Consider the following 72,089-nt stretch of genomic DNA (forward strand, 5'->3'; position numbering starts at 1 on the left):
ATTCATGTAGAGAACAAAGACAACATTTTGTGAGTGGGACAGCCTGGCTTTTCCCAGCTCAGTGACAGCTTTCCCTTCCTGGAGCATGGAGTGGTTAAGCTTGGCCTTTCACCATGTTAACACATTTTCCTCAAGGCCCTGTACCTTCAAGGTAGGAATAAATAAAGCTTCATTTTAAAAAACTATTATATAAATTACATCTGTTCAAAGGGTCCTGCTGGGAATGTTTTTAAGTTCTGTAAGTGAGTGAAAGCTGTGGTGTTAATACAGGGGTCTGGTGAGCTGGGTTCACCCGTGAGCACTGAATGAATATTCACAGCAGCTTTAGTAAAAGTGTGGTGCTTAAAAATTTTACAGAATAAGAGGCACCAATGATAAACTTCAGCAACTGGAATTTCTGTTTGTTGGTTCCCATTTCATGGGCCCTGCTGAAGCTGTATAGGCCTTTGTTGTGTGTGGAAAAGAAACAATTATTTGGAGCTACCCTGCTAGTAACAGCACAGAAGGGAGGCAGAGCTGCTGCCACAGAGCTGATGAAAGGAAAAGATTGTTGTTGTGGCTGATATAATTCTAGTTACATGTTACAGAGAAGAAAGAAAGTAAGTTCAGTGAGTGTGGAAATACAGGGTGATGACAGCTTTACACTGGGTGTTCCAGCTTGGCTGGGTCAGTCTTCAAACAGAAGATCTTATGTGAAGAGCAGGGATTTGGGGTATTTATTGGGATATTTATATATCATATTTATTGTTGAGGGTGTTCCTTCTCCCTCCTTCTAAAACAAAAGCATTTCCCCCCACTCCCCTGGTTAGGATGTGCCTCAGTGTAGAGATGTGTCATGCACAGCACAGTCCAGCACTCAGGCAGATGTACCTGTGCCTTCCTGATGGATGACACAGTAACAATTCCAGGATGTCTCCTGCAAAACACAAACAGAAATGGATGCAGAAATCAGTGGCACATTTTTTTACGAGAACAAGGCCATTCACCCATCTGAGCTCTGGCAGGATTAAGACCTTGTTTAGAAACAAGACGTTCAGTAAAAACAGTATTTTCAATTTTTATTTCTTAAGTCCTATAGAGGTTGTAAATATTTTGGAAGTTAGAAAGAATACAGAAATGCTCAAGTACTGCATATTCAGAGGTCTCAGATTTAGTACAATGTTTTATGAGGCTTCCTCATAACTCATTTCAGCTGCCCCAGTGGTAAGCATAGTGGTGTTTCAGGGCCTGACTGCAGAGGTCACAACCTTGTGCACACAATATATTGAACAATTCCATCATTCCTGCCTTCAAAGTGAATTTAGACTGACATAGCAGAATAGAAAAAAATGCTTAATAAACTAAGGGTTTTATTGCACACACACAGTCTCATAGGTATGCATTCAGCAAAGAGTGGGCATGACTCTATAATAGGTGCACTAAAAAAAGCCATCTGTTTGTATAATATCCCCTTTCACCACACTGAGTAAAAAAGACCTTTTCAGTTATTTTACCCTCTATCCTCACCACCTTTACATTTGTTTGACTATAGTATTACCTTAGTAGAGAAACCTTGTTATGGAAAATGATAAATATGAAATTTAGGAGAATGAATCTTTTATGGGCAGGAGCAGAGGCAGTGCACTGAGCCAAGCAAGGGAGTCAGGAGACTGTGCCCTGGCAAGGGTGGCCTGTGCATGTCCTCTGGTGAGGAGAGGAACTTTCCACTGTGCTGCCCCTCCTGCCTCCTCCAGAGCAACCAAAGCAGGAGCTTCCAGGGGCCAGCTCATCAGCCCAGATGCTGAATCAGCCCAAGAATATTTAACTACAGCAGAAAAATGGACCACACAGGAGGATTTTCTCCTTGAAGAGAACTCCACACTGTTCTGATTAGAGATGGAAATTTCTGAGGTATTCTGGACTTCTTTAAGAGGTCTCAGCAGTTTAGTGGAATTAAAAATGGAAGTCATGGTCACCTTAGGCATAAACATCAGTTAACCCTTGGATGTGATAAGATTTCTAAAATCTTATCAGACCTTCACCACTTTGAAAAGATTCATAGCAAAACTATTTGATAAAACACTCCCAGTCTTTAGCACCCTCCCATTCACAGTACCTGTTGTGAGAAAGAGCTTTAGCATCCCTAATTTTGAGATGAGCAGCTGAACTCCAGGACCCTTAGACCAGTTCCTCCAGGATATCAGAGTGCCTCAAAACATTTGAGAGCCCAGCCCTGACTGACCCTCTAGAGGCCAGAATGAAGGATGGGAAGCAAAACCTTAAATCCAAGGCCCTCATGCCTTAAATGTTAATCATAAACACAGCACCATCCTTGTGCTATAAGGAAGTTACTCACCATAAATAATTCCACATTAGCAAGACTTGTAGCTAATTCTTTTTGCTTTTCAGTCTTACTGTTCTGTTGTTATGTTGTACAGCCACTGTGACCCTACTTTTCAGCCATATGTTGTCAGTCATATTTTTGCCTCTTGTTGCATTGCTGTCAGACTCTAAGCTGTTTATGAGTCCCTGAAATGTGAAATTTTGGTCTTATTTAGTTTTCAGCTAACACTGTTGCTTAGATGCAAGAATATCACATTTACTATACAGAGAGATTTATTTAAAACCCAATTGTGAGTTACACTGAGGAATCTTCAGCAAACCATGACAATAAATAATGAGAGGATGTTTGCCTGGAGGACCTCCCTAATGAGGTTTGGTCTTAGGCAGGCATTCTGTTTAGAAGTCAAATACTTTGTTCCTTGAGATTTTCATGTTTCTCCCTATCTAGCAGGGATATCTGTGAGGTTTCGTTAATAATTGACCTTGGGGTCACTCATGATGGCACATAATGCAAAAAGACACCAGGGACCTATCTCGGGAAAAAGTAATTCTACATACAATTCTAATGTCTAATATTTATTTCTTTATAAACAAAAAATCTTAGCAAGATAGCAGGTTTTTTTTGGAAGTAGGCATAGACTAATACACTTTAAAAGAGACTATAGATAGCTGTAAATTAGAAAATATTATTGTGGCCCACATTTGCTCAGAGGAGGGTTTCTGCTCTGAGGTGCACCTCATTGTGTTGTTAATCTTCTGTAAGTTCTCTTCTCAAATGGATGAAATGAACTAAATGAACTCTCACTTCTGTAACTGTGGCATTTGCATTAGTTCACCTCCAAAAGCCACTTTCTCTTTCCATGCCAGCCTCTGTCTGCTCCCTCAGTGACACAGAGCATCTGTGGTGACATGGGCTTGTGGCAGCCACGTGGGGGAATACCTCACCAGCTCAAACCTTCATCTCTCTGTAAGGGACACAGATACACAGCTTTCCACCCTGGTGTTTTGGACATTATTATAAGGAGTGACAGGCAGCAGCAGTGGAGGTACTTGCAAACACACAAGTGATGTGTATATGATGCATGTAAAGGAGGAAAATCTGTAGGAAATGTTGTAACAGCTTGTGATGTTTGAAGGAGGTGGGTGCAGTTCTACTGATGGTCAATGAAATCCCTGGCGTTCTCCATCATAAGCATTTAGATGAATTCACACCTGTTAAATGTGTTATAGTACTTCCTTGTAGGTTTACTTAAGGCCTGTTGAAAAGAGAGGGAAACACTTTTTTACTTGAACACTAAGAGACACAAATGTACATACCCAAAACCCAGGGTCCTGAGTAAGTTCATTGTGCATGGAAAGTCATTTACTGGATGTTTCTTGGATCCTTCAATGGACATCTAGGTAGTGGGATGGGTAAGTCACCAGACTTAAGGATTCCCCTGTGGACAAATCCCCACCAATCTTTAAAGGTTGTCAGAATGCATGTGTGGCACACCACAGTTATCAGGCAGTAATATGTATGGCAAATGGTTCTGATTGGATCTTTCAAGATGAAATTCTAAATAAATATCCAGGATGAAGTCTTCCTCCCTGGGTATATGACTATCTTTGCTCATTAATAGTCATTCTCATACTGGAAAGAACTCTCCTTAAAGTAGAATAAAAGGGAAAAATACCATTGTCAGACTCCTAAATTAATAAAGCAGCCCAAGCACTTAGAGCAATAAGCAGCACGTTCTCAGGTTGAGGAGATACACAGTGGGAAAATCTATCTGTTTGCCTCAGCTGCACATCTGGTAGCCCTTAGGCAGAAGACAGGTTTGAAAGGCATCTAACCAGGAACTGCACACAGTGCCTGGTTCCTCAGGTAGTGCAAAGTTCAGCAGCCAAGATAAAAAAATGCAGGGCTCTGTTCCTTCTTGCCTCTGGCAACATCTGCTCGTGTGACAAAGAGAAAGCTCAGTAGTTCTGCACTTCAAATACCGGTTTGATGTCTGACTTATAATCAAAGTGCTCACTAACTCCATGCTTTGCTCTTACTCAACTGTTTTAATCTTTCACAGTGTGAGGAACTTGATAATGTAATAAACAAAAGATTGACAGAGGATGTAGCAACCCTAACATATCCCTCCAATTCCTCTGCTGAGAGGAGTGATGGATACTTCAAGTGAAGAATTCCCCTGGTGGCTTCATTGTTTTCCAGGCATCTTTCTATATGAACTTTTCCAATGGTAAAATCATTACAAAGTAGAAATGCAATGTCTCCAGGGGCTAGCTTGGAAGCCCAGTCTAATATACAGTGCTATAATGCAGTAATGAATCCTATAGGCAAACCAGGACTTTTTGTGAATGGTTTGTAAGGTGAAGAAATGGGAGGAAATGTTGGATTGAGTTAGGTCAGAGTGCTACGTTTGGCCACCTTATAATTTGGGATGTTACAAACCAAGGTCTCTCCAAAAGGTAGAGCCTAAACTCTGAAATGAGAAACCCTTAAACTCTCAAAATGTGAGCTCTGTGTTACATTTTTCAAAATGAAAAGGCAGTGCTGAGAACACTGGTGTTCAGGTATCTCTGATATTCAAATCTTTAACTGAATTCAAATTTTACCTCTCAGTGGCAGCTGCAGTATTTTCTGCTTCCATTCCTTTTGAGATTGTTGCAGGGTGCATAATTCCCCAGCTACATGGTGAAAGAGGCTGGGGGTATTTTATGGCTGCATCAGAAGAAAGGCCCTTCCAGCCACACTGCAGCTACATCAGACCCTGTGATGAGCAACAAAATAATGCTTTAACATACCTCAATGAGAGGAAAGTAGTGGGAATTCAGGCTGATATCATCCTCTCCAAGATGGCTTATTGGGAATTTTTATATGCAAAACTAGAAAAAAATCTGGCCCATCAGAAAATAAAACTCAGTGTTTGCTACCAGGACAGGGCATAGGTGACAAAAATAAATCATGACCAAAAGGTATATTTCATTTCCAGCATGACAGGGAGGAAACAGTTGTCTAAGTTACAGATTTACAGTGAGAGTCCAGCCAACAGAAGTCTATATAAAGTTTAGAGACAAAAAATTAGAGACACTTGCCAGAAATATTATTTGCTTTCATCTTAGGAAAAGAAATAATTGCAATCAATTATGTTGTAATTATCATATTGGCTTCAAAGTATTTGGAAGATTACTTTGTGTTAATAAAGCAGCTTACCCTAATAGAAGATAAAAACACAGTTTGCCTAGTTTGGAAAACAAGAAGTGCTCAGGCCTTGTTCAGGTCAGAGGGAACCCATTAGTCACATGTGTAACTAACCATAGTGGCAGTTCAGAACAATGAAATTATCATACAGTGATTTTTTTGTCTTTGTGATCAAATTAATAGGAAAAAAAATCAGTTTTCAATTTACTTTAATTGACTCCTTGTAAGTTCTAAAATTTTTGTCTGTCTGCAATCAGAGCATTTCTACTGTCCTCAAAAAGAGATATTATAACAGGATTCAGTGCTCTGCAATAAACCCTAAAGCAAACCCACCACAATTGTATTTGGCAACTGTACAACAAACTACTTCCCAGCAAAGCTCTAAGAAAAGCTCACTATTTACTAAAATTATACTGAATGAGCATCAGGGCTCAAGTCCTTGAATGAAACTTGTATCGTGTGGAAGTGATTCTCTTTTCAGAAGATTTGATAAAACTGACATTGTGTTTCCCTTAAAAACAGTTAAATCTGGGGTCACGGAAAGAGAAAGAAAAATCTCTGAATGATTGATAGAAGTGGAGAAGGTAGAGAGCAGAAATTACTCTGAGTTTGTAACTACAACATAACCACTCCCTAAAAGCCTTTTGGGTGAGTGTCTGGGATGCTTGACCAGTGCCAAAGTGGGCAATGAGACAAGGAAGAATTAAAGGTTTAGTGAGCCATGCTGTCACCTACAGAGACACAGGGATCTGCCCCCCTTCCCTCAGCACCCTCTGATGCAGTAAAGAAAGGATGTTCTGTTCCCCTGGCCCCCAGCTGATTGAATGGGCCTCAGAGCTGGTTCTAGTCTTGTTCCATTTCCTATTATTTCCTTCCTTTTTATGCAATAAATGTTACACTGCTAGGAAAAGTATGTGTCTTCTTCTGGTACTGCAGCAGTGACTATTGGGAAACAGCACATTTTCTAGTTATACATAAACACACAATATATAGAAAATTATATATTATTACTTTAAAATTTATTATAATTTAATTAGTTATATATTTTAAATTCTATAAACAACATATTTATATGCATATTTTATAGATATAACTTTATATATATTTATATATACCTTTATATATATTCGTTTATTAATACTTTATCTATTGGATGTGTTCTATGTTTATAGTATATAAATTGCTTTATAGAGTAGGACAATATTATGTGTGTATCAAATTATATTATGCATTTTCTCATTTTATATGGTTAGTATATGTCCAAAATGATAACATGAAGGCTTATAGGCCCTTTCCACCTATTTAAGTGGGTGGGCAGAGTAGGTAATCAGAATACTTTTCTAAATTTTTTTATTGAGTCAGTAATAGCAGCTGCTCCCATGTCCCAGGCTCAGGCTGGTGTCCCAGGAATGAGTGTTGGGGATCTGGAGGGGAAAGGTTTGAGGCTACAAGTGTTGACATCTTATCACAGGGGCTCCATACTGTTGTCTCCTAACCCCATAAGTTTCATAACTTCTTCGTGCTTCTTGCGGGCAGCTCCTCAGAGCACTGACTCTTCCTTCTTCACAAAGCAGCCACTGACTCCAGCTCCCTTCTCACCCAGCCACCCCTTTCTTTTATAGCACTCTTCTTCTCACTGGTTACAGCTGTGGCCTGTTAAAGTCAGGCCAGTTCCTAATCTTTGCTAATTGACCCAGCTGCAACTCCTGAGGGGTAAGATTACTTTCTGCACTATCTTTATATTCTTATATTCCATCCCCCTACATACAAGGGATGCAGCAGCAGCCATCTCTGAGCATCAAACTTGTGCTGCTCGCAGGGTCCCCAGTGGGCGGGTGATGGGGGCTGCACAGAGGCTTTCAGCACAGCTCAGCCTTGCCTTGGGGGGTGCAGGTACCAGCCCAGCCCCGGGGTGCAGGTACCAGCCCAGCCCCGGGGGTGCACACCAGCCCGGCTCCGAGTGCCGGCTCTGTCCCAGGTCAGGGCTGTGCAGGACAGACCAGGGCCTGCAGCTCTGCTTGCCCAGCGCAGGGCACGGCTAATAAGGAGCAGGCTTTTGATATTGCAAAATTCTCCATCTGTTCCCGGGATTTCTAATTACAGGCATTAATCTGTGCCCCTCCAATGAGCCATAATTGGTAGGCGTTTGCCTCATTAATCATTCAGGTGCTGAGCCTCTCCATGCACAGCCGCAGCAGCTATGGCCGAGCAAATGTATCTATACGAGCTTTGCATGCGGCACCATTGCAATTCTTGGAATCGTGGTGGATTCCAAGGACATTCGCAGTTACTGTCGCTCAGGGGCGTTTCAATATCCTGAAATGCCACAAGATGGCACTGACTGATTCCGAGGCCCCTGGTCCCGGCCGCCCGGGCAGGGCTCTGCCATGGCCGCAGGTGCGCTCTGGGCTGCTCAGGGCGTGTTTTACAAACCAGCTGCACTCGGCTGCTCCTGCTTTGTTTTGATGTGGTTCGTTTTAAGCTGTGGCTATGAAATGTTACAACTCTGTGACAGTGACATAAAGCTTTTGGATTTAGGCAGATTTGATTTTCCAATGTTATATGCAATGGCTGTTGGCCTGTTAAAGGCCTGAGCCAAACTTTACAAACAGAATACGAAGCCCAGGCTGCCTAAGTCCACCAAGAGTGACATTTGTTATTCTTACTGAAAGGCAGAATGCCATAGCCGTGGGACACGCACAGAGCCCGGCTTTAGGGGTCACTGAGTAGCTCTGTAATTCACAGTGTGCCACCATGGCTACTTCTTTATGGGCCTCTTCCTGCTGCCATGTGCCAATGTGGCTGCTTCTTTACAGGTCTTTTCCTGTACTTGAGCATTGGAGACTCTTGTCTGGACTCTCCAGGTATCCCCAGTTGGCTCGTAAAGTCTCTTCTTGTTTTCCTATCATAGTAAAGTATCATTCCCTGCTTTTGCCCAAACGGTGCCTTTTAGGCTGGCTGTAGCCTCCTGAAGGGTGCTGCAGTGGCTCAGTTGATTGATGAGTTGCAATAACTACTTTTGAGTCCCTTTGTTGTGACACTGGTTTTGAGTTTCCTCCATGTATAATGAATAGCCTAACAAACATAGTGTATTATTTCATTTCTTTATTAAGTCATTTATTATACAGCAAGTTCTTTAACTGAATCAGAAAAGTTTCTGCATAGAACCAATTTACTGTCATCATGGTGTAACATATGGCTCTTACAAGGACTTATTTTCAGCAAATCCATACATTGCAGAACCTGCTCAACACTAAAACAATATTTTTTTCATTTAACAAACTTGTAGTCAAATATAATCCAAATATAATCTTTGTTTTGCCTGGGAACTGATTTTTTTTCTGATTACTGAAAAGAGAAAAAATATCTTTTAAATTACCTTCTCGTCCTTGAGAAGATACACATTGGCCACATGCTGAAATACTACCAAAATTCTACTTCTTTAAAAATAAGATGAATCCCACACTTTTTCTAGGTTTAAATCAAACTTTTAGTCAAAAGAAAATAAGAAATAAAGAATAAATAATAGAGTCAGTACAAACACAGAACAGATGCTTACATTTAAACATATGCCATTCGATAGTTAAAAAAATGATTCAGACACCATCATATCAAAGGCATATTAGTGACATATGGTGTCTGACATGCTTCCACAAATGAATACATACACTGGCTTTGATGACAACCATGAAAATTGTATCTTTCCACATGAACAGTTTATCGGGAACAGTCAGATTTGTGCCTGCACAGCAACATGTACTTTGGATTTCCTGTGGAGGACACACCATGTTGTAAGCACACAGTATGTCAAATCATTCTCCTCCTTGTTTCCACTGAGACCCAGGCTAAGACTTTAAAGCATGTGAGCCCCAGCAAGCAGCTCTGCTTGGCAATACAGGCCAGCTGGCAGCTGTGCTGCTGCATGGGACTGCATTACAGCTCCAGGAAGAACTTCTTCTGGGACAGCAACCCAGTCCCCAAAAGAAGGTTCAGGGCAGGGAACCCTCTAAACCAGCCAGACAACACAGGCAAATTTCAGCCAGCCACACCAGGTTGGTTATTTGCCCTCTGCACTGTAGATTTGCCAGGCTCCTCCAGTCCCTCAGCATCTCTGAGAATACAAAACCCAAGCACCGTCTCCCAACAGTTGTCACAACACAGTCCTCATTTGGTGCATTTGCTGAAACCATTGCAAAGCATTCACATTGCTCATGAAAAAACAGGAGCCCAGGAAGAGCAGAGCCCAAGCACTGCTGCTGCTGGGCTGTTCTCCCAGAGACAGGCAAGCAGAGTGAGTTGGACACAGGGCACTTTCTCACCGAGGGCTGATTTCCTTGGCAGATGGTTGGCGCTTCCAGCACATGGGAGGGGATTATTTCACCACAGGAGAAATACGTGTTAAAGTTTATTAATATTAGGGGGAATGGTCAGGCTAACATGGGGCTACCTGTCAAGGTACTTGAGTCCTGTCTAGACTTCAGCCTGTTTCAGTGGAAAAAGCATAATTTCAGGTGCTGGCCAAAATTTGAGGTGCCAACTCAGAGACTCTCAAAGGCTCCTGGGATCAGATATAGGGTCAAGGGAACTTTTTAGATTTTAGCTTTAGAACCCCATGGCTCAATTTTGCCTATGTTCCTTTCTACAGAGTTGTCAGGGGGTAGTTGTTCAGTTCAGAGCCTGTAAAAGCAAGAACAGAATAAGCAAAGGTCATACTGAAGTTTACACAAATAGCAGCCAAGGAAGGTCAGGTTGTTGAGAGAGACTTTACTGTGCCCACATACCTAAATAAACAGGGACAAAAAACCGCCCCAACAAAAGCCCCTCACTTAAAAAAATCTAAATTAGCTCTATAGTTCTCCACAAAACAGCTCCAGCTCTAACACTGATTTCAGTGGGCAGTAGCTTAAATAAATATTTTTCTCCATTAAACAGCTATTGCATTTCTTCATCAGAATATCCTTGAGACTGTCAGTTAATTCATCATTTTTAACAATTGCCATACAATCATGGAGGGTCTCCTAAGAATGCAGTAAATAAGGAGAAATGCCAAAGTGTTATTCCTTCTCTGGCTACATTTAGAGCCTAACAGGGTACATGTGCTGGTCCCACTGATGCCTGGACAAGGCTTTCAGCTCATGGCTGGCTCACATCCTGTCACTTTAGAGAACAGAGAGCAAGCTGTCCTCCCTCCCTGGGGACAAGAGTACATCTGTTCCTCAGGCCAAGGTGCTGAAGACAGGCAGCAGCTCACCAGTGTTCAGCATAAAAATGCCAAGCAACTTGGGCTAGCCTAAAGATGCAGGTTTGATTGCAGGAGCTCTGCCTTGACGTTTTCTGTATTTTGGCTCCCAAGCTTACTGCCCTTAAATAAAAATAGTGTTTATAGAATTTCCAGTTTATTTTATCAGCCTCTCCTGTGTATTCTCTCTGGTATAATATATTGCACTTTTCCCAACAGGGGGAGAAAAGTGCAATATATTGTCTTCTAGTCACTAGTTGGTCCTCCTTTAAGGACCTTGTAAGACATTTTTTGTGTATTGTTTCCCTGCATATGTGAGCAGCTTTACTACTTCATCCCCCTTAGGACCACTTAACAACATCAGCAAAGCAATTAAGTGTAGTTTTCAGGAAAATGCCAGAGGCATTACACTGTCTGGATGGGAGTCTCAACCCAATTATTTTCAGCTAGTTGTGAACTGTGGAAAGTGGACTTTACTTCATTATAACTTCAGTTCCCACTGATTAAAAGTCTAGTATGTTACAGACGGTAAGGAAAAATGAAACAATTAAACTTTCCATCAATAAAATTGCTGCATATTCTTCAACATAGGGGTTTACTTCTCTCCAGAGAAGTGATTAAAATGAACTGATTGAACTATAATTTGATTGACTGAAGAGCTGCAATCCATTGCACTAAAGCTGAAATTCCATCTTATTGCTCTATTTAACTCTGAATATAAAAATTACTCGTGGTCTTGCAAAGCCCTTCTGCAGTCATGCAGCTGAAATTTCTTGTTGCTCACAGGGTGCAGCAGGTTCTGTTCTTTCACTGATGTGTCTGCATGATTCACAATGGATTGATGTTGAGAAATACACAATGACATGTAAAAAATTATATCAATACAGCTTTAGAAAGAATAGAAAAGGCCTGTTATATTATCAGGTATCTTCTACCTATTATGTAATCATTTGGGGATTCTAAACACAACCACAGATAAAGCGAACCCAAGAGACTGGAGAGAATAATTTCCAGGTAATATACAGTTGTTGCAGCAGAAATTAGCATATTCTCCTGATGAAAAATGCAGCTGTGATGCTCCTTCCTGCTGCAGAGCTGTCTTCAGGAAGGTGTGAGGCTGCCAGATGCAGGGATTTGTAGGTGTGCACACATATGGATGACTCCTCCCTCCCAGGGGATACCAGAGTGCCCCACTGGGTCTGGTCTCAAGTAAGCTGTGCTGGTTGTGAATTAGGATGCCTGAGTTCCAGTGCAAACACTGTTTCTTGGGACTCAGCAAGTTTTAATGGTTGGCTTATACTGTGAGGGCTTTGTTTCCACAGATGTAGAATTCTGCTGCCAGAGCCAGGGGCTCCTATGGCAGAGTGAGGGCTAATGAACACCAGCTAAGGAACAATGAGCTGCCTCCTTCTGTCAGCAGGCTACCAGGGTGTTCTGGTCTATGAAGTACCCAGAATATCATTCCCCCTCTGAAGCTTTAGTTGAATTGCCATTTCCTGTTATGAGGTTGCCCCTCTGTTTTATGACACCTGCTTCTCTATTCCCACCATGTATTTGGAAATAAAACACAGTATTTAACCTATAGTTACATAGGGTAAGAATGTAATTTTGTACTAAGTCACAGCAAGAACACCTTATATTGGTAATTAAATGCCTCAAGCTGGGTAAGATGTGTGGATGAAGATGAGCAACAGCTGGCTTAAATACTTAATGCACTTCCTCTGATAGGCAGCTCAAACTCTGAATTCAAGACATGTTTTCCTACTAAGATCACCAAGAACCAGGGCATGTACCCCCTGATAATATTTACTACTGAGCTCAGTTTGCTGTGGAGCTTTGAACTTCTGGATGTGCTGATCTACGAGGCTGGCTCATAGCTAATCAGGCCATGGATGTGATTTGTGCCAGCTTCAACCCTTGCAGATTGCCAGTCCCAGTTTTGCAGCACACCTGACCACAGTCAAGACCTATTGGCAAGATTACACAATACCTGACCACAGTCAAGGTTCATTAATCCACTAAGTTCTTTGGTCTTAATGTTTACACCTAGGACATATCAATTCTTCTTATTTGTTAGCCAAAAGCTACCAGAACTGTGCTGGTACTGAGGCAGTATTGATCTGAAAAAATGCTGCATTCGTCCAATTTAGAAGGAACTCCTTTGACAAATTATATTTGGCACTTAATAATTGTCTTGTATTATTGGCCTTTTCCTTTGTTTCCTTGTTTCCTCTTTCCTTTTGATTACCAATTACTATAAATGCTCTACTCTGCCTCACCAGAGGTAACTTTGAATAAAGATGTGCAGCAACAGGAGCCTTTTAAAGGGAGACAAGGGCAAATACAGAACTACAAATTTGTAGGTATCTCTGGAGGCTGCAGAATGTTTGTTACATTCCCTGAGCTGAGCTTTATGTACACACAGCAGAGGCACATAGGGCTCCAAACAGCTTAAATGCCTGTTTAATGTCTCTTTAATCTTTCAGTTCTTACACACATAAATTCTCTCAATTATAAGACCTTTGCATCAAAGTTGAAGCAGAAGGTGCTGTGCTTGACATAATTTGAATCTTATTTTCTTGCAGGACAACAAAATGGCAAAAGAGAGGTGCCTAAAGTGTGAAACTGGCCTTGAGACTTCTCTAATTCCTGCATGAGAAAGTGGCAGGGATCTTGCAAAGCATTTATTCATCTCTAACAGCACTCCTACATCCAAGGCAGCAAGCAGAGCCTGGGAAGGGCTTTTTGTCACACTGACACAAGTCACAAGAAATCTGGGCAATGTGCAAACAACATCAAGAGCAGGGCAGGACCTTCTCCCAAGCCCAGCCTTCACTGCCACACAAAGGAGGAGGCACAGACATCTGGTGACCCAAGCAATTGCTTAATGTGGTTCCCCAGAGAAGTGTCAGCAAGTGTATGGACAGGAACTGCAAACAGTTCCACCAGACCATGCTGGCCTAGCACATCCTGGAAAAAGGGAAGAATGATTCAAGCTGGATGTGTTTTCTGTACCCCTGGGCCTCCTGGCAGATGCACGGGAATAACCACATCTACCAAAAAGAACATAATTCTGCTATGGATGCTGCAAATCACACATGTGACTCCTCTCTCCTTACCCTGAAATGGAGAGGCAACAATTTTCTGTGTTTCAACAAGTTGATTTCAAAATCTCCAATTACAAAAATATACAAAAATTTATTTGCCAGCAGATTTTTGTTGGAAAAATGCAGCACTTTAATTACATAGTGCTGTAATAACTCCCTATTTTTACAGAAATGTGATTACTGCAATTTCTTCATTAGGGAATAGTTTCACTATTTAAGAAAATCTTATTTAAGAGGCGTGGTGTTATCTGTTTATCCCACACTGTTAACACCCCAGCAAAACATAAGCAAACACTTGAATGCTTTCCTCCTAGCAACCAAGGTCTCTCACATCAGAAAAGCAGCATACTTGTCTTTTTCTCTGCCTTGTATTGAGCCAAATTTCTAGTTTACAGCCCCTTGGCCATTCAATAACTATCAGATTCTTGGAATATAATTTTAGGTGAAAGTCTAAACCAGTAACTATGGTCACAGGGCCAGATTTTCAGGTTTTTGTGTATCCCTTACTTTCACTGATGGAAATATTGTAAAATTTACCTTAGGAACTAAGGTTCTTTACATTTACTAACCTGCTGCATGACTTAACTCTTCAAATTACCAGCAGCTTTTACAAAGTGCTGAGTTTCTGCAGATCCCACTATGGTGAGTCTAAAATACAGACACTGAGTATTGCCTTGGGATCTCACTCTGTCTTTCAAGGCTGGGATAATGGTGCTGTTTCTACTGAAGAAATGGGGGGGTTCAGATCTCTTGAAATCTTTGTAGGATATTGGGGACCCAACCCCCCCCCCCAAAACCAGCAAATACACTATCAGAATCCTCTCCTTTTCTACCTCCTTCTTTCCTTACATAAGGGTAAGTTCTCCTTTCTTTTTTTTCTTATCTAAGGGAGACATGGTCTCCCTGCTAACTAGGAAAACAGAGGAGCACCTGGGAAATCTGTCTTCCAAGGAAAAGATGAAAGCTGTAGCTAAGTGAGAGGATGTGTCCTTCTCAGCACTGACAGTGTGGTCAAAGAGACAGCTCCCCCTGACTTCTCCCTGAAGAGTTCACAGACAACTGTCCAGAAGAGGCCCGAGCTCTGTGAGCAGCAGGAATCACTGCAGCACTCTGGGCTGCTGCTGCCGTGTCATTCCAGTGCCTCTGGGGTCACCTGAGTGCATTAAATTAACACTGTTCCCAGGCAAAGCAAAATGTCTGGCAACAGGATGGTGCAGCATAATAATGGGATAGGAGGGGTGGCTCCACACCTAAATATGAAATGATTGGAAGGAGAGGGCAGTGCTGATTCTGAGTGACATGACTTAGTGCCAAATGCACGTTCTCACACACATCTCCCAGCAGATTACGTGTCTCTTCACCAGCACTTAATCTTTTTATAGCTTATTTCAGTATTTTTGCATTTGTTTCACCTGTAATAATTTATTTATGAGTTTTAGATTATTAAAAATTTGAAGCTTCATTACAAACTATCCTGGGGGAATCTCACCTGCCTCATCCTATTACATTATTATTACCAAGTGTCTAATTTATATTTAATCAGACATCAATTGAACATCAATAAAATAATAATGAATTAATAAGCTATATCTTCCTAGAAATACTTGTAGCTTAAGTATGTAAGCAAAGGCAGTGCACTGTCTGTCGGTCAGCTATCAAATCTCCCTAAGACTATTTGACAGAACAATTTAGTATTTAGAATATGATAATAAGCCATAAAAATAGTTAATTGCTATGGTCTTCAGCTAATTCTTGTGATAATTATGACCCAGACCAACCTGTGAACCTGAGCTGAGAAGTGACCCAGACTTCCAGGTAAGACAGTCATTTCCAAGCACTGTAAATGCCTAAGGGACTCCGTGTTCCTACAACATGAAATTACAAAAGAATTTTGGTTTGGATAAATGCTTAATTTTTCACTTTAGCATGACCTCTTAAACTGAAATTATTTATTTTTCAACACAGAAAAATCAAAAGAAATTTTTTTCACAAATTAATATAACATCTACCTATGAACATTAAAATAGCATAGTTCAACATCACTGGTTGACTGTTCTGTTTTAACAAAATATCAACCCAATTAACAAGCTCTGGAAAATACTTCTTTACAGACTGAAGTAGCCTTATTTCAGTCTGGGGAATTTCAGTAAAGACCCTACTCCTATTTCCCCTATGGCTCCAGAGTGTTTGTCATCCCTAAACAGTGATGAACGTCACTAATTGGGGACTACTTCCATGTGCACTTCTTAGGCTTATATGTTTTCCCCTTCCTCTGCTAAGCCTCAAGAATTTTCATTCTGGATCTTTTTATTTCTTCTTCAATTTCCTACTATGTATTCTTCTTTATGGTTCAAATTTTATCAGAGATTGAAAAAGAGCCCTAGATGCAAAAGATAACCATGTTGTCAGTATTCTTCTCTGTCCCAGTCCACTAAGAATCACTTAACCCTATTCTTCAAAATGATCCCACTGAAGTCAGGGGAACTGTCTCAGCCCCTCACTTCATCACATTTACATGAGGGCTTTAAATACCCATCTGTGGAACTTGAGCCAAAATACAATGTTATCCTTCTATGACAGTGGTGTTTTTTAATATTCACTGACTCTCCTTTCCTTTTCATCCACAACACATTTGTCTCTTCTAGCTGCTTGGGTCCACTCTGGCTGTCTGTATTACCCAAGCAAGGGTTAGAAGGCCAAGTGTCCTCAGGCATGCAGCATGGGCTCGTGCAAAATTACAGTCCCATGGAAGCCTCAATGCCACTTGGGCTATTGAGAAGTCCACCAAGAAGTGCCATTCAAATCTAACATAAAGAGATTCCAGTTTAACATTTAAAATTTTAATAAGATCTCAAGTGGCCATCAGACATTCTGGTCTAATCTCATATGAGATTTTCACTCAGTTATTTCTGCATCAATCCCCACAACTCCTGTCTGAGTAAAACACATCCTATTGAAATGCTTCCAGTGTTAATCTGTAAATGGAAAATCCATTGTCTCAGTGGTTTACACCAGTATTTATTACCCCACACATTTATTACCCCACTTCTCATCTGAACTTGTCAGGCTGTCACTCCCACTCTGACTTGTCCTTCCCTCCATGCAGGGCTTTGGCAGCCCACGTTCTGCTGGTACACCACAACCTGAATGGGCTGCACTCCTCAAAGCTATGGGCAGTCCCACCACGCAGAAATGTGAAAGCCATTGCATGCTTATGTTCCATCCTCTTTACCATGAAGGATCCTCAAAGTTCAGAATCAAGGACATCTCTTCTTCCTGAGTAGACCTAAATACACTCCTTTTTGGGACACACTCACGGGGAAATGATGACTAGTTTAACACAGAGAGCACCTTCCCACACCTCTGAGGGATGCTTCTAATTTTTGGGCAACTCACTTACTGGACTTCACATTTTCTGCCATACAACCACAGCCAAATTTTGAAAAATATGCCACTCACCTCTCTTTTTAAAAATCTTCCACCATAGAAAGCAGTTTCACTGCTCTCATTCAATCAAACCACTCAGTGACTTGACAGATATTTCTCGTGAGTAAGAAAGAATAAAGGTCTTCCTTTACTGGATGTGCTTTGCAATGGATCCTGTAAAAATCAAGATAAATAATGTGCACTAATTCATCTTTAGTGAGCACAAAAATAGTCCCCTAGAATGACAGCTATCAGGTTGTAGCCAGTGAGTGCTGCATAACCCCTTCTGTAAACACAACAATGAGTAAAGATCAGTCTCTTACTCCTTTCTTACTCTCCAGTGGGACAGACCCTTAATTATGGCTATTACATTAATAATGACTTCAGAGAAACCCCCATGGCTGAGGCTGCATTCTCCTCCAGACATCAAAGACAGTATTAAAACCCTGCCTGGGAAAACTCCTCAGTAACTTCTGCTGATGTTCATCCCAGCCAATGCTCTGCTCTAGACAGAAAGCACAAATGTCCAGCTCACTTCCTCCTGCCCTGGGTGATAAGGCAGTCTGCAAAAATTGATACACTATTGAAAAGGGAAAGATTTATGCCTGAAAACACTGAGAGAAAACTTCACCTCTCATTAAGATCTGAAAAACTGCTAGAGACTTTGGGTGCCTTACCCAGGCCTATAGATCCTGCAGAGTTTGCCCATCTTTAGTAAGTCCCTGACTGACAGTGTTTGTGACACAACAATGCAAAAACAGTATCACAAATTGTGATTGTGTAACAGACAATTGAACTAGAAACCCCCACTAGGGCCCTGTATCACCCTCATCTCTCACTGCACCACAACAGCAACATTTTAATTCTGTATGAGTAGCATTTATGGGCACCCTTCAGGTACAAACATGCTTCTGCAGTCAGCTGGGGAGGATGTCTACACAAGACCCCAGTGAGGGGACAACAGGACAGAATTGAGATTCAGGTTTGCACCAAACAATGAATAATTCATAAACTCTTTACATGTAGGTAGCTTGTAATTCCTACATAATAATTACTAGAAAATTAATGTAACTGCCTCTCAAGAGAATTACTAGAAAACACCATCATCCTCTGCAGGTATGCTCATGCAAGCTAGAGATAAGTTGATATAACAGGTGATGACACATTTTGTGATAAAATATTTGGTTTAAACTTGTTTTGGAATATGCAGCTTATTGATAGTCCACATCTTACAACATTGCCTATGTGGAAAACAATGCCTGGCAAATTATCAATTCTTAATACAGCTATGTGCTTCTACGTATCACTGTTGATGCTGCTCTTGATTTAGATTCAGCTAATTTTTGTCTAGACTCAGCACTGTGGCTCATCCACGTTTCTCCATTTCCCTGAGGATTTGGAAATACAAAATTTGACTTGATGAGCCTATTAAAAAATTAAGAAATGCATATGCAGCACTACCCTTGTCTGTCCATGAAAGTAAAACTGATTCAGGATGATAAAGGCACATATGTGTAATAAAAGCCCTGCCCCCAAGATGGACACTGTGTTATCTACAAGCAAATTATACTGTCCTAACAGCATTGTCAAGGTGCACTGCCACGCTTAAGTAAGCCTGGATGTGCCATGCAAGAAAAGAATTTTCAGAGAAACCAACTCTGTAAAGGTAAGTTTCCTCAGAATTTCATAGCCATATGGTGATGCTGCAAAAATAAGCAGAATCAAACAGCTCTCTGCCAAAACTTAACACAGTTCCATACCTGTATAATCACCACACAGCACGCTTCATTGTCAAGAGCTGCTGTAAGCAACACAAATCTCAGTTATAACCTTAGCAGTAACATTTTTTGTGAATGTTTGCCCTTCCAAATAGCTTTTACCCAACACCATATCCAGTACTCTGTAAGCCATGATCCTCAGCTGTGGGAGCTTAGCAGGTTGCCATTCATTTAGTCAGCTCTGGGCATTGCTAAAGATCAGGTCTCATGTAATTCTGAGTTTAAAAAAAAATCTTCTGAAAAAAGAAATTTAAACTATTTATGATCCTTTTAGCAGTGCCAATCTTGTATATTTTTGATGGCACTTTTTTTACTTCAAAAACCCACAGTTTAAACTAAGGTCTAAAAAAAACCCCTCTGATTTGCCACAGAAATCAATCTTCTGCTGTCCAATTCCATTCTTAATGAAAGAGACAATTCAGAAACCTACAGGAACATGCTTTATTGATTCATTCACAAGTCACTAAAGCCTGTGCCTATGTTCCCTCCAATAAACCTAACCACATAGTGCTTCTCATGCACTGAATTGCAGGGAAAGACAATGACCCCAGATCTGTTCTGCTGCAAGTCCAGTGAGACTTAACACACCCAATAAATGGAGACACAGCACACCACTAAGTTAATGACAAATGTGTGTAGGAGAAAAGAGACTTATGTTTCCTTCCTTTCTATTTCCTTTATTATTCCTTCAGCTGAGCCTCTGTCTTTATAATTTATTTACCCAGGGCAGTTGTACCCAGATGCATACCTGTTTCTTCATGAAACTCCTTGTTTTTCTCAATTTTGTAGATGGATTAAACAAAGCAGGAGGAGGCCAACCTCCATGTGCGAGGGCACAGGGTGACCTGTAATCTGCACTGCAGCAGATGCCCGAATCCATTCAGGTTCAGCACCTAATTTGGCATAAACCTGGAGTGTAGCTGCACTGCACTAGGTATTTTATAAATACATCTTTCAATAATCTCCCTCACTTCTTATGAAAGCAATAAGGAGCCCTAAGAACAGCAGAGCCCATATTGGGTGAGCTTTCCTATTAAATTCCTCTAATGCATCTCAGCTGTGACCTGCAGTAATTTGGGTAATCTAATAAGGCTGGATGCCCTGTAAGACTCTGGGATGACACACTGCCTACCTGCCAGACAGAAGTACAAGAGAGCAGCGAGATACCAGGTATCACCCAGCAGTCAGAACAAGAGTGAACTTAAAAAATAGGTGTTAGAAAATACAGGAAAACACATTATCAAGAAAATATGCTTTGCACAGTCCTACTGGTACTTTCAAGTACCACCAATACAACTTGCATTTCCAATTCAAAGCATTGCATCTACTTGTCCTGCTTAAGGGAATATGCTACACTCAGATTTAGCATCAGGTTTAATGGTAACTACAGTTAATCCAATTATTCCAGTAGAAATACCTTGAAGTACAGCATTTTTTCAGGTTCACCCAGGTTTTGTCAGAAATCCAAACAGTCTTTTGCCTTCTACCTTATGACACAATAGATTATAGGGAGCCCACTTCTCTTCTATCATTCCAATATTCTTCCCCCTTTACATATGCTTTTGATAAGTGTGCACAGACCCAGTCAAGAAAACCATTCTTTACTGCAAAACTTATCTGTCACCTGCATTAAAACTTAGTGGGTTTAGTAATTCTAGTGAAGAATAGTTTCAGAATGCAACCTCTGCTGTTAACTGGATAAATAAGGTAACAAGTGTATAGTGGTGTAGAGAGGAATTAAAGTAGTTTGTTATGCTCTTTAATATTTCCCTTAATTCTAAAATCAATCAAAACTCCAGCATAAAAATGACTTTTCCTTTAGAATTGGCTGTCAGCAGGGTAGTGGGCACAAGTTATCGCTTTGTGCCATACTGTATGTTCAAAGCCATCAGCATTCAATGTGCTAAGAAGTGACACTGAATCCCACAATCAGAAATAAAAATTAAAGTTTCAAAAAGATTTTAGAATTTAGATGCATATAAATAGCTGCTTTGAAGATGGAAAGCATTTTACAGATTTACATTTTGGTCTGTTTTGTACGGATAAACAGATGAAAATATGTTTTTAAAAAGAGCAATATGATTTTCAGTTTAACACTTTCCATAATAAGATTGTAAGAAATACTTGGAGCCACAGAAAGAATTATTTATATTCACTGTACAGACAGCTTATGTTTTGCTTCTGCTATTACTTGAGCTTCTGAAAAGGATCTCATTTTATAACCTTAACAACTATTAATGTAAGCCATAAGCTTTTTGCAAATTCCAACTATCACCTTTCCCAACTATGAGGATTCAAAGAAATCAGGGCACTATCATTGTTTATTCAAGAGACTCAGAATGTTTATCAAAGGTTTTCTTTTCTTTTGAAAGACACAACTAATGTTGCCAAAGAATTCATAGAAACTTAGAATTCAAAATGTTACAAAAAGTACTCTCAAAGGAAAATTAATTGGAAGGATTCATACTCTAACACTGCTTGCTGTCACTTTGCTCTTAATGACTGAAGTGTTTTTATAGTTTTCTGTGTTCTTCCTTAGTGCTCTATAATTTGATTTCCAAATGCCCTGAGAGCTCTGTGACAAACCTGTAGGGTGTTTCCAGGATGTAAAGGTCAGAGCTGAGGACAATGGGCATGGAGTGTGCAGAAGACAAATCTCAGAACTTTTTGCTTCAAGTCTGTCACTGACACACAAGCTAGGGTCAGTAAAGCACAAAGAGAAGTCTCTTAAAGGAAAATCAACCTTGGTGGCAACTTCTTAAGGAAAAATCAACTTTGGTGGGAACCTCTTAAAGATGTTAGTGTAATTGCCAGCAGAATCAAAGTGACATTCCTTTAAAAAAAGGAAAAGACAGCTTTCCCAGAGGTCTGCTGCATGGAAATCAAACAGGCTTCCAAATTTCTTGAACAAAAATCATGTAGTGGGAAGCCCAAACTGTGACTTGCACACTTGTCTCATGTGTAACATTTGGAATTTAGGGAAATTCTCCTGTGCTATATTCATGGACTCTTTCCCACCCCATCCTCCAAAGAAGTCTTTCCTCAGCCAGCTGCTTCCCTGCCCTCACACTAGCCTCTAGTTTTCTGACAAGATATTGCTCTTTTGGGCTGGACACCATGATCTTCCCTGTGCTGGCTGGCCCCAGAACTATTAACTTAGTGCCAGGCAATCTCTATCTTAGGGTTAGCAACTTTATTATCTTTTTTATTGTTTAATTAACATAATCACTTCTTAAGTACATCTGTAATACTAGTTAGTGGAACAGGTGCTGTAACTGGTTAAAAGTCTATAAAGAGAAAAATCAATATCCCACCAGATGTGTTCAGAGGATGTACCTTTCAACACCACAAATTCCCTTTTGGGGACCTGAAATATTCTCTGATGCTTCTGCATGATGTGCCTTAGTTTTAATTCACTTGTTATTCTTTGCTTAATCAAGTTCATCTGTAGTATAAATGTGAGCACCATTATGCTAATTTCTGCACTAGACATGCAAATATATAAACATTTGTGTGCCAAATTATTAAGGTTCTGTCTATAATGTTATGCCCCTATTTACTATCTATATTTTATGTCTTATGGATTTCTAAACATTTAAATTTATATCAGTGCTGTCACATATCTGCAAGCAGAGACAGTTTTATGAGCACTAAAAAAGCTGCAACACACAGCCACTAAATACTAATGACATAAATGGTATCCACTAATGGTCTCTATTTTTATTACAATGCAAAACTTCAATACATTGCAATTACCACTGCTCTGAGGCTGAACCATACACACTGTATAACGCCAACTTCCATCTCTAGAGCAGAAAATGACATTATTTGTTGTTCAGCCCTGTACTGCAGATGTTGACTGAATGCTCAAGTCAGCAGTTGGAGCTAAAATTCACTCTATTTACAAAGTCTTACTGTTAACTAATACCCTAAATTGTCAGATATGCCAATGCATTAGACATTTTTCAAAGCCTGCTGCACTAATAGCATGTAAGGGTAGCACATGTCTTGTTGTACCTGTCAACAGCCCAGGAACTTTGTAAAGGTAAAGCATGTCAAAAAAAGAGAATTATCTTCATATGCTTCTAGGTTAAAAAAAATCTTTAGTGAGTAGTTTTTCTAAAATATTGCAATACAAAAGTGCCTTCAGCAGAACTTACTCTCTTGTAACTGTTTTTTTTTCACCTTTTTAATGTTAAATTTTAAATTCTGCATTCATAATTTCAAGTGTCTCCTTTTACTTCAGCTACCAAAGGGACTAAAGCTTCCTCTTAGAACTTTGAGACAGTGGAAATCTCAATGTTCATAAAACTGGATAAAAACAAGTGCATTGCAAAATCTCTCCTACATGAGCGGAGGCATTAATTTCATTTCGTCAATTCATTTTGCTTGCCAGAAACTTTCACCAAAATAAAGGAGAACTAAGTTCATCTCACAGACTTTCTCAAGCTGGTTCATCTCACATAAAACAAGTACAATTAGATTCCCTCCCATTGACTTCAAGAACAACCTCCAGAATGCTGAAAGCTCTGTTTGAAACAGGAGACATTCTTCCTATTTCCATGCAGCTGGGAAGTCATTTACACAAGGAAAACACTGGAGACAAAGTAGGTGTCAGACTGGGTAGCATTTTACATGCATTTTCTGACACAAGGCAGACAACAGAAACGTGCACACAAAATATTTCCTTTCAAGGGCTGGCTAGTGCAAACAGCAAAATCAAGGAGACCTTAGTGTAATTATTACAGAGTTACCAAATACTCCTTGTCCCTAGAAACAGAATCCAATTATCACTCAGCTTTTAAGCATGGAAAACCATTCCACCTGAAAGCAGGACTTTGTTTAAATTTTCTCACTCAGCTTGCAAAATCTAAAGTCACACAACTGACTAGAGAAGAGCACATGATGTAAAATGAATAGAATAATTATATCTAAATCTTAAAACTGGGAACATTGACATAGAATCACTTATTTTTTTCTTCCTTTCTCTGCCAAGAATCCTGAACATAGCAAGTGCTCTCTAATGCAATCTGAACCCACTTAAGTGTTCTAATATTTTGACTAAATAGGTTTTATAAAGAATCCCAGTTGCAATTGTACCTCTGTTGTACAATTACAACAATAAAATATTCCAATTGAAAATCAAGTGGCAGTTTTAATTTCAGAATCCAGGATTTCTCAAAAGAACAAATTCATTACTTTAAAGAGCTGTAGGAAAACATAGCTTTTCTAAATAAGTAAAATAAGCTATGCATTTTCTCAACCAGGTTTTAAAATAAGAATTCTAACATAATAACTCATTTTTGAAATTCAAAATGTTCAGGGGCAAATAATTTTTAATCCTCTCTACACATCTTGAAACAAACCAGACTGAGTCCACTAAAACAAAAATGAAATATTTGAGTACGTGAAAAACATTTTTCTTTAATTATTCTCCATTTTTCTTGAGGAAACTGTTGTGTAACTGCAACAAAATTGAGGAATATTTTGGACCTTTTGAAATTCCATCTTTGACAATCTGCATTGTTCACAGCAATTCTTTCTCCTTGCTTAAAAATCACATTGTAACAGAGGAAGTGAGCTCTTTATAATAGGACCTCGAACTTGAAAGAAAATGTTAACTGTGTTTCAGTTTGTAAGCGTAATGAAAAGTAGCAGCAGGTCATGGGTTGGATAACCCCAACAAGTGCCTGACCCATTTTTTGTGTGTGGTTTTTGCTTTTTAGTGTGGTTTGTTTGTTTGGTTTCCTTTAGTTTCATTCCCCCTTACTTTGTTTTCACAAGTTTGCCCTCATAACTCTCAATGTGACAAAGCCCATTGTCATTCCCCTACCAGACCACACTTGATGAGGTGCCTAATTAAGAAAGCAGCTGCCCTAAGAGCTCTGTAATATCAAGGAGAGAGAATGAGACACCTGCAGAGGCCGAGTCAGTGTCTCTGCTCCAGAGCTCCTAATGCAGGTGTCTCAGGACAGCAGAGTTACACGCTCTGAAACCAGCCCATGACCCAAATAGGGAGCTCTGCTTCAGCCCAAAACATCTCCATTCCAGGAGGGCAGGAAGGAGAGCACAGGTAAGGGCACAGCTGCTGCCCAGGATCAGATTACAAAGCTCTCCATGGGCATTACACACATTCCCAGGATCCGTGGCTTTCCAGTCCTGGCAGCTGTCTCTGGGCATGTCTCCCACCCTGTTGCTCCAGTCTCTTCTACAATAACAAAAAACATTAGCTCTTGTGGTGCTTATCTCTACCTGGGTACACACAGTGAAAACATTCTCCTTCACTGAAACAATAAAAAAACATGGGAAACAATAAGAGGCATTTTGTCCACTTCTCTGGATGGTCAATTAAGCCCTAAACTAAAGAGTCCTGGCCCTGTTCCCTGCTCAGAGTATTTGGCTGTAGTTTTGTTTTAAACTGTAAAGACACTATTTTAAAAAGCACTCTAGGAAGGATGGCTGGCTGTATCTACATTCCTTCCAAAAAGTATTTACACCCAAGGCAATGGCTTTTTAAGGTGTTGCTTCTGATTATAACAATACAATGAAACAGCTACAATACCTGAAAGCTTTAGACTTCTGCCTTGTAACCATGCAGATGAATAGCTTCAACCTTTGCAAGAAATTGCAGTATGAATGTCTGTTTTATTCCACAGTTGTGTCTGAGCAGACTATTAATAGAATACTGATAAATGCTACAATAGCTATTCTTTTTCCTCCCCTTTTGCTTTTATGCTGTCATCAATACCTATCCTTCCCCTGGCGCTGTCAGCTGATGTCTGTCTCATAACTCTTGGGGTAACAGCATTAGGTGAAAAAGAAATTAAGTTCAAATAAAACTGCCAGGTAGAATCAACATTATGAGATTATGGACTGAATTGTTTTCTGAAGAGGCACATATATGCAGTGTTATACCACTAATGACCTACAAAGAACTTACATATTAAAATTTAATTACTGTAATATTATTTAAGAGAAGGGGAAAGATACTAAAGCTGAATTTGTTTTTTTTATAGAAGGTCTGCAATTTTTAATGGCAAGCAGTAACTACATCTTCTCTATACATTTCCTGGGGACTGTGTAGGTAGCACCACACACCACACCATGTTCACATAAAACAAAAAGGTGCTGTGAATTCTTGGTAAAACGTGCACATGGCTGGAAGGACATTTACCCAGGCCTTTGCCAATCTGTGCCATTCTTGGGCACATGGCTGCATTTGTACAATTCTCTTGTTGGTGTTCACTCCTGGGTAATGAATCTAAAAAGACAGAGAGCTGCCACTGTTGGTTCAGTGAGATTATGGAGAACACACAATATAAATACCACACAATAATTATGAAGAAACCAAAAAAATGGATTTCTTGCAACTACTTGCAAGCTATGCAGCTAAAAATAAATTAGTATTTTATTACCAACAGCCTCAAATTATCAGTATAGCATGCAAATGAGTGAAGTTGTTTACCATATAACAGCAGTGTTATCCATGCAGCAGTCATTGTGAAACAGATAGCAAAAGAAAAAAAGAGGTCTAAGTACATCTGGGAAGGCAGGTAAAATGGACAGAGGGTACCTGAAACAGGAGCTGACAGGAAAGAGGGATTGGCAAGGTGCAGAAAAAACAAAAAGAAGTTGAAACCTTTATCAAGAGATGCTTATTAGAGGATTTTTTAATATATCTTATTGTTTATAAAATGTAACTGTTTCTCTTCAGCTGGGTTTTTTGTGTATTTATTTGCAGTTTTAGAGACTGTCAGTTTTGGAGATTACATCTTATGCATATTAGTCTCCCAATATATTGAAACTTTTTTTGGCCTTTCACAAATAATAAGTGGTATTTTTATGTAAATTAGTCTTCAATCTTTGTTGTGATATCAAATATCTTAAATATTGGGCATGCTTCCCATAGCAGAGCTATTTCAAAGAATGAAAAAAACCCTAAGAATAAATAAACATGGCTTGTAACTTTAATTATTTCCCCAAAACTGTACTTTAAAAGCTTGAAAATTGCAGTTTTCTCTCACAGAAGCCAGAGACACAGCATCTTATAGCCAGTCCCATCAGTATCTGCTCTAAGAAAAGTTGAAATGTTCAGTTCTGCAAAGTCAGGCTGACAGGTTTCACAAGACACAATGGACCAGTGACACTCTGAGGTGAGGGTTGGGACCAGGTTACTGCTCATCCTCAGCCCTCCCAGCCTGTGTTTATAACAACAGAAATTTACCTGCTACAGCAAACCCTCACCTGGCATCTTCTTCACCTCTCCTTTCAGAAACCCCAAACATCTGAGATGTCTAACGAGGGGAACGGATCAGAACAGATTTAGAAGTGTCTGCACAAGGAAGGTTAAGAGCCTCAAATCTCCCCACACAGCTCTGCACTAAGCAGTAAAGAGCTGAATTAAATGCAAAATTAAAGCAGAGCTGAACTTTGAGATGCATCCCCTGCACTTGCTCTGCCTTTCCTAGCAACAGAGGTTCTGCTCAAAAACAAAGCCTGACTTGCTGATGTAAACTAACTTTACATAAGCAGTTATGACCTAAACAAAGTTTGAACAGCACATAGCCTCTGGGTACTCTTTTGAGTACATTTTGAGTTTAAATTTAGATTTTTATTGCCCTTGGAATGCTGAAATAAACTTTCAGTCCCACTGGTGCAACTCCAGGAAGAGACTTTATTAAATTTCTCTGTTCATGAAGGTGTGTGCCTTCCTTCTATTCATTACCAGGCATGCAAGTCACATAACAAAGCTGAGCTGGTTTTATTCTTATCCAATATGTACCTTATTATGCTTAACAGAATTCTGCAAGGGCAGTTCCCATTAGCAAGTGGTATCAGGTAAGAGCTGAGCAGCCCATCAGGGCTCTCTGGAGTTAAACTCAGATCTGACACACCCAGGGCCTACCAGGGAATGGTCACTCAGCTTGGTCTTTACTCCTCTAGCCTGGGATAGAGAGATTCCATTTCTCTGTTTCCATTTAGAATTAACTCAAATCAAATCAAACCAATCAGCTTACTAAGATGACATTGTGGAAACACAACAGAAAAATTAAACATCTGAGGTTTTAAAAGGCAAACCTAGAATTTATTTGTAAGGAAAGAAGGCTTGAATACCCCAATATTAGTAACATGCACTGGCCTTACATGCCTAACATTCAACCAGCAAAAGAGAAAAGTGGACCCAAGCAGAAGTAACAACTCTGACATAGGAGCAACCTGACACATCATAAATTAAAAATCATTGTTTTATCTGAGATTTCATCATCACTTCCCAAATAAAATCTGTCCTGGATTTAAAATAATTTAGCTAACTGGGAAACAGCAACCCTTCTCTTACAGGAAAAGGAAAGATTCACCCATTTCCCTACCTGCTGTGCAACTGGAGGCAGCATTCCTTGTTTCCAACACAGCAGGGCCCAGGGCAGAACATTTAAGGGAACAGTTGCAATATGCAGTGAAGCAGAGATTGCTGCACACCAGACCAGATGCAAACCACCATTTGCCTCAATAAATAAATAAACAAATTAATAAAGTTGCTATGTAAGTTGGAAGTTAGGCAGATTCCTATAACCTGAAAATAGTCTCTAGGGCAAGATGATGGTAACAATGCTTATGACAAATAAACTAAATGTGGTGTGTCTTTTCATACAACTTATCATTATTTTATTGATGTACTCCCATCAAATCTCATTCAGTTCTGCTTTTCTTTCACCAAAGGTCATAAGTATTCAAGGCACTGGGATCATGCCACAAGTTGTAGGTCCACACTGGCAGCAGAAAAAATTTCATTTGTAGGAAATTTGACAGAGGTTATACAAATCTTTTTCTGGTAATAGCAGCTGTACCTGGTATGAAATGCAGTGTTAAATGAGAGTAGAGCATGGAACATTTTATAATTATAATTCTCCATTGAATTGTTTACTTTTCAAGGTGGCATAGAAGGAAATATTATGGTTTTAATCATGTTCATTACAACAGAAGAGAATTTGTGATCTAACCTCTAAGAGTAAGTTTAAAGCGGAATCTGTCATTGTAATGGCTCATTTTTGAGATTTATATTTTGTGGTGGTTCGTGGTTGTTTTGGTTATTTAAAGACAGAGAGAAAGTTTGAGGAGAAAGCTGAGAGATTGTTTGTGTAGTTTTAAACATTGTCTGAGCAATATAATCAAATTGTATTGTCAGTACTTCTCTGGTCCCCTTTGCCCAGAGGAAAGTTTGTGGGTATTTTTTCTTTCTGTGTACAATGTAAACAAAAACTGCTTAACCTTCCCTTCCTGTTCAGCTCCTAACCTATTCACTTAGACTGGCCTAGATGGGCTTTCTTTTGCTGGTTTGGGGGAGCTTCTTCCATCTTTTGGCTTTATTTCTCACCTTCTCAAAGCTGTTGTTTTCCAAATAGCCTGCTACTTGGGGTTCTGGCCCTTCCCCCTCTTCTACAGTATTTTGAAATTTAATTTTACATCTTTTACAGAGATTTTGATTTTTTTTTAACCTCTACTGCTGCCTTTTATTTATGCTTTTATAGATATCAATAACATTATGAATTATATTATACAATACAGAAATAAAGCTCGCTCAAATTGAAACTTCCTGCCATTTTCTTCCAGTTTCTGAGACTCCCTCCAAATTTATTTTAAAATCTCCTTTAATCCTCCTGCTGGACTGATGTTTCCTTTCAGAAAAGGAGGACACTGTTCCAGACACAAGAAATGACATAGCATGAAGGAAATAAGGAAAAATGTCCTGAGTCATGAAAGCAGAGAAGAAATAAAGTGAAACAGACTTGAGAGAGGATTAAAATCCACAAACTGGAAGGGACAGAAAAGTAGGATGGAGCTCTAATTGAAAGGAGTAGAGGGCTGACTCTACATAAGGACTAGGTGGATCAAGGAGGGAGAACTTGACCAAGGGAGACACCTCTCACCTTTTAGTTCCCTTCATTATCCTCCCTCTGCCCCAGGGAGGGCTGGCAGCCCTGCTGGCAAACCTTTCCTGGCCACAGTCAATGCTGAAGCTCCCAAGGAAAGCATTCAGGACAGGAGCTGCTCTCAGAGGGTCACTCAAGCCCTGCCAGGGGGTAGGGATGCACCTGCCCCTCCTTCCAAGGGTGGGATGAATACCTGGGCTCTAAGGAACACAAGTCAGTTCTTGTTCCCACAGCAGCAACAGAAGGGAAAAGCTGTATCTAAGGTCTGCAAGTCAATGCATTTTGTGAATAAATGGTTGCCTTTCCTGCTGCTCTGGATGTCTGATAAGAGCTAAGAGCTCACTGCTAAGACCTGCCCACCCAGCAGAGTCTGTCAGCAAGGAGAGCTGAAACAGCCCCGAACCCACAGCACTGCCTGGGGCACTGACAGCACCCTGCCCCTGCCAGCTGGGAGCCTCCTTTGGGCCCTTACAGAGCCAGCCTGGCCTTTCCTCAGGCCCTAAAGCTCCTTTCTACTCCTGACCACTGTTTTGGAGAGTTCATGTTTACAGCAACTAAAGCACTCTGCACTCATCAAAAGGAGGGTCACAGTTAAACCAGAGACCCCAGCCACAGGTGCACTGCTGGATCTGCCAGCAGTGACCACTCTGTAGTGAGCCATCAGCACCTCAAACAAGAGCTGTGCCAACTCAAAAAGCTGAAAAGGGCATCATTTTCTTCAATTATTCCCATGGAATGCACAACTGGAGTTTAAAAAACTATGATCTTTAAACATCCATCCTTCTGAATAGCAAGTTAAAAAAGTAAATCCCTCTGAGCATCACAGCTATACTTAAAAGATGAATCCCACAATAAAAAAGATTTCATATGGATAACTGATACATTTTCTACTAGGTGGAGAGAAAAAAAAATACCCCAAGCTATGACAAGTTTGCTGTGTAGGTGATATATGGTAGTAATTGACATCCTAACAATAGGAGACTATAAAGATACCTTGAATTATTTTCTTTTCTATTTCTTCCCTATCTGCTTTTCCTCCTCCATTTCTTCAGTAAGGCAGATCTACCAGCAAGACAATTTAATCTTCCAGGGATAAAGAAAAGCTTCCTTGTCTAAGAAAAATAAAAACTTCTACTGGTCAAGGACAGAAAGCCCAAGAGAAGGAATTATCTCCTGACAGTGAGCTATGTTTTTTTATCTCTAGAAACGGAAGCAGCAGTGTTCTGGAAGAAATAACATTGATTTAGCTGGAATGTAAGGAAGACATCTTCTGCTTGATGTATGTAGCCTTCTGGACAAGGGTAGGACAATAGCTTGTATTCCCTGAACAAAATACCTCCTACTGTGTTTTCTCTATCATTTAGTGAGAAGAATTTTATTCCCTTGTAACTTTTAACTCTGAAACATGAGAAACTTCATGCTCAGTCATGAGCCTGGATAGATACTTATTTAATGAGCTACCAATTGGATAATTCTCCTGGGCTCTTTTGCCATGCATAGCTGGGAGAGGGAAGAGCCATTGTCCCAGCCAGTATGGATAATAAAGCAAACCACAACAGCCAAAGACACTGGTACAATTTACCTCCTTGGCAAAACAGACACAGAAACCAAACCTCAGCTATTGTACAACTTTACAATGCAGAGAAAATCTTTCCATGAGTTTTGCTATTGCACTTCCCAACATAGCAGCATGCCAGCCAGGTTCAACAATATTTACTGAAGCAACTTATTAGCCAAAGAAACAAACTCACTCACTTGGGCTTATATGTAAACACAGAACAATCCTCTACATCTGTCCTCATGAACATACTTTTGCCATCCACCCCTAAAAACAGCTGACTGTTGCTTGTGATTCCTGCTAAAGGAATGTTCCACTTTTCAAAAGGCCACTTTTATCTGCTGGCTTAAATATAAAACAACTCTTGTACTTCCATTATCTAGCTGAAGGCATACAGAGCTGGCAAGTTTATGTTTAAGTGCTTTAACTTAAAAATCAGGAAGCACCTTGTTGCTTTCAACTCCATGGACACATGTTTTGCAAAACGGTAGGGTCCTCAACAGAGTAACTAGAGATATCAGTATCCATCTCCATCCTTTCCTGAGGAGCCAGTCAGAGATGTGGGGAGCCAATACTGCAGCCAGAATGAACATATTACTGGTTTCCAGCAGAGACCCTAATACTGAATATCAACAGGGTTCTTCCAAACAAGAAAAAAAAAATTAAGTTAGAAAAGGAAAAGCGCAGCACGAACAACCTACAAAGGTAGTGGGGAAAACTGGAAAGGGCTACTAAAGGCAAGAATTATTTTAAGTTAATCTCAGAGATGACAGGAAGTCAATACACAGAGGCAGGCACAAACTCAGTTAGCACAGCCAAGAGGCTCTCCTCCTGATTGGCAAGACTGAAGTATTGGGCCTTTTGAGAAGAAAGATTACCAAAGCAGTTAAAACTGAAAAGCTGCACAACTCGTGGAGGAAACTCAGCAAATGAGCAACTGCAACAGAAGGAATATACAAAAAATATACCAAGATATAAAGGACTGTTGCACATTACTGGTGTTGTGGACATAAATTGCTGTGGCAAAGGGTTTAAAACTCTGCTACACCTGGTCAGGTGTGGCCAGGGCTTACCTTGCCTGTGCTCAGTGCTTCCTCCCAGGTAACATCCCTTTGCTCCAAACTTGCAGAAACGTTTCTGTGCTGCTCAGCTGTGGAAAGGAGCCTCTCCCCATCCTCCTCTGCCCTGAGAACAGACACAGGGTGAGTGCAGCCTGGCCACAGGGTAATAGGGGGGAAACTGCCACAAACTGCAGAGCTAAAGGGCTGAGCAAAAGCCTCTGAGTCAGGCAGGAGCTCACTCAGCTGCTCAGAGAACAGCAGCCTTTGTGCAGCAGCATTCATTAGACACCAGTGTAGATGCAGTGAGACAGAGACACGGTGTGATGTGATATGCTGTCACCATTAAGGTAGGATGTGACAGATACATTTGGAAAATATAAAATATATTCACACAGCTTCAAATTGAGAGAATACACAAGCAGCCAACTTGAATGAACAGCCCTGCCTTCTTTGGAATGTGCTGACATTGATAGCACTGATCAGACCAGCTCCTAATTATATCAATTTATAAGCCATACCCCAGTGTTGTATTTGCAACATCTTCAGTTTTGCTGAAAGCACAATACAGTAAGGGAACATTAAAAACATTAAACTAAAATTACCATTCTGCAGTTGATTTCTGATTATACAGGACTCATCTTCCCAGCTGCTGAAGCATAACCAAAGGGATTTGGCTGCATTTCCATGTTCTGGGCATAAAGCAGTCATGATCAAACCTGTGGGCACTGACTGGCTGGCCTAAAGAGCTGCAGCTTCTTCTGCAGTTTGCCTGGTGTCAGGAGCCAACACCACCTCACACTATGACCATCTCAGCCACAAACACACAAAACAGTCAGAAACAAAAATTCTGTTTGTCCTTGATATTGTGTTCTCCAATACACTCATTTTGTCTTAAAACAACTCCAGAAAAGTACAGCTATTTCCTTTCCCACACAGGACAAGTATTCAAATCTTCAGTGCCATCTGAAGGACTGCTAGTAAACGGAGGAGAGACAGTTTCTTCCTAAAACCATTGATAGTTTCAAGAGAACTACTACTATTTAAACAAATACTTTACTTGATATATTCAGTTCCAATGCTTTTTAATGGATTTTTTTTTGTCTTCAAAATATATAAATATTTTAAAGAGGAAAATTTGTCATGGGACTAAAACAGGTTATGCACCTAAACCCCTACACTGATAGAAATTTACATGACAATCACCAGTTAACACAGGACCACTCTGTGACATTCCAGTTATTTAAAAAAAAAAAACCAACCAAACAAACAAACCAACCTGCCCTAGGCATCTCTGGACAACATTTTTTGGGACAGCAGCATCATTCCAGCACGTGTTTACTACTGAAACCATTGACTATCTCAACAGTTATCCAGAATTCTTACATGATCTTGAAAACATGGTGAAAAGAATTCAGTTGTGTTATATAAGGCTCCATGAAAAAATTAAAATGAAGTGTGAGAAGAAGAAATATTAATGTATTTCTTCAAAAGTTCTGGTGATCCAAATAATCCCTGTCTCATGCAAGTGTATCTACTGCTCACAAGAATTCAGGAGATGGGACTGGAATGTATTTCTGGGACAGCAGCTTCCTGAGTTCTACCATAATTTCCCACAGTCAGAATGAGTTGCAAGAATCTGCACTGCAACACAGCTATGCAAATTTATGTCAGCAGAAAAAACTCATTTAATGACCCGCTGGAATTAAAACCATATCTTCAAAACTGAGCCCTGGCATTTCTACTTTAAAAAAAATAGATCCTCCTCTTCCTGCTAAAAGGGAAAGCTGATTTTATTCTCAATATATTTGTTTCAAAGCCCTTTCTTGTCAATAAAGTCCTTCCATTATGTATATTAGGAAAATAAATATGACTTTCACAGGTCAAAATGCTGTGTTAAACCCATGCTTCAAGACAGTGATGTCTTAGTTCCATAGAGGGGAAAAAAAATTAATTCCAAGTTTGGTCGGAGCTGTGCAATTGTTCATGTACACGATAGGCTAAATGCAAAGCTGGTAGGTTTACATTTATTAATGGTGGTTAATTCCCAGCAGAGCTCTCAATTAGCTTAATCAAGCCACAATAGGGCCCTGGGAATATTGCAGGAAACTCAGTGAAGGTCTCTGCTCAGTGCAGCACGGCGAGAGGCTGCCTGCAGGACAAAGTGCACAGCTCCAGGAATTGGAGTCTCTGCTGTGGATGTAACAACTGCTGAGCCTCGTCTCACTCCTCTGGACAGAGCTGGTCCTGCCATTTCAAAGGAGGTGTTTCAAAACTAGAGGCTGAATCCTCTGGGTTGTGTGAACAATTGAGCCTTTGGAAAGGCTCTCCGAAGACTAAAATAGTGAGATTAATCACTCGGAAGACAGCAAAGGAACAATAAAACCAGATTAAAAAGAGAGACATCAGAAGCTTCTTTTTCCCTCCACCTCGACTAACAGAATTGTAGGGAAATTCGGCTCTATTGTCAGCCAGGAAACACAAAACCAAGTAAAGAAATGATAAAAACATTCACAGGGGAATTATGAATCCACGCCAATCAAAAATTTTAAAATATAATTCAATGCATGCTGAAAAATTTGGGGAGACTCAAAGTAGGAAGGATAACTGACCCATGAAATCTCAAGTCCTATGGACCAGATTTTAACAATTACAAAATCAGGAACAGTACCACACGCATGGCAAAGAACAAAATACTTCTCCAGTCTTTCAATAGAAATGTATTTATCAGGTCAATATACCAGGCAGTGTGACCAACATCCCAAAGAGTTATACAAAAAATTTTGATGGAAGAATTGTAGAGTGAGCAACATGACATGTTCATAACTCTTTTTTTTAAGCTTCAGCATTTTTATTTCTTAACAAAAAGAAATATTGACCTGCTTTGGTGACAGCAACACCAAAACCAGTGGCCATGCAATTAATGGCATAGGGATTGTATCAACAGAAAAGGTTCAGGACAATGTTAATTTCCACTAAAATATTTGTTTTTAAAGGAGTTGTTACTACTGGAAAAATTGGAAAACACTGTCAGTATAGAAGCAGCTCAAGGAGGATGGCCCTGACTTGGATGACCCTGAAGCCCAAAACATTGAAAGCACATTAAAATGTATTAGCATGAAGCCCAACAATGCAGTGAGAATTTCCACTACAAGCTGGATGACTATTAACTGCAAACAAAGCAGGAGTCCTCCCATGAACCTTTAGTCCTTGAGTGAGTGTTGTGTAGACAAAAAAAAAAAAAAAACAAACCCTGGAAATATAAATGCAACCGAAGCCCTGATACTTCTTTGAACATACTGTTTGCAACATGAATTACTAATGTGAATGACAATTATTCACATCTTTTGTCTTCATTTTGATCAAACTCTTCCAACATCTCTTTCTTGGGTCTTCCTTTTTCTGATAGCTTAACAGAATTTCAGTCAATTAGAAGGTCACCAACACCAAGAGTGCCACAAGCAGCATGCTGCCTGAGGACTCATGACTAGGTCTGAGTCCTTCTTTGTTAATGATGTAGCACAAGAGGCAGGAGACCCTTGGGTATATCCTTCAAATTTACATGCTGATGCAATGTTAGACCCATTCTCCAATAGCTCCACAATTCCCTCCCCAAGAAAAATTTTACAAACTGGATTTTTTAGAATCCCAGGCTCATCCTGAGTTCAGAACAACTGTGTCACTTTAGGAACCCCATACTGTAAGAACCTAAGTTCTGCTGGTAAAATGGGACACCACATTTCCCCAGCTATATAAAGCTGCAGAAAGGCAATGGCATCTTCCTCTCTTGTCCAGCAACAGGCTCAAAGTTGTCATGGGGGAGAGCAAGAATGCTCTGGATCCAGATGTGCACAGCTGCTCACACTGGGATCAACCCTGCTTTTGACTCCGGTGCACCTGAGCAGAGGAAGCCCAGTGCCCTGTACCCTAGGAATACAGCAGGAAGGAAGGAAGGAGGTACTGGAGAAGCACCCACTGCAGGCACCACTGCCTCCAGCCCACACTGGATTTTCAGCCAGTGCCCCAAGGCACAGGGACTGATTGCTGCCAGCCGTGCCCGAGCCCTCTCCTCTCATGCAAGGCACACAGCTTGTTTCACTCCCCCAAAAATCAGAAGGCCTCTTTTCTTTTTTGGTAACCATCATCAGAGACCTTTTAGCAACTCTTAGCTAGCAGAACACACACCACACTTCACCCACTGACCCTGTCTGAGGGTGAAACTAAAACAGTTCTACAAGTGTGTGTGTCCCACCCAGGATTTCTGCACTACAGGGCTTCCTCAGAACCTGAGCCTCCCTGCTCTCCCTCTGCACATCCCACTGGAGACACCTCCAGCAAAGCCCTGATCTCTCCGCTCCCGGGACACCTTTCCTTTTCAGCGGAAAGGACACTCTCGGAGGTCACCCTCAGAAGCACAGACACCAGATGGAGTACACAAGCTGCTTCCAACCCCCTCACGCTCAGCCCTCACAGTCCCCTCACAGTCCCTCCCTGGCTGCAACCCCCGTGCCCAGCCCGCTCCGCTCCCGTACCTGTTGCAGCCCTCGCACGGCTCCAGCCGGGGCTCTCCGGCACTCTCCGGTCTCCGCGCCCGGCTCGTAGGAAGGACGCGGGCAGGGTTCTCGCTGCCGGGGGCGGCAGTGCCGCTCCAGAGCCGGGCGAGCCGCCCCGCCGGCCCCGGGCAGGGCTCGGCTCCCCCGCTCCAGCGGCGCTGCCCCGGAGCCGCGCGGCCGCCGGCGGGGCTGCGGGAGCGTCCGCCCGGCCATGCACGGAGCGAGCCCTGTCTCTGCCGGCTCCTCGGGAACGAACTTATTGGGCTTGCAGGCGTACCTGGGGGGCAGACGAGGGGAAATTATGTCGAGTGTGCATTAACTATTCCCTGAGTTAACTGCGTTTGACTTGTTCTTCTGTTGGACCAAACTCCCCATCTCCTGCTGGAGTCATTAATCTGTACATTCTCATCGTTTGCGCAGAAGAGAGTTGGTTTGTTTCTCCCTGTGCACCCCCTTCGCCCCCACACGCCGCCCCTAAAAACCCAACAATTAAAAATGCGGATTCTCCCTTTAATTCCCCTACATTGTGTAATTATATTCACATTAGAAATCAATCAACATTGGTCATTACCATTAGCGATATGCTCATAAAGCAAACACTAGACATGCTAATGAACTGAATGAAACATAATTTCTTGTTGTGTAAACTCATGCTCAACGCTAATCAGCAATAAATTCAATCAGACATTACATACATCAACTGAAAACACATTAAAGCAGGGTACAGAGCAGCGGCTGCTCATTTCGGGGGGCAGCGCGGCCCCGAGCCCGGAGCAGCCCAGCAGTGCCGCAGGGGCCGGGACCGAGCCCGCCGGAGCCCCGAGGGGGCCTGACCGCCCTGCGAGGGACCCCTCGGTGCTGGGGCGTTCGCGACGCCCGCCCGCTGCTCCCCGCCCGTGGCCGGGCTGCCGGACAAGCCGGGCCCTTTTCTGTCTCCGGCTCGGCGCAGCCCGCACAGCGGAGCCCGCAGCCAGACCCCCAGCTTGGCCGGCTCCGCCGCCTAAAATGGCACCTACGTCCAGTTCCTTCGGCCTGGTCACCCCTCGGAGCCCGTTCTCCTCCCAGCACCGGCTCGCAGGGCCCGGGGGGCCCGGGCAGGAAAGCGGCCTTGCCTCGGCCGCCCAGGTGCGGGCGGTTTCCAGGATGAGAACGGGCTCCGAGCAGGTGCAACCAGGTGCTCATTTCACATTTCCCTGCCAAACACGGAGCCAAAGTACCGGGTACACGGAGAGGTGGCGATGGCTGCGAGCCCATGGGGGCGACCGGCTGGCCTGGGGAAGCCCAGCGCCCCGTTTGCCCCGGGGCCTCGGCAAGGCCGGCTTCCCTCGGCCGCCCCCCGCGCCCCCCAGGCTGATCGGGGGCACCTTGGCGGCCTTCCTCTCCCTGTCCGCCGGGGGCGCAGGGACGGCAGGAAGGGGCTGCTTTAAAACACAACGCGTCTGCTGAAGTAAATCACCGGGCAGCAGCCCGGCCGCGCTTCCGAGCACCGCGGCCGGAGCAGCTCCGGGCCGAGCCGGGGCGGGGAGGCAGCGCAGCCCGCCCGCCCTTCCAGGGAGCCGGGGCGGGTCCCGGGCCAGGGCCCCCGCCCAGGACACGGGCAAGGGCTCCCCGGGCCGGCGAGGCGGCCGAGCACCGCGGGGGTTTCGGGGCGGCGGCAGCGGCTTTACCTCCTCAGCCAGGGACGCCGCTACTCCCGCCCCAGCCCGGGGCCTCCGGGCGGCCCGAGGTGCGGGGCTCGCTGAGGGGAGCATCGCTGAGCGGGGGGCTCGCTGCGCGGGCGCGGAGCAGACGAGGCTGTTTCAAGCAGCCACGGCGGCGTTTTATAACAGCCGCAGAGCAGCGATTTGCTGCGATCGGAGTAATGTAATATCCAGCTGCACAATATTAATGAGACGCTCAGAACCAGGGGAAAACTTTCAGCGGAAGGTGGCGGGTTTATTTGTTTCGAGTTAAGGGAGAGGAGGGAAAAAGAAAAAAACAAAAAATAAGCATCAGCATCATCAGCCCCCGCACCTGCGGCGATCGCTGGGATCCCCCGCGGCGGGCCCAGCCGGGAGCTGCTGCCGGGCTCCGGCGCGATGAGGCGGGGAGGTCACAGGGCCGCCTTCCTTTCTCTTGCAACCGAGTAATTTTTGTTCCTTCCTCCCGCCTTTTTGGTTTTCCCCCACTGCCCGCTCCCCGCGGTCACGGGAGGCAAGGGCGGCTCCTCTCGCCCTGACCTGTTCGGGAGAGGAGGGCGCGAAGGGGGCCCGGGGCTGGCAGCCGGGCGGGAGGGAGGCGGCGCGGTGTGGAGGCTTCAGGAGGGAGTGATAAAGAGTCTCGCGTTGAGAGAGGGGAGCTTGCGGCCGGAGAATGCGACGTGTTGGTTGTCTTGAGCAGTTTGTCACTCCAGGTGGACGCAGTCCGGCTGCTTTCCGTCACGATTCCTTCTCCTGGTCTCAGCTGTCCCCTCGCACGGCTCCTGGCCAGCTCCCGGCGAGCTGCTGGCGGGGCTGGGGAGGGCCGGCCCGCGCCTCCCCTGCTCCTGCGGGGCGCGAAGCACGGCCCGGGCCAGGCGGTACCCGGGGCCCTGAAGGCGTTTAGGCCCGTGCGCCGCAGGGTGACCGGGGAGCAGGAGCTGGCAGCAGGCTGGTGAATTCCACTTGCAGTCCGAGGGCCGCGGCCATTCCCGGCTCCGGCCGACCCCATCCCCACCGCCGCCCCTCGCGGAGCGCGTCCCCGCCCGCCCCGCCGGTCTGTTTCCAGGGCAGAACCTGTGAATAAAGCGAGAAGCGTTGCTTATTGTGCTCGTATTAATCCCCCCGTCTTGGAGCTAATTAAATTCCTTCCCGGGAGCCGGGGGTTGGCGCGGCTGCGCTGGCGCCGCAGCCGGGGCAGCCCCGCTCCAGCCGCCGCCGCGCCACGCACACAGCCCGGGGTCTTTTCACCGATTTATTTCACATTAAAGTTTAGATACAATCGAAATCCTCGGTACGCACCTTTTAATAAAAGTAGTAATCTCTTTGAGTACTGCAAAATTATAGCATTTTATGTCTTCAAAAGACGGTAAACAAATAATACCAGCGAATCAATAGTACCAGCCTCGAGTGCACATGGTCAGGTGGTTTTAGGCAGCCGTATAAAATGCGATCTGGTTTAGAGAATATAATACAGATAAATGCTATAAATAAGTGGGTATCAGAGACGGCGTGAAACTCCCTCGTATGGACGGGTCCGCTCGGGCTGCGGCACCGCCCGCAGGGCTCGGGGAGCTGGGTTAGTTAGCTGACCCTAACCCCAACCCGAGCCGACCCCGCCGAGCCTCCTCCCCCGGCCTACCTGCAGTGAGAAACCTTATTTCTGGTTAAGAAAAATAAAAGTCCCATTTAAACTTTATTGAATTAAAGCAAAAATTAATTTTCAATATTCACACATATATTACAGAGTAATAGTAAAAGTTCAATATACTTCCTGGCGTTTAGTTGGGCCACGTTGTACAAGAGCAAAACAAGCATCAAAACATTTAGCAGCCTTAAATTTCACAATCACTCAGAATTACATAGAAATATTGAAATACTCTAGTCAGCCTTGGCTGTGGATAGTTCTTCATGTAGAAATTTTTCCTTTTGCCAGCCAGTACACAGCAAGAATTGCATTTCCCCTTCCATCATGGCATCCATGTATTCAAAAAATACTTTGCTTTTTTCTTTTTTTAAAAGTTAAACTCAGAGAAAGAGTCAAGATTAACATGTTTTAAAAACAAAACTACAAAATATGCTGTAAAGAACAATGAAAATATCTAAAGTCTACTTGTGTGAGGCAGAAGCCATGGGGGAACAATGGCAGATTACACCAATGACACAGAGATGGGAACTAATTTTGTGGGAGGAGAGAGAAGAATATAAATGGGGGTTTGATCAATTATAGTGTCTCCTGCCTGTTGGCTGCAACACAACAAAAATAAGTAGTAATTCTTCAAAGCAGATGTACACAAACCTAAGCAGGATTAAGCTTCTTTAATATTTGAATGTAAAAAGTCTGCTGTCCATGACTCTTCAAACCCAGCTTTGACTTGGGAACTTGTAAGAGATTTCTCCCTTTTCTTGGACGAGAAGTGATTTAAAGTGGGAACACTAGAAATCCAGAGAATGTTGAATACTTCCAGCCTCCCATCAAGTTTCCTCTCTCCAGTTTTAGATAAGCTCTGTCTCCTTTCTCCATCTGAATCAGTACTCCATTGCTAGCAGCTTCTCGGGTCACATCTTGGTCCCCTGCAAAGGCAGAAATCACTGGCCACCCGTTTAGCATCAAACTCACCTAAAGAGCAAGATAAAACAAAGCCCTCTGTCAATTAAAGTCAGACAATGACACCGCTGGGGCTCGCCTAACAGGCAAAATGCTTAGTTAAGGAAAGGCCTCTTCTGACAGCTGAAACTCCAGCCCCATAAAAAAGAAATACCAGTCTAAACCCAGCTAAGGTATGTACTCCAAAGGAAGAAGTCTTTCAGCACTGTTTTAGACTGACAACCACATCAAAACACCCGGTGCATATAAAGCAGGACATTGATCCTATTTTGGAGGATTTCAATAGGGTGCCTGTGTTTTCAGGCTATGAAAAGAGGTCTGCTTGTACTTATTGAAAGATGGCTTTATGCGAAACCTCAGAGGCAGCGAGGAGCAGAGGCACAGCCGCCGGAGTCAGGGCCTTTGAAGTGTATTCAAGGGGTAGTTTTCCTTTGTTAGGCAGCAAAGACAATATGCCACAACACAGTCAATAAGGTCTGCTAAGCTCGCGGTAATGATCCCGGGACTGCACACCCCACATTAATAATGCACTACCTGCCCAAGCTAGAGGTGTTAAGCCACTTGCACCAGAACGGTGCTATAGCTGTCCATACACCTTTGCAAAGTGCATCATTATACAGTCAGATTTCCTGTCCTGATTACACTATCTGGCTTCAGGCCGGTAATTTATTAACCCTACCTAGAGCAGCATATGCATCAAACCCCGTAGAAAAGGCAGGTACATACAGGGAGTTGCACAGACATGCACAGATTCATTATCGTTTCCATGTCATAGGCACCTCCCTGAACCCCAAATCCCTATGAAACCTTCTGCCATAGCAGAGTAGGTGAGAAGCCTGCCAGGGACGGCCGTTCCCAGGGGCTCTGAGCAGGGATGCTCCCGCCAGCGTTCCGCGGCACTGGGCACTCCGAAGGCCCGGACAAGCTGGGAGGCAGCGGCAGGCGGCCGATCACCTCCCATCCCGGGACGGCTCATGCGGAGAGGGGCGAGCGGAGGCCTGGTGGGGCTCCGTGGCCCCTTGGGCACCGTCCCCCGGGGCGGAGAATCGCCGCAGGTCTGCGCTCCCGCGGCGGCTCGGGGGCACGTCCCGCCCCGCCGCCCGCACGGCCCCGTCCCCGCCGACCCGTCCACTCCCGCCCGCGGTGCCCGCGGAGCCCGGCGACGGCGCTCGGGGCTGACCTGGATGGTTTGCCTGTTGTACACTTTCACCACGTGAAAATTGAAACTGTAAATCCCTTTCCTGGGCGCGATGAAAGTGCTCCGCTCCGAGTCGAAGTTGCTGCCGATATTCACTAGTACCTGTAAGGGAAGGGCACCGTCAGCACCAACGCGGGGCCACCGCCGCCCAGCCCCGCTGCGCCCCGGCTCCCAGCGCCCCCCCTCCCGCGGGCAGGGCCCCGCGGGGCGGCGCGTCCCGGCCCGGCCCCGGCAACTTCTCCCGCGGCGGCGCGCCCCGAGCCCCGGAGCGCCCGAGCCCCGCCGCACCTGGTCGAAGTAGATGATCATGGTGCGGTTGCTCATCTCGGAGGGCTCGTGGTTGGTGCTACGGATGGCGGAGAAGGCGACCTTGGCGCTGCCGGAGCGCACGGAGATACCGAGCGCCGTGCCGGTGGGGTCGGAGGTGGGGTTGGAGTCGCACACCACGAGGCACTTGCCCTCCAGCACGATGGGCTCCGTCTCGTTCTGCCCGCACGCCACCCACGCCGCGCCCAGCAGCAGCCCCAGCCCCAGCCCCAGCCTCGAGCCCCGCATGGCGCCGCGCTCCCTTCGCTCCGCGCCGGGCGGCACCGTCCGGGCTCCGCTCCGCTCGCTGCCCTGCCCCGCCGCGCTCAGAGCGGGGCCGAGCGCGCCCCGCCGGGTGGGAAGCGGCCGCGAGGAGGCACCGGAGCGCCGGCACACATAGCGCGGAGCGCCGCGGCGCGGAGCGGAGCGGGGGCCGAGCGCTTCGGAGCGGAGCGGAGCCGCCCGCCGCGCCGAGCGGGGCTGAGGGAGGCGGCGGGAGGCGGCGGCGCTGCCGGGGCTGCCGGCGAGCACAAAGACGGCGCGGGGCGCGGCCCCGCCTCCCCACCGGCCCCGCGCTGGCGTCAGCGCCCCGCGCCCGCCTCCGCCGCGCCCGGCCCAACCGGCGCCCGCCGCGCGCCGCCGCCGCCAATGGCCGCGCAGTCCGCCTGCCGCCGCCCGCCGCCGCCGCTTTTGTGGGGCGGCGCGGGCCCGGGCGCGGGAGCAGGTGCCCGGCAGCCGCCCGCACCGCACCGCGCCGCGCAGGTAGGAGCGCCGGGGCGCGGAGGCGCCGCGCGGGGCTGAGGCGGGGCGGGGCTCCAGAACTCCCGTGGAGCGGCTCGGGCCGGGGCCGTCGGGCGAAGCCGGGCTGAGGGCCCGTGGGGCGGAGCGCGGCCGCGGCTCTCCGCGGTGCGGCTGGGCGAGACGGGCTGGAAGGGAGCGGGCTGCTGCCCGGGCAAAGGGCCGCCGCCGCCTCCCAGCAGCCGGAGCATCACCGGCTGTGACCCCGCGCCCCTCCCGCCGGAGATCGCACCGAGGGACGGGATGCCGCGGGTCCCCCTCTCAGAAGTGTCAGGCTCCGCTGTCTTCGTCAGCCGCCTCGTTCGCATCCCGGGGAGGAACAAACCGCACGGCTTCCCGAGCAAGCAACTCCGGCACCGTCTGTGCCTTTCGTGGCCGGCAGAGCGCCCTGCTGACACGGACAGCCCCGCCGGGCCAGTGCTCTGTGCCCTGCCCCGCCACGGGACCCGCCCGGAGCGCGGCTTCAGCGTCGGCGTTGTTTCCTAAGGTGCAAAGATTGCTTCGTCTCGGTGGCCGTCTGACCTGTGTTCGTTCTGGATGTGCTGTCAAGAAATCATCACCCGGATTGTAAATGAAGAGATTAGAAACAAACGACTGGAACAGAGTTATTTTCTAACTGGCAGATCTGTTTACAAAGTTAAACTTCAGAGATAAAAACTTTTGTGGAGTTTTAGCATCTTCTCTGGGAAACTGAATGTCATCCAAAACTGGGCTCCAGTGCAAATCATTATAAATTTTGGTAAATGCTTTACTTTATTTTATTGTGCTGTTCCAATTGTGTGATTCGTAAGATTTTTTTACTTGGGGTCTCTCTCTCTGAAAACTGCCATAAATAAAACTTTGTCCGTATAGCTGCCCTGCAAAGTTAAATGAGTGTCTGTAAAGTTGTTCAGACGGTCTGTGAAGTCTCAGTGTGCCCGTGGGTTGGTACTGGCTGGCTCGGAGGGGACGGGATGTAGCGGGAGCCAATGGCATCAGGAGCCTCCCAGGGAGGGTCCAAACACCCCGCGCTTTAGATGTTCCGCAGCGAGGCAGGCTGGAAACCAATGTAGTGGCAAGATGATTCTAGGGGAAGAAGAGTGGTCAGAAGGAAGTTGGGGAGATAATAAAATAGAAACAAATATTCTCCTGAGAAGTAGAAAGTGAGTGGGTGGAGCCACAGCCTGTTAGAAGGTGTGTTACGTTTTACTTCAAGACAGGAGCTTAAGATTTACAATGTATTGTTGCTGCTGACAGTCTTAACAGTCTGAAATCAGAATCAGAAACTTTAAAATAAAATTTATATTTCTAAGGGGTACTAATAAGGCTAAACCAAATAAAAACTAGTGAAAATGAGCATTTTGCATTCTTGTCATTTTGGCAAAATGACTCGATGGAAACAGAAGAAGCATGATGCTCTCTTTTTAATTTTTTTGAGCACTTGATTCAAAGAAACATACATGTTCTTTCAACACACATGACTCATAAAAAAATATTCATGTATTTCTCTTGTAAGACACTTGTGCATGACAGAAATCAATTCTCTGGTGCTATAGAGCTCTTCAGGTGCAGCTTGTGGGTTTGAGGGCAGGAGAGTCTGCCAGAGCTGGAATTGTTTGGTGTGGTGACCCCGTGGCAGGAGGCTGGGTGGGCCTCCTACCCCCAGGCTCCTTGAGTACTCCAATGACTCTGTGGATGGAGTTAGCAGAAAGAGCCAGAACAGGGCACCTGGAAAAATGAACAAATATGTCACTTTATCTCACACAGGAGGTGGGCAGGCAGACAAGGGGGTGCCAGGATTCCTGTGCCAGACACCCTCTTTGTCAGTGACATTCATTCCTGCACACCTGACTAGCACTGTAGCACCCAGCTTCTGCAGCTCTGCTGTAATAATGTAACACCTGCCATGCAAATTAGACCCGACTTCATTTTCATTAAATGTCACATGCAGCTGACTAGGCAGTTGTGTTGATTCTCTCTGTGGTGACAACAGTCTCTGACTCGTACTGAGCACAAAGAAGAGGGGCTCAGCAGGAGGGTGTGGGGACTGATACATAAACACAGGGCATAATTTGTGATGTGTAGGAAAGAGCTCCCCATCTAGGAGTGGAAATCTGAAATCCAGATGCTTACAGAGGGCCAGGAATTAAGTTATCCCGTCTAATTACAAACTGCAGTGTTAGTCAATGTCAATGTCATTGAGATCCAAGAGGGCAATGGTCATTGAGATACACTGGAAATGGTGTCAAGGTATTAACAAATGGTAATAGATGTTGTAGATGTTGGTCTGAAATGGATATATTTGTCAAGCAGAGCTCTTTGGTCTTTGGTGTTTGCTTTTAACAAAAAACTGTTGTGGATGTGGTAAAAATATGTGAACTGTCCATTGTGTGGTAACTCACCCTGACCTCAATATTGACAAATTGACTGCAGACTATGAGTTTATAGAACTCCCCTAATGTTTCACCCCAGGTTAAAGAAACAAAAAACCCCAAACAAAACAAAAACACCAAAAAAAACCCAAAACAAACAATTTGGAAATAATCTGGACAGAAAAAAAAAAATTGAATGATCCTACTTAAGTCCCTGAAGCACCACTTCAGGACTGGTTACTATCCTGCTCAGATCATGACAGGGTTGCTTATTTTGTACCAGAAAAAAAACTATGGAGACACTAAAATAACCATTTTTTTTTTTTTACCTCTGAAGAAGCAAGCTTAAAGCTCCTAGATACTGAACTTTTATATGTAGAAACCAAAATATAGTTTAGCCAATAAGCAGCAGCAGCACTACCTGGCCACCATTACAGTGTCAGTGAGCCTTAATCCTATTTTAGGAAAACCATCCTTAAAACTCAGTCTCACTGCACATCTAACTTCAGCTTCACTCATGAAGAAAGTCTCTAAGGGGAACAAGCATAAGCTTCTCTGAAAACATGTATAGAGAAATCTACTGGAAACCTTTTTATTTCCTTCAAGAGAATAATTTAGCAAGAGTTTAGCTTGCTGTGTATAAATTCACCTTTTCACAGACTACTTCCCTTTTGATTTAATCCTTCTTGAATAAGAAATGCAAGGTCTGGTCCATAACTGGATAACTTATATGAAATGCAGTTTGTTCACAATTCTGAAAATGCAGTTTGTTCACTGCTGTATTAGTTTATGAACTATAAGCAGCAAAAAGCAATTCAAGAGTTTATATATGCCCACATAAACTTAAGATACTTGTCTTCTCAAGCATCTGCTGGGATTCTGTACAAAGTCTGAAGATGTGTGAAAATGAGATTTAGAGAGAACCAGCTCTTGCTGATCCATACTGTGCTCTGTCTAGAACAATCTGATTTGCTGTTGTAAGAGAGGTTTGCATGTATTTATGGTGATTTGCCCATGGTGTCACCTTCAGCTTCCACAGCAAGTGAGGCATCTCGGGAGCAGGCTGAGTTCACTGAGAGCGTGCACAGCAGGAGCAGATGCACTGCCAGGGTGCCAGCCAGCAGAATTATCTGTAATGCTCCACGCTGTAGAATAAAAAAGGCCCAGGACTTGCTGTGCCTCTTGCTTGCCTGTGCAGGTTGTACTCAGCAGAGGAAATTCATAAAATGGCACAGACAGGTTTGGGGCCAGGGCAGAGCAGCACCAGGCCAGGGATGGACACCAGAGAGTGCCTGCGCTTTCTGAGGTGTGTGCCTGACAACAGCCAGGTCATCGTTTCTGTATATTCCTGTCTCAAACTTCTGTAATTTTATTTGATCAAATGAAACCAGGTTGTTTCCCAACATTAATCATGCACTTTTTTTTCCTATAGAAAAATAGTTTTGATTTTCACTTTTAGATATCGCTTTTGCTAGAGAATATCAAATAATATAAGCTTAGTGTTTTCCCTGTGCCTTCATGTGTTTTGTAATGTTAAGAAAATTGATAAAATATTGAAATAAAAATGCAGCTCTTGCAGTTCACATTTTTGACAAACCTGAGTCTCAGGAGTGGGAATTTTTGATGGATACAGGTAGTTACTAACAGAAGGTCAAAGGGGAAAGAGTTACACAGTCTTAACCAAGTGGGGATTGCAGCAGTAAATTAATGTCAAATTATCTACCTTGAAGGATCCTTGGGCTACACAGGCCTTATACTGGGCTTGTATATTTTGAAGAACAACACAGCTCACTAAGATAAATTAATAATAAATTTCATCTGCTGAATTTTACTGCCCGCCTGCAATACAGTGTTTGATTTCTGATTTCACATATGTATTACATAGGGCAACTTTGGAAATGGGAAGGAATATTAACTCACTGCTAAGGACATTTGAAAACCCCATCCCTGAGACAAATATTAAACATTCTGGTTTATACAATTGTAAATGTCCATGCCTAGAATAGCACTATCAAGATATATTTTTTTTAAGTAACACTGGATTTCAGTCTTACCTTGAGATGTCTGTTTTACAGCTGCATTTACCCATGGCATGCACAGCAACAGATCTCTGTTGCTGTATTGACTGATGATGTGGGATAATTTATTACTCACGTGGAATATCAGCAGATTTTCTTTCAGGTACAAAAATTTCCAAAGTGAGTGATGATGCCAAGGTCAGGAGCTCAGTTTGTTTTTCTTGTCATGGACTTCTGTCAAAACAAGTGCATTGTTACAAAAGATTAACTCAAACTGGAAATTAGTTGCAATTCAGATAGGTAATTGTATTTTAACAGGGCAAAATCCCAGCCCAAGCTGCCAGAGAAGGCTCAGCTGAAGCCAGCACGGGCTGGAGCAGCGTGTGTGCTCTCTGTAATTGTAAATGGGGCCACCTCGGTCACGCTGCCTCTTCAAACTTAAAAGAATTAAGACCAAAGCTGTCCAAATGTTAACTGAAACTCCTAATAATTAAGGGTTATTAGGGGCTGTTGGCTGGCTTTATTTTCTACTGCTGTGCACTTGTATTTGTGGATTCTATTTATACACAGAATTAAGAACTCTGTTTGAACAGGTAATCCAATCTCCTTTGTGTAATTTAGCCAATGATTTTTTTTTCCCTGGCCCTTAATTTTGGCTGTGTTTCATGATGTGCAATGCAACTGCAATACTAAAAATAATCTCATTCAATATACTTTATCTGAAAGGATAAATTAGACCACCTTACAAATGCTGGGTAATATTCTGATTTTTTTTTGGTTTGTTTTTACTTACGAAGGAAGCCCCAGAGGTGCTAAAGGGGAATTTTTTGTGTGCATCTTTCCCTCTAGTGGCTGCTCTTCTCAGGGAAAAGCAGCAAGAGCAACATTTCTGCACTTCTGTATTGGGGACAAAGGGATGGCAGGATGGAGGGAAGGAGACAGACAAACTTTTAGGTAGCAGGAAATTAAAATTGAATGATGAGCCATAGAAGACAAAGATAAAACAACCATGGATTTGACTACATTTTCATGGAAAATGCAAAGTGTTCTTGAAAAGTTATAATAATTTTGATCAATTGCATGCAAGACCAGCTTCTCAGCCACTTCATAATCTATCACACTGATCCTTTTTGTCAGTCAGTCACATTCCCAGTGCTTGCAGGACTCATGGAGTTGGAAAATACCTCGGTGACAGCCCATAGACCCGCTGTCCCTCATGTACCCATTCCACACCCTTTTCTCCAGTTTGCTAAATACTTTCTTCCTTTTGTCTGTCCTTTTCTTTTTGGCAGCATTAAACCCACAGCCAAGTGTCCATGCTCTCTGTGTCCTTTTGGCTGTTCCTGCTCTGGGTCAGTGCCTATCCCACACCTCAGCACCCCTTCCCAAATTGTGGTTAAAGGAATGGGTTGAAGCCATAAATCCACAACTGTTCAGAGGATGAGGTGGCTGAGACAGCACTGCAGAAACACAGCTGGCCCAAGCAGAAAACAAGGCTGCAGGGGAACAACCACCACGTGGAATATTTCATTAGGACTTATTTATGGTCTGCATGCAGCAGTGAGGGCTCACAGGCAGTGAAGCCCATGCACTGTATTGCATCTCTGCTCACCTTTTTCAAGTGTTGAACCAGTGACTGTGTGGAGGCTAAACACCTCAAATGGAGTAGGCAGAGAAAAAAATCCTAAAGACAGAGAGGGAGAAAAAATCTGCTGTAACTTCATTCATCACTCACATGGATGCCAACCTGGGTTAGTTTTCCAGTCCTTTAGCTGGAGACATCTTTATTCCTCTTTGCTTGCTTTCACCCCTTTGTTTTCTTCCATTTTTGCTAGTTTTATAGCACAGTTGCTCTCTCCAGCCAGACTCATTTATTCTGGCTCAGAATTGAATGGTTTAGGTCTTTGCAAGCTACAGTAGCTGAGAGATTTCCTTAGCCCTTGTCGTTTACTGCTCTGACAGTCTACAGTAACAAAGCCTGTTAGATACCTCCCCTTATTCACTGCACATATTGGGCATATGTGGAATCCTGGCTCAGAACCTATCACAGGGCTACCCCAGGGTGCATCCCAGGGCACTCTTCCATCAGAAATCACATCTGACAGGACTAGCAGATCTAGGAGGTTAACTTGGAACCATAAGCCACAAACAATTAAAATCCTGAAATATTGGTATTTAATTAAGGGCTTCTTCTGAGTAACTTCTTTGCTATTCAACCTGTTAAAAATGTCTATAGCATTTCCCAGAAGAATTTAGACCAACCCATGGTTTAAAAAAATTAATAATAATGGATTACTTACAAGATCTTTGAATTTCTACTGGGACAGTTCTTCCTGCACTTTTTTTCTCTTTAGGTTTGAATGGGAAAATGATTAGTAGTTATGTCCATCTCAGCAAAAAAAGTAAAATAGTAAATTTTATCAAACACTGACTACAGCTACTTTTTATCATAAAATTTTACAAAGTCCCCACCAGTGAGCTCATTAGTGTAAATGATAGAGCCTTATTTCAGGTTTAAAGTCAGCAGTTTTCCTTAGCTACCAAGCAGCCTGTTTTCTTTAGTGACATGGTGATGGAGGACCTTACTCCAGAGAGCAGGGAAAATTTCCTCTCTGTTCTTGCAGGGCAGGCGAGTAGGGCTGCTGAAAGCAAGCAGACTGAGTGGGATTCAGTTCTGTCAGTGTCCTTCTGGAAGCCTTTCTGAAAAGGAGCAGAGCCTTTGTAAGGGAAAGAAGTGCACACTGCACCCCAAGCTTGTTGTGAGGAGCAGATCTCAAGGGACGATGGAAGAGAAAAGCTGTTTCAAAAGAAAATAATAAATTTTCCCTATTCTACCCCCTAAAACCTTTGTGGAATACAAGCACTACATGACATACACATTAGCATCCCAGGATACCATTTGTGTGCCTCACCACACACTGGAACCTCAGCAGAGCTGGGGACACTGCACTGTCCTGCTGGCAACAGACACGGCTGGGACTGGTCTCAATTTCCATGAGCACCTGCAGGGGCAGAGGCAAGAGGAATGGGTTGAACTGTTAAAGACACTGGCAGCTACAGATAAAGATAAAAATATTCAACTGAAAATTATTACTTAAGTGGCAAAGAGGGAAGGAGGGGGGAGGGCAAAAAACCTTGGATACCAAACAATTTCTCCTGATTTTCATCTGAAAATCCCCTAACCTGGTAATTGTGGGTTAAACGTGTTAGCCAGCACATGGACACTGTGCCATGCTGCTTACTGAACTCTGCTTTTCACGGACAGTGATTTCTGCACTCATCACAGGGCATCACAATAACTCTAATGAGCACGGTCAGGGGCTGGGGCTGGATTGTTCAGATGGGTTTGTGCAGGAACCGGGGGCTGTCACTGTGTCCAGTGCTCATCCGCTACTTGCTGAAACCATAACACAGCACATTTCCATCCTCTGAGCACCCGGGGTATTTTAGAGCGCTGTCTGTGGTTCTGAAGGAGAGCCCAACCCCGCAGCCACCGCGGCGCGGTGCGGAGGGGCTGCGGGAGCCCAGCCCCTGGGGGAGCCCAGCCCGTGCGGGAGCCCAGCCCGTGCAGGAGCTCACTCAGCCCGTGCGGGAGCTCAGCCCGTGCGGGGAGCACAGCGGGGAGCTCAGCCCGTGCGGGAGCTCAGCCCGTGTGGGAGCACGGCCTGTGCAGGAGCTCAGCCCGTGCAGGAGCTCAGCCCGTGCGGGAGCTCAGCCCGTGCGGGAGCTCAGCCCGTGCGGGGAGCACAGCGTGTGAGGGGAGCTCAGCCCGTGCGGGAGCCCAGCCCGTACGGGGAGCACAGCGGGGAGCTCAGCCCGTGCGGGAGCTCAGCCCGTGTGGGAGCTCAGCCCGTGTGGGAGCTCAGCCCGTGCGGGAGCTCAGCCCATGTAAGCCCCGCTGGAGCTCAGCCCGGGCGGGCCCCGCAGCTGCGGGCTCCGGGCGCTGCCGCCGGGTCACGGCGCCTCTGCTGCCACCGAGGCACAGAGGCTCCAGGGGGAATCCAGAGCTGCAGCCTAGAGAGCCTTTCAGCCCGGAGAGCCTTTCAGTGCAACCAACAAAATAACAAACTGGGGGATGTGGGCGCACGGATTTTCAAAGTTTGAGTAAGTAAAGGCTGGAGGAGCGTAACTTTGTTCCATTTCTGAAGGAAACACGCTATTCCTAGAGGCAAGAGCAATCTAGTTTAAAAAAGAAAATAGAAAATCCTGGAAGCAAACCACCTTGACTTGGTGAGGAGAGAATATATCTCACAGAAAACAAAATGTCTTCCATTGACTAATCGGAGCAACATTGTTTAAATATTAAGCTGTGAAAAAAAAGTCACTATTAATTTCCCCGGGGTTAAGCAGTGAATTCTTGTCTCTCAATTCTAGATTTCTAATTTTGCAGGCAGCTGGGCTTGTGGTACCCCCCCAAAAGCATCCTTTGGTGTGCTGATTCCCTGTAAAGTTCGATCCAAAGCCTATCAGGCTGACAATCCATTTTTTTCTTTCATCTTCTCTCAACCTTGAACTTACCTCACCATCCATGGACTTGAGTGTTTTGTGTCATTTCCAGAACTGCAATTGTGCTACAAGATTAGGGCAGAAAAAGAATAAAGAGAATTTTTTCAGATGAGGAGGACTTCTATATTGCAGGTTTTTTCAGGTTCACAGAGCACAGGGAAGTGCCTGTAGGTTGCAGTAAGCTCCAGGCCTGGTACAAGGCTCAGAGGAATGGAGAAGAGATTTTTTTATTTGCTGACCATTGCAACCACCCCCTCCATGACTGGTGTGAAGGGTGGCTGGGAAATATAGGGAGAACTCCTTTTCCTCAAGGGCTAAATCTACTTGTTTTGGAAACTGCTTATATAGATGAACTTTTGAGGAGATACAGATTGCACTTCATGTAATTGTCACCGCTAGTTGGGCCAAATTCTTATTTACACTGGAGTAATTTTTGCATATATATTAAATACAGCAGTGGTGGAAAGAATAGTTAATGAATATGGGTACCTAGTTCTCCATCAACACTGCCTCCACAGGTACATTTCATCCCCTGAAACAAAAAATCCAAGTGAAGCCTGTCACAAATATCATGTCTTACATATTCCTTCCTCTAACAATACCCACCAGCAGATTGTCCATCAGTGCTGCAGGCAGCTTGTGACAAACTGCTGCTTCAGTAATTACTGAAGGTCTGTACCACATTTGTGATGCTGCTCACCAGAGGGGTTCAAACCTAGAAAGACAGACATCATCATTTTTCTTTTGAAGCTGAGACCAGGTCTGAGTCAGTGGGCTGGCCACTGACTGGCTCAGCAGATCAGCAGTGGCACCAAACATATTGTATTTATTGAATCTGTGAGGGAAACAATGAGAGGTAGGATGGGAACAGCAGTGATACAAAGGGATAAGGAATCCAGTCAGGTATTGGCCAGCCACCAGCATGAGCATATTTAGAACAAAGATCATTTGAGGGTCATAATCAGGACATAAAGGGAATCTGCTTTGTTTGCACATCATCATCACCATTGTTCAGCATATTTTTAAGGTACAAAAATGCACATGTATTTTCCAAGGTTTTAATAAGAAGTACATTTTTCTTTCTGCATGTAACTTCTTTATTATTTTTGCATCTCAATTAAACTGGGAGTTCTTCATTTAGGTTATGTAAAATATCTACCTACAGAGAAACCTAGCTGCACTGAATGACTCTGCACCATCCCATTTTCTTCCAGGGTCAGCAAAATTCTTGAAGGCTGAAGTGTAAAAATTGTGTTGCACTGCATTTGCGCATTGCCTCCCCTCCATCCACAGGAGCTCACCTCACTTGCCTCAGTCCTTTTGCATCCTAGTGCTTATTTACAAATTGGCAGTAAAGTGCTGTAGCCTCTTTGACAGTCTGCAATTAATTGCACACAATCTGTTTAGGTTTCAAGATGCACTGTTCATAAATGATGATATATTCCAAAAGGCAGTCCAATTGGCTGCTTTGCATATTGCATATATTTTTCATATTTCTGAGACAGGACATATGCAAAATCATTTTACTGTGGCACAAACACAGGCAAGATTATTTGGAAGAAAGGCCAGAGGTTCTGTATCTAATTCTTTTACTCACCTGCTGCAGACTGTGGGTAAGTCATCTAATATTTCTCTGCCTTTCTTCTGCATCTGCAGAAGGTTGTTTATTCTTCTAAGAGCTGGAATTCAGTGAATGAAACTGTAATTTATTATTATTAATATATTCCAATAAAATGGCATTGCAGTGCTTTGAAGTCAGTATTAAAGAGTATTAAAGAAAGAATTGGAAGAAAAGGTAGTTAAGTCCATCTGATATGCTTGCATGGAAATGCTATTTGTGGGATAACCTCCTCAGAACATGAAACTGATAAAGGCATATGTGCTACATGGATCCCAGAGCCTTGACAAGCTTATCTTTTTCCTCATCTTGAGTAAAGAGTGCCATGAGTCATGTGTCCCAAACCAAAAAGCAACTTTTACAGCATAAAGCATTTAAATGTGCCAGTAAATACCTCATATTGACATCATATCTCTCACCATGCTTGCAATGAGCTCCTATTCACTTTAATTTTTCTCTCTTTTCTCCAACCCTGCCTTCCTGTTGTGAGTTATGGGCACCTCTCAGAAAAGCGACACCCTTTAATGATACATGTAATACTATAATTGAATCAAAGTACTTTGTTTCCCCAAAAAGCTATTCTTTATTTGCTGGCAGGCTGCTTGTTTATCCTACATAATGCTTCCTAACATTGTCAGTCACATCAGGAAAGCCATCTTAGTCATAAAATAGCTATTGTAGAGGAAGCATTACTGGTTCTGTACAGGGCTTTTTAGCAGTAATTATGTACAGCTTTTAGTAATTTTGAAAGTCACCCAAGCATCATTGATACAAACCATTTGCAATGACATGCAATGATGCCTGTATAGTATTTTTACAAGCAAAATCAAATAAGACATTTTGGTGGTAGCATGTAAATTAGCCTTGAGGCTTGCAATGCAATGCTCATCAAGTGTGTAACATTTAATTACAAGACCACTGAGCATGAGTGAGGTCCCCTGAGCCTTTCATCCCCACAACAGAAAGATTCTCCCACTGAACTGATCATTTCAATCCTCTCATCAGATGTGGAGTGAATTCACTGCTCTCTCAGCAGGCCAAACTGGCATTTAAGGGTCTGCTGTGTTTCAGGACCCTGTTGGGTAAAGTACTTCATGGAGCCACTGCTGCTTGAGATCCCTTGTGGAATCCCATCTGCCAGGAACTAACTGCAGTTGATAAAAGTAGCATGTCAGGAGGAATAGAGTTCACAAAAATTTGATTTTAAAAATTGATTGAAATTAATTAAGTTCAATTGATGACAAGAATCAAATAGAAAACCAATTAGCCATTTCAAATTCCCAAAGTGATGCTGTTTGCCAGTAAGAGAGAAAACATTACTCAGTAGGTTTGCTGGAGATAGGAGTTTCATTTTTAGTGTCTATCTATTATGGCAAATAAATTTGGTAACTTACTTGTTATAGACAACAATATAGACAATATTATGTGTGTGCTGTCCCAGTTCCTAGGTGCTGGAAAATGAGAAGCCTGAGGGACTTGCTGCCCTGCTGGATGTGGTGAGGGACAGCTACTCTTAATGTTCTGCAATGTCCTGGCTTCCCAACACTGAAGTGTTACCTTTTAATGCAAATGGTAGTGGCAGCAGCATGCTCAGTCTTTGCTATTTCATGATTAGTGTTTTCATGTGCAATCAATAAATGCCCAGAGCCTCTGTCTGAAATAGCCACCTTGCTCAGCCTCTCCAGTAGGAAGGTCTGTTTAGCAGCAGGTTTTCAGCAGACCAAAATGTGGAATCAATACCCTGAGAATAATCTGTCCTTATGAAATATTTGTATTTTTCCATGCAAGTTCTAACAGAGCGAATGACTTTTCCAGTATGTAAGGCTTTAGTGCCCTGTATGGAACTGTGTCAACTTCACAACTGCCAGCACATCTGAGAGGATCTCTCAAGGTCACTACTGGATGGACTGAAGAGCTTCAATAAAGCTTTAAAGTCATGCAGATACAGAACACCCACATAAGAGGTTACAACTGCCTGTGAGCTACACCAATGTGTAGGTGAGGAGAGTCTGGGTAGGACATGGAGCTTTTCTCTCCTGAGCTCACTCCACACCTCTTCTGTCACTTGAGGCAAAAATGGGACCCTCTCTGCATCCCTCACCTAGGGAAGGGACAGTGACTCCAGCCTGCTTTCTCTGTTGTTTTTACCTGCTGCATGGTTTCAGCCCAGTGTGGGACAGCAGCCCTCACCTCAGTCTGTCCCTTGGGCAGGGGAATACTCTGCATTCTGTCCCCAAATTATCCCTCCCTGGTTGTAACTGTACCATGACACCATTTTTTTCCTTTGAAAAGTAAATACAATAATATTGTTATTGATAATTTTAATAATAATGGTGATTTAGGAGGACTTAAAAGTTATTCACAATTAGTTTTTTTTTCTTGACTCCTTTAATATAGTCACAAGACTGCAGTAATCTCCACATGCCTTTCTGATCCAGGATATATCTTTCTCATCATGGCTTTCAAAGGGGAAGCCCTCAGCAAAGGGTATGAGGTCACATTTTCATTTTTAGCCTGGTTTCCTAAGGAAATGAGGGTCATGCCATTACTGTCTGTCTGTCTGTTCTTATTTTTCTGTCATATTGCCTTACAGGAACTCTTGAGCCTGTCAGTCAGCCCCAGCCAGAGTAAAAAAACCTTTGGAAGTCTCAAGAATAAATCCATGCCTGTAAGGCTTCGTGGCCAGTTTTGGCTGGGGAGCAGAAGGACACACAAATTAGAGCTCTTGCTGAGCAAAGGTGAGGAGAACTCAGCCAGTGCCATCTGCTTGGCAGCAGCAATGGACAAACCAGGGCTGGCCACTCACCAGCACGAGGCTAAATTTGGACAAGGCAGGGCAGGAGCAGCTTCTTGGCTGGAGAGGGTGGCATGGTGGCTCCAGCTGCTCCCAGGAGTGGGAGGCTCCAGGAGCACAGGGCACCTCTCCCTCACAGGCACATCTCTGATTCTGTGCTTCACTGTGGTAATTACAAATCTGTCATCAAATTCTGCCTTCCCCGCCAAAATAGAGTGTTTTGCAGATTACACACAGTGATACCATTCATGTTCTAGAGAGATTATAATTTCGGGATATAAATTATGGTCATTCCTAAAACATACTGCCTGCCTAAATTTTGAGTTAAGAGACTGGAATATAATCACATGGTATCAAAATCATCCAGAAATTCTCAGATAGTGTTTAATCCAGCTTTTTATGTAGCTGAAGTAAAGCTATCACTGAGTTTAGTGATGCAGGACCAAACCTGGGCTGTATTTGTATTTGGTTAGTAGCACTAGACAGGATGAAATAAGGACATTGTTTGTATATACTTCATATGAAGCAGCACTGTGTAGTATGAAAAGGCACTGAGAGAAATCCCCACAAAAATAATTAAAAAACCAAACCACCAATGATAACAAAGAAAAAAATTCACCCTGAAAAAAGCCACAAAATCAATAGATTATGAAAGCTATGCTGAGGCTTCCACTGCTATTATCCCAAGGCTTTATTATCAAATATCAAAAAATCATTACTGCAATATCAAAACGGCCATAATAACAATATAAAAACTCCACTCAATCTGTTCCTGCAGGGAACTGATCTAAAAATCCACAAGAAAAAAACCAGTTGCTGTGAAAATGGCAGCTAGCCAGTTCAATCATGCTGCCAACCTGGTTCTATAATTGTACACCAGTCACTGCACCTCATGCCACTTCCATAGATAACTTCAAAAGAGGTCTTCAAGCAAACAAATTACAACTAAATCAGACAAAGAATGAAATCTTTTGGAAAGGCTCATAACTGCTATTATCAGGTGCTGTACTTATGGTTTTGGCTTTTTCTATGCAGTGCAACTGATTCTTTACCACTTAGAGATGTAACTTAGACACTCTGCCTTGTGTCCTCCTGCAGAAGGTCAGTTCTTACCAACTTAAATGTTCTTCAGGTTTCCTTACCTCAAAAGTGAGAGTCACTTCAGCTTGCATGGGAAACCATCATCCTTGCTGCCTATGGGAACGGAGTTTTAAGGAAAACAAGTTTCTACATGAAAGCCTTGTGTTGTTTGAGATTTCTGTGTCTTTAATGAGTACTTATCATAGTGTTTTCAAAAATCCTCTTGGAACCTACATGCAAATAGAGCTTGTAGTTCATAATGGTATTTGGTGGGTGGGAGAGAGGGAGTGAATGCCATTCTCCATTTTTTAGTATAAGAAGAAAAGAAAGTTTTCTGGTCCAGTTTGTCCAGAGTGATTTGCTTCATTCTTGTTTGACACCAAAACACCAAGTCTGGCGTGAGATTTTAAGCCCACTCAGCTCTTTGCAGTGTATTGTTATATTTAACAGTTATTTATAAAAGTCTCCTCTATTTAGAGACAAATCATAAATACACACTAGTAACAGATGTTAGTCTTTTCTTAAGCTTGAAATAAGTAAGACTCATTATAATTCCATTATAATTTTCAAAAGTCATACCTTTTTTGTGTGGCTTTCTTCTTGAATGTGTGGGTAGCAGATGGCCCTTCTGAATTCCAGAAAATGCACAGAGTTGGCTGACTAGATCAAAACAAGAAGTGACAAAAACTGAGGGGTGGGCAGAGAAATGACAGGGTTAAAGTTTTCAGTTTCACAAGCTCATATGAGCTTACTCTGTGATTTTACATTGTTGGAAAAGACCTGTGGGAAAAGTACCCAGACCCCCCCCCCCCCCAAATGAGAACTTTGTAGGTGAGGAACATGAAATCAAACCAGCCTGTGAGCAGAGAGCAGCTCTGCTTTATATTCTACCCTGCCTACATGTCCTTGGCTTCTCTTGTGCTGCAGGCAGACTGTCTGAAGTCACCCTGCAGCCTTGCAGCCCATGATCTACTTCCTGACAATAACCAGCAAAAGACTAACGCTGCACTGGGCTCTGCAGTAGACTCAGAGCAGCCCAGAGGCAGCAGGGCCAGCCTGCTGCTAGGCTGTTTGTTTATTTTGCTTGACATTTTCCTTTGTGGAGAATCTGTTCCTTGTTATTCAGGACGTACAGCCCTGCACATAGCCTATGTGTTTAACTGCCTTTGGATAAAAGTGGGTATTTTCCCATGTCAATAAATGTTATGGTGTGAAGCTGTGAGCTGGACTCTGAAAGAACCACCCCCTGTTGAGCATCTCACTTTTGCATTGAGTTTTCTTTGTTAATCATGTGCAAAATAAAAAGGCTTTCTGTCTAGCAAAAAACCATCATTAATTTTTCATATGAGCACTTAAATTTTGAACTCAATCCTCAAAGAAGAGAGAATAATAAAACCAAAGAGCTACATTTTCTTTTTTGGCATCTTAGTTATTTGATATTTTAAGAAAACTTTTTAATGCAGAATTACGGTTCTCTCAGCTTCACAGTGACACATTCATTCTGAAGGCTACATTTGACCTTCAACTTTGTCCTTCATTAGCAGGATTACACCTAAACACTCCTTCATTTTACTGCAAATGAGACAGATGCAATGTGTATTCTGTTCGGCCCCAGCATTAGGATTATCCCAAGAGTGGCATTTATGTTCTTGTAGTTCCTTGGTATAAATAAATATCAAAGTAGGAAGACCAATCTGTACTCCACTAGGAATAATAAACTAAAATAATATGGCACTGATTCTGTTTGGGTTGTCTAAATGTGTTTTTATGATTGTATATGTTTATGGCTTTCTCACACAGCCACCATGAATTCCAGGCAATTAAAAAGGACATGAGTTCTGAAGCATTTTAAAAGGGGCTTTGCTTTCCAAATGGTGTGTATTAAAAGTAGAATATAGTTTTTGACAGAACTACTGCAAAATCAACAGCTGCACATTTGCCCTGCTTCAAATTCCTTTCCCTTCTCCCACCTGAGATAACTAATTAGAATATTTCTGTGAGTTGAAAAGAAAGGCAGGGAAAGATTCCTTATGTTTGCACATATATCAGATGCAGGGCTAGCTGAAGCTCAGCTTGGAGGCCCCACATTTGAAAGTAGCTCAGAACGAGAATTTAGCAGGGCTTGTGTCAGGTCTATCAACCTACCCATCCTCTGTACAATCTGCTTTTTTCAGGCTGAACCAATGCAGTATCACCACAGGCGGGATGGAGAACTCTGTGCTGCTCACACTGCCTGGCCTTCACCCCCACTTGACTGAGGGACACAGATTTTTCAGTCATGGGTGCAGAGAAGAGCTGGATTTAATTGGACAAATAACCACTGTGCTCTAACCTACCTCAAACTGGTCAGTCTGTGTGGTGTCATGAGTTATTGAACAAAGAAGTAAAAGTACAAATAGTGAAGAAGCAGTAAGTTCGATCAGACTGTTAAATATTGTTGACTGGCTTTTGTTATTAACATCATTTCAAACACAGGGGAAAGAGCCAGGAGAAGAAAAATATTTTTAAATAATTTTCCAGTTATGAACCAAGTCCAGTTTCAAATGGTAATGTTCAAGAAGTACTTTGGAAGGCTAGAGAAAACTAATTAGATAGGTACATCAAAAAGGTACATTTTTAAAGGCAAAAATATCTTGTTTCTCCCTCAAGTAAAACCATCCCACATAACTTTATACATGAGAAAAAGTGCATAAATGGAAGAGAAAGGCTAGTAAAGCTTGATAATTTGCTGCTCCACACAGTGCCCCAAGCTGTCAGAGGAACAATTCATGGACTTCAGTAGTAATAGTATAAATTTCAAAATTTAGAATTCAGAATTAAAAAACAACTTATTGAAGAGTATGGCTACAGCTGTCACTAAACTGTTAATAACACATCTGGAACAAGCACCTGGAATTACTGCAAGGTCTGGAGACATGATGTAGTTCCAGCAAGTAGATGGCACAGCCTTGGATGAACAGTGGATGTGGGCAAACATACCTAAAAATTCTGAGCCAAGAGCACTGAAATTCTGAGCCAAGAGCATTGAAATATGACAAAAAGTCATATTTTATGACAAAATCACTTGGGATTTCTGCCCCTTCACTTGTAAGATGTTGCCTCTGCATTGTTCACTGGGCTTTGGTCCATCAACCTGTTGCATAAGTACTTTACTGGGAGCACAGTCATAAAGAGAACTATTAGCCCATTGTGCTGAAGTGCAGAATGTCAGCTGTTTAGTGGAAATGTATCATCATGTCATTATTAAATATTTATTTTCTTGTAGCACCAAGAGACCAATCCTGTCAGGTTTCCTCTGTTAAATTTTTTATGAATGATAGTCCCTGACAAGCTGACAGGAATATGAAAGAGCAGAAATTGACACAAGCTTCTGGTGTTTCCAGAGGAAGGGTGTAAATCCCGCCCAGGACTCTTGTTCAGCAATGAGATCCCTTCTGGAGATGAAACAGGCACTGCTAGGATAACCTCTGCCAGGGGCTGGGCAAAGAGCAAAAACCCTGAAGAGCTAAAAGTGTTTCCAAAGGCAACAAAAAGCAATCTAGTCCCTCTGGGGGGTGAGGAGGCAGGAAAAAAAAAATGTAAGTAGAATGAGGGAAGTCTATCCTAATTTGTTAAAATTATAGCCCAGTTCTGACTGGTTTAATCAGGCTCTGAGCCCTGCCCAGCTGGGCACGGCCAGGGCTGGAGGCAGAGCCAGCCTGGGGGAGCTGCCCTGCAGGAGCCCAGCCCTCCTCCCTGCCTGGCTGGACGGTCCCTGCCTTGTCTATTACTGCAGGAAATGTTTTTAAAGCTGAACAATGCAGCAGATCTGAGGGCAGACAGCTCAGATAATGAAAAGAAAAAAGAACTATTACTTGGAAATGATTGTTGCTTTGTCACTTTCCCTTAATTTCCTCAGCAACTGGTAGAAACCATTCCTTAGCAAATATTTAGGAAATAACATCCATAATACCATTTCCCTGCCTCAGTCTTAGCTATTGTTTCCATCCTTTTACTTTTGATGACAGGTGAGTTTCAATTGTAGTCCTTTTTATGAATACCCAGTGTATAAATTATGCAGATTAAAGTTTCTAATTTCAGAGTAAATTTCAGAGATTCTTTTCTTCTTGTGGTGCATAACAACTGGATAGCATTTTTATTTAGTTCTTCAAAGGCTTTGTGATCAAAATTTTGGTTTAAAATAATGTTAATTAAGTCCCCATGTTGACTTATGAAAGCAGAAGCGGAAATAATTAAATAAAAAGGTTTAATCTTCAGTTAATTTTTTAGATTCAGGTAAATAATACTGATGTTCACACTGTAAAATGTAATTTGGATGAAAAACCACTTTTTGTTGTTCTTAACTGAGTGTGGTCCATGGCTGGAACAAACTGACCATCAGTCACATCTTCACCTGGTGCGAATATTTTTTAAATTAATGCAGCAAAAGCAATGCACATCAGCAAAGAACTAAAGTACTATCAAGGCTCTGACTCTGAAAAACACCAAATCTTTGTTAATCCAGAGTGAAATTAGGGAGTTTCATGGAGGGGACAAGGATTCAGCTGTTTGGATTTCAAGGCTTAAGGCTCAAGGTTTGGAAGTAATTTCCTGCATGGCCATTTTCATTTTTAAGTCTTTCTATCTGTTTCACTGCAGTACAATGAAGAAAACCTTCCTCATTCCACAGAACAAAATTTTGGCTATCAAATAAACTTCTTGTCAGACATTGATATGGAAGAGACCTCTCAAAGCCACCAACTCCAATAGCAGAACTTCCCTGTCATTCCTAGAAGAGCGGCTCTCAATGGTTATTTCTGTACAATGGAGTAATTGGAGCAGCAGAACACAGCTCTGGAGCAGGGCAGTGCCTGCTGGCTGGTGCCTTGGTAAGGATGCAAACTCAAGTATTTGTGTGCCTGGTTAATCTGGCACACAGATCTGAACAGCAGGCTCCTGAATTTCTTGCATGAGCTGCCTGACTACTGCGGTGCTGGACACCAGTGCAGACCAGGGCCTCGTGTAATTTCAGCATTGTAAAAATCAGTATTTTAACTCCTACAGAAGGAGTCAGGCTTTGAAATTTGGTGCCTTACAGTGACACACCATTTATTGGAATATTCCCAGTTAACCTGAGCTGCATGTGTTGCTATTAAAGCCCAAAGAGTTAATATGGCACCAAAAACCAGAGGAATACAAATCCATCTTGAAAATCATGCAGAGCTTCCTTTTGTGTTGGATCACAATAACACTGCAGAAAGTCGGTCACAGCCTTGCACTGTTAGGTTTGGATTGCTGGGCATCACAAGCCTATTCACAAGCACCTGACAAATCTTTCTCATTAATAACAAATGACAATCTCACTGGTGCTACAATGCATGTTACATTTAATCAATTTGCTATTTATATTCATTATGTACACCTCCTATTTTGAGTCATGAAATATTGAAGAGTAATTACAACATGGAAGAGCATCATGGATAACAAATGAGACAAGATGAGAAAAAGTACTAATAATTGGTCAGTTGTGCTTGTCAGTACATTTAAAGCAATTAAGGCAGGAAATGAGATAAGACAATTGTAAGCTTGAAGTGAAACAGAGCATCAGGAAAACCAATGGTATGGTACCCTGGTTATGACAAAAATGCAACCATCCAAATACAGGCTTTAAAGAATTGTTTAACTACAGCTGTTACTTAAAGAAGTCAAAGTAACTTCCCTGAGTGAACTGTAGTTGTAATGCCTGGCAGCATGATCCTGCTGCAAGTCTGTCTGTCATCATGTCCATTATAGCCCCCACTCTAGCCAGGGGCAGCTAACTCATCTTTTCCACATTTCAATGGCCTCAAAGAAGGCAAACAAATTAATGACTCAGATGTCTATTTCTGCACTAAAAATAGGAAGACACATTAAACTGTTCATAATCAAGAGAGTACCAAGATGCTGAAAAACTGTTAGGATTTCAATTGCATTTTCTTGTGAACCTTATAAAATAGAAGTGGGAGAAATCATGTCTCTCTGAGAGAACAAGCTGATGCAGTTTTGCACCTTGGAAAGATGTTGAGAAGTGGAACAGCCGCAGTGTCTGATTTAATGAACAGCTGCTGAGTTCCTAAGGCTTTTACCAAGCCTATTAGTTTGCATTCCCTCTGTTGCTGGAATACATAAACACATAAGATCAAAGGTCCCCTTTAAGAGAAAAATCTGCCTAATTTATTTTTGATCAGAATTTTGAGGAACTTACATGTCCACAGCTGACACAGCAGTCCTGGGAAGGCCTCTGTGCAGAGAGTTCCTGTGTCCCAGGGTCCCTGTGTCAGGCAGGACCAAACTGAGCAGAGTGCCACACCTGGGGCCAGCCAGGGCATCCAGCAAGCACCCTGGAGTTCTAATAAACACACTGTATTTGGCTCCTTAATAGTGCTACTATGGACTCTACCTCAAATGAACATCTCTAACACCTGAGATAGTACTCAGAAGAGTGGACTGGTCACAGGCAGCATTCAGTGTCTGCATGGAAGATCTTCAGAAACAAGAAAAAGGAATTAAAACTGATACATCAAGTTCTTAATAACTACATTTTTTCCCTTCAAAATTAAAATTCATCCTTATAGCATGATTTAGGTGAGGTAGGGGGCAGAGGTTCCTGCAATGCAGAGTCACAGGTATAATCTCCATTTCTGCTTAAAAGGGTAGCTTTAAGGCTGAATTCAAGTAGAAAACAGAGTAAAGACATAACAACAGAAAAAGACATGGCTGACAATCACTTTCTTGAGAGAGCTGTAGTGACAAGGGAGGGCAAAAGTGCTGAGGAAGGTGATGACTGTATTGCTGTGACATCTGGAAAGTAGTTTGGTTATAAAAAACTGCTCAGCATTAGTAATTATAGTAGCTTTTCTTTGACATTGCCCCTGAAGTTTAGAGGGAATATCATTGATTTCATAATGAAAGCTATTCATTTTGCAAAGGTTTATTGTAAAATGTCATGAGGAAAAGCATCCTCAAGACACTAAGAAATATAATGAAAAACCTGCAAAAAGGTGTAAAGAATTCCAAATCACTGCATTGTCTAGATATTAATGTGAGTAGGTACTAAATGTACTGGCTGATTATTGCTTCATTCCTCTTAAGGAAAGAGAATTAGTAAAACAATACTTAAAGAAATGCAGATGTGAATAAAACCTGTACTAGCAGCACAGTGATTACATGGGAAAGAAGACTCAGTAAAGCTAATGGGCTTTTTAGGTAAGATTTGATCTAAAAATTGAGGGATAAAGCTATTCAATGAGGCCACATGAAGTCTTCATTACCTTCAAGTAAAACATCTTTTATCTCCTAAGTCTCTTTCCTGCTCTGTGTGTGTATAGAGTCTATTCCCCACCAGCAGTGGGGTGCAAAACTTCTCAGCTTTAAATCATTCTAGAAAAGAGTCTCAGCTTTTTGGGGAGCTTTTTTAAGCTGCCTGTTCAAAAGGATTGCAACTGTTTATTTGTCACCACCCTGTAGTCAACAAAAATGATAGGTTTTTGTGGAAATGTAGGAGTATGAGCTTTTTGAAGAAGAGACTGTGCATTTATGTCTACTCTGAAGGAGGACAAGGATGTCTGTGTGCTGGAGACAAGGGTTTGTAAATATGACTCCAGACAGTTTATTGTTATAAGCAAAGGAGCAAAGGCAAAGCTAAAAAGAGAAAGTGATATACAGGACAGGATTTTCTAGACTGGTGTGAATTTCAAATGGAAAGAGAAGAGGTTTTTTGTGTTTTATAGGACATGTCCCCACCAGCCTCAGCACAATAAAATGTGCTGGCTCCCAGCATTTCCCAGCATTTGCTGGGCCAGCAAGACCTCGAGCTGTGCTCTGTGTGTCCAGCTGCTGCATCCATGCAGACCCTGCCAGGCTCTGCAGGCACAGAGGCCCAGAGCTTGGAGGGCGGGGACTGGAGCTGGTATATTTTATGTGCAAGCACATAACAGATATTCCAGGTACTACAAATATTAGGTGATGTAATTATGTAACTTAGGACCACACATCCAGACTGCTAGATTTATTAATATATTGTAGGTCTTGGTTTTATTTGGAAGAAAATGTATATATCAAGCTCTCTTAATAGTGATATGTACTCAACTGCTATTGACTCCCAGCTAGTTGGAAGTAATTATATGATTTCTCAATAAGCATCAGAAGTCAGCCATAAAGTTCAATTATTTTGACATAAGAGATCAATAACAGGAATCTGAAGCAATTATAGGCCCATGATTCAGAAACTGCTTGACTAAAAACAATCACATGGTGACTCAGTCCCTGACAGCTGCTCCAAGTTCAGGCAGTGGTGTGGCTCTTCACATAAAAGCACATGTAATCAATGCTTTATGCTACTAACATAAGCTGTTGTTATTTTGCATTTCCAGAGCACACCTCACACCATGGACTGCATCCTGGGCTCAGCACATCCTTTCCCAAAGTAATTCTGAATGTGGTATTGAAATCTGTCATCTGTTATCATTGATAACTGTACATTCACTTTTAAATCTGCATCAATGTGCTGTCTTACTTTAAATATTAATCAAACTTCTGAGTTAACAGATTTCATCACTGGAGCAAACAGAGCACCCTTCAAGTTTCCTGGACAGATGACTACAAAGAAAGAGTTTTATTTAGAAACAAGCAGAAAGACTGTGTGTAGACAAACACTTGAGCAGCATAGCCTATAAGAAAAATACCTTATGTCTTTTGAACATTGCATGTAACTCTGTTTTATATCCTTAAGAACTATAAATGAAACTGTTGGTTTTACACTAGTGTCATCACGATAGCAGTATGGTCTTTATCAGTCATCATGAAAGCAGATCTCATTTTCAAGTGTGGGCTCATTAACCAGACAGAAAGATCAAACTTCTTCAGACCATGCCTTAAACAGTGGGGCCATGTGCTGGTTGTGCTGCGGGGATTTCTTAAATTAGAGCTTTGCTCAGCTATTTTCCCAAAGGCTGCTCCTGTAAGCACTCATGCTCCTGCCCATGCAGACGTGCAAGGTCACTGCAGCAGCTCCTTGTTTCTCTGGAGCCCTCCTTGAGAGCCGTGCTGGGAAACTCCCAGGCTCGTTAAAGATAAAGTGTGCCAGCAACCCAAGCAGCCAGCCAGCTCCTCAAAGGAATCTCACAGCCTTGGCACTACTCAGTCCTTTGTCCAGGGACAGAACATTTGTTTCTTGAAACTGGAGCAACCAGCATAACTCCACAGCCAAACCAGATCTCACTGCTGGACTCCTTCCTGGCACCTCTGCCACCTCTTCCCAAGCCAAGGCTCATCTGCTCCCTGCAGGAGGCATTCCAAAACAAAGCTCCTTTCTGGCCTTGCCCCAAAGAGCCACTCACTCATAAACTTCCCCTGACCACTGGGACGTAAATAAGGCAGCAGAAATGAGACTTGAACTGCCTCTGTTAGGAGGAGGCAATGCCTCCTGCCACCTGACACCAGTATGCAGGTTCAGTGCTACTCTGTGTTTTCTGCTGTGGTGTTTGCTGTTTCATAAATATTCATATGCATATTTTATTTGGGAGTTGGTTGTATTTTTTCTTTGGAGGGGGAGGTTGCTAATTTGTAAAATTTGAGGTGAAGTCCCTTTGTTTTTTCCTTCTTGGGATCTGTGGAAGGCAACAGTGCTATTCTGTTTGTGTGAGCACCGAAATCCATCCTTTGAGAGACAACTAATTAGTCACAGGGAGATTTAAGTCTTGTTCCTTAAGGAAGGAGGCAATGTCAGGGCAGAACCTGTCACCTTTGCCTGACCAACGTGAAGGGAGGGAGACTGTTACACATCGACCAATCCATTTGTGTGATGGGAAAAGGATGCTGACTTATCTAGGGTGGGAAATGTGATACGCTAAAAAGATTCAAAGAGAAATTTTCTCCAAGCAGTGCTAACATTTCCAGATAGCTCTCCCTTCCAGTGCCACAAATAAAAGAGAGTATCAGAATTAATTGATGGGCAGTTATTTAATGAGTTAATCTCATTAGGATATTTGAACTCCCAGAAGAGACTCAACCCATTAGCTACATAAGAGCTTGGAAAAAAAGCCTTTCAAAAGGACTGTAAAAACATGTTAAAAGGTGGTTAATACACTGTGGATTTAACCAGGCTGTCTGGCAGGAGGAAGAGCAAGAGGTTATTGCTTCTGAGCTCCTCTGTAAGCCCCACAGTCACCCCCTGAGCCCACCAAGTAACATCACTAACAATTTGGATTCCTGATTCTAAGGCTAAGTTGGCTATTCTGTACAATTCCACCTTGCTTTCCAATTATGAGTCCTACAGTTTTACCTGATCTGGATAGTCAAATCTGGACTAGTCTTACTTTGTATATAAAACAAACACCACCCCTCCCATAAATAGTTTAAAGTTACTTAACCTCACATTCTCCATAGCGATGAAATCTCTTCTAACCCTTTCTCTTTTTTAACTAGAACTTAATTAAAATAAATGCAGACTGTGATTAACTGCACTAAGAGCAACATCAGTCTCATCTAGAACAGCATCATGTCATTACTTTGATTTCAGAGGGACACCTTAGCTTACACAACTGTACCTTTGCAATTTACATTCTATAAGTGGTTTTCCTCTTTATAGTTACTTACATTAGCTTCAGTAGAATTATTCACATTGCTAAAGTGAGCAGTATTTGACCCTATAACATTAAATGAAAAGCATTAATGGCAGAACCTGGAGAATATCTTCCAGCAATAATTAAAACACAGAATTTTTTTTTCTACCATCATTGAAAATGTTCATTTTTCCATCACATTGAAGTGTGGTTACCTAATGCCTGATTATCCAGATCTGCTCCACAAAAGCAGTCAAGAAATTTCTACCATATAATTGCTAATGCTAATTGCATTTAGTCTATGGTTTCAAAAGCAGGGATATGAAAGGTTCTGACTGTTTAGAGTATTGTAAAATGTAACTGGTAAGTAATGCATTTTCAAGAGTTTGGGGAACATTATTAAGGTTTTCCATGCTGCAGCTGCAGAAGTTGGAATTATGAAAGTGAAGAAGCTGTAAAACTGAAAAGGTCAGTAATGACATTCATCTATTCCAGCTGTCAAATCAAGGGAATGTTAACAAAACTAGACTCTGGTAGAAAAGCTAATTGTCTCTTTGTATTTTGCTGCCCCAATACACATATGCTACTGTGGCTAATCCATAGGAAAGAACACAATGGAACAGTGTATCATTTTTTGAACATGCCTCTTGCAAACAAATAAACCTAATTTCCATAAATGAGCAAGCTCTAATGATTCTGTAACCTAAATTTGTCTACAAGGCAGGCAAAATTTTCAAGTTTGAAGAAAATGGTATGTGAATAAAGTTTACATAATCCTGGAAGCTGAGTTTCCAGAGTGCTCAGAGTACAGAGCAAGTTTAAAATTTTGCACTAATGCAGTCCTGAAAGCAACATTTCTAAAATGTCTCCTACCAAGGCATGTTTTATTATAACAAAACAGAAAAGTTTTTTTCCCAGATCAAATATTTTCTAGATTATTTGGATTTAATGATCCCACAGTGAGAAGGACCTTGTCTTCGACAGCCCTTGCCCATGAGGTGAGACAGTACAAATGGAACACACCTAAACACAAATCACCAGTGGACACTGAGTCTAAGACCTTTTTATTGAATGACAGGCCCCTGCCATGGGCAGCAAGAGCCCTCATCAAGAAACAGTGAGAGCCTTGTGCTTTTTATGATGCACCAAATCCTGCCTTATTGAGAGAACGACATTCCTCAGCAACTGAGGCCAAAGAAAAGGGCCCCAGATCTATGGTATGCCACTCATTCAAGGGAATCCTGTGATTAATCTACACAATTTTATTGCAAGCCCCTCTGGCTATTTTCTATTGCTGTCTGGTTTTGTATTTTCACTCCAGCTGTTAGCAGAGGTTTATGCTACTACTGGAAAAGGCTCATGTAGCCAACACTCAGTGTGAGGACAGGATTCCCGTTATATGCACCACCTCAGAGTTTGATTTGTCCTGCTTTATGTAACAGAAATGTGACAGAAACAATCCAACGTGACCAATGACAACATAATATTAGGTCAGTATGTAGCTTTCTGGGTAAAATGTTAAAAATCTTTGTTATCTGTCTCCTTCCCTAGGCAGAAGTATTGCAAAGGCCAGAAACAATACTGGCAATTCATGAAATATTCAGGTGTACAGTTGCAATTCTTTAATAAATGGAAGTGACCTTCAAAACAGACATCCCAAAGATTAAGAGAACTTCTCAAAAGATGGCATTTGTCACTAATCAATGACTTACACTCTTCCTAGCAATGAATACAAAAAAAAGACCTTTCAGAATTATTCGACTTTAAAAGCAAATAATTCATAAAACCTACATAAAAGAACATTAATGAGCTAGCAAAACAACAGATAGAAAACATTAAACAAGGAAATTGGAAGGATAAATCCCCTGTGCCTATCAGTCTCCATGTCTGGAGTGCTGGGAAGCCACTGGCACATCCAGCTGCTGTTTCCAGGCCCTGGGTGATGCTGCCTGCACTAACTACATATCATTTATTATGATATTGTACATCAAAATATTTATAACATTTTACAAATGGGTTTCCTTTGTCACAGTCACACAGGTGTCTTGGCTCTAACTGGGTCACTGTATGGGAACAGATGTAATCTCAGCAGAATACAGTGGGAAATCTGGGCTACATTAATGACTGATCCAATTATAGTGGAAATCTCTAGAAAACCCAGATTTATTAAGAACCTGGAGATAATTACAATGTACTTCTAGGGATGACCAGATGCACAAGCCAGTCTCAAACTCTTTAAGGGCAGTGGAGCTGAACAAGAGGTGGCAATGCCATTGCCTACGTAGCTGGAGAAATTCCCATTGTGAGGATGTGGTGAAAAAGCTGCAGATGAGACTCACTGCAGACACCTGGGCAGAATGAGTTTAGACCTGAGTCCAAACACATCCTAGGCCAGCAGCATGGCTCACCTGCTGCTCTGAGGGCAGGGGGACAGAGGAAAAGGTTTCCAGGAAAGAGTGTAGCAGGAATGAAGAAACCCCAGGCAGCTTTTTGTCCAAGGAGACTATTTACACAAAAGAGCTCCTCGTGATTTAATATCAGGGCCTCTTGATGAGCTACATTTTCTCTCCTGAGTTGGAAATAAGTGCCATCTCCCAGGCAGCAATCTGATCTCACACCTAAACAAACCCAAGCATCTTCCACAGAATTGCACCCAAGAAAAGAGAAAGAAATACACTTGAGAAACCTGAGTATAAACATCTCTTTTTACCAATGCAAAGGTAGATAAAATTTCATAGCAACCTCTGTGATCTTGATAACATGCTTCATCACAGGGGCCTGCCCTTGTCTCTAATAAAACTGCATCTGTGAGTAGTCCCATTAAGGTAATTTGGATCTAAGAGGATGGCTGACTTTTAGCATTTGGTTAATTAGGAACTTTGCTGACTCAAGACTTTTTTTTTTTCAGCTAAATATTTTATCTAAGATGATAAATTAAGTACTAGAAGATAATATTTCTTATTTCTAGTACTTCCTGCCAGCTTCAAACTAGTAAATATTTACGTTTCAGCCACTGAGAGCTAATGTGACCTTTCTGTTGCACACTACACCCATGCTATATTTTCCTCTCACTATTAACATTCTTTCCAGTCCATCTTTCATTAACAAGCAGTATTTAAATATATGCAAATTTCCTATTTTAGCTGATGTTTTAGGAACATTTTTAAGGTCACCTTGTTTGATCTATCACACAGACATAGCAAATTTATGCACCATATATCCTATCTCTACTTGTTTTTTACCTACATCTGTCTTCTCTGATTGCATTTGAACAGAGTTATTTTCTATTTTAAATAAAAGATTTATGCCTTAGCTGTCAGTTTGCCTTTATTTGAAAATTTAATTTTGTTTCTAGAAGTCTAGATTAAGTTATTAGATTTAACTGTCCCTTGTG

At 42.7% G+C, this 72,089-nt stretch overlaps 1 protein-coding gene and 1 long non-coding RNA gene across 2 annotated transcripts; both read right to left on the bottom strand.

Annotated features, from left to right (window-relative positions):
• Positions 1–9,344: 9,344 nt before the first annotated feature.
• LOC131089530 (uncharacterized) lies at positions 9,345–32,720 on the bottom strand. Its single transcript, XR_009115250.1, has 3 exons — positions 32,625–32,720; positions 17,321–17,461; positions 9,345–10,192 (listed from the first exon to the last, which is right to left on the bottom strand). It is a non-coding gene; the product is annotated as an uncharacterized LOC131089530 (long non-coding RNA).
• A 7,409-nt stretch (positions 32,721–40,129) lies between these two features.
• Positions 40,130–43,218, bottom strand: CBLN1 (cerebellin 1 precursor). Its single transcript, XM_058034118.1, has 3 exons — positions 42,933–43,218; positions 42,627–42,746; positions 40,130–41,458 (listed from the first exon to the last, which is right to left on the bottom strand). Exons 1-3 carry the CDS (start codon positions 43,197–43,199, stop codon positions 41,261–41,263), a joined length of 585 nt encoding a protein of 194 aa, XP_057890101.1. The 5' UTR covers positions 43,200–43,218; the 3' UTR covers positions 40,130–41,260.
• Between the last annotated feature and the right edge of the window lie 28,871 nt (positions 43,219–72,089).

This window comes from Melospiza georgiana, chromosome 14 (assembly GCF_028018845.1).
Source record: "Melospiza georgiana isolate bMelGeo1 chromosome 14, bMelGeo1.pri, whole genome shotgun sequence".
Classification (NCBI taxonomy): Eukaryota; Metazoa; Chordata; class Aves; order Passeriformes; family Passerellidae; genus Melospiza; species Melospiza georgiana.

What these genes read in the sequence shown, in the direction of transcription:
- CBLN1 (XM_058034118.1), bottom strand. Translation starts at nt 43,199, where the DNA reads ATGCGGGGCTCGAGGCTGGGGCTGGGGCTGGGGCTGCTGCTGGGCGCG. An exon ending in TGATCATCTACTTCGACCAG is followed by an intron (nt 42,747 to 42,932) that starts GTGCGGCGGGGC and finishes CTTCCCTTACAG; the next exon opens with GTACTAGTGAATATCGGCAG. An exon ending in ACAACAGGCAAACCATCCAG is followed by an intron (nt 41,459 to 42,626) that starts GTCAGCCCCGAG and finishes CTTGCTCTTTAG; the next exon opens with GTGAGTTTGATGCTAAACGG.